General features: G+C 32.6%; 1 protein-coding gene across 5 annotated transcripts; it reads left to right on the forward strand.

The window, feature by feature from the left end:
• Positions 1-19,945: 19,945 nt before the first annotated feature.
• Positions 19,946-31,370, forward strand: LOC107913676 (regulation of nuclear pre-mRNA domain-containing protein 1B). 5 transcript variants are annotated; one of them, XM_016842328.2, is made up of 11 exons: positions 19,946-20,480; positions 20,589-20,695; positions 20,778-21,139; positions 26,922-27,085; positions 27,203-27,297; positions 28,244-28,491; positions 28,898-29,059; positions 29,229-29,385; positions 29,483-29,625; positions 29,732-29,767; positions 30,436-31,370. In XM_016842328.2, exons 4-11 carry the CDS (start codon positions 26,934-26,936, stop codon positions 31,195-31,197), a joined length of 1,755 nt encoding a protein of 584 aa, XP_016697817.1. In that variant the 5' UTR covers positions 19,946-20,480; positions 20,589-20,695; positions 20,778-21,139; positions 26,922-26,933; the 3' UTR covers positions 31,198-31,370. The 5 variants fall into 5 exon arrangements, with proteins under 5 accessions (XP_016697817.1, XP_016697819.1, XP_016697820.1 ...); XM_016842330.2 differs by lacking the exons at positions 26,922-27,085; positions 27,203-27,297 and having other exon boundaries at positions 28,312-28,491; XM_016842331.2 differs by lacking the exons at positions 26,922-27,085; positions 27,203-27,297; positions 28,244-28,491.
• Positions 31,371-72,089: the final 40,719 nt, after the last annotated feature.

Genomic DNA, 72,089 nt, shown 5'->3' on the forward strand with positions numbered 1-72,089 from the left:
TTATTTATCAAATTATTAATATAATTTTACAAATTAAGTGACTTAGCACAAGTACAATCCCTGTGGAGATGATAACTCGATACTTACTTATTACTTGATAACGACTGTGTACACTTGCACAAACCCCAGTGTAACAGTTGCTACTATCTTGTTTTTTTTTTATTTGCACATTTTATTTTGGTGTTTTATAACCCAAAGTAATTCAGAGTTTATTGCCGATTTTGATCCAAAAATTGAAAGAATTGCCCAAAGGAGACTTCGAGAAGAAAGGAATATGATTTTGCCAAGAAACAATGCAGTCATACCCCTAATGCAGAACCATAATGCTAATGACCCACCGTTTCAACTAAACACTCAAATACAAAATAGGACTATACGAGATTTTGTCGTACCTATCTTGGATGACTTACAACTAGGAGTTTTTAGGCCAGTAATCCAAGCCGAAAATTTTGAACTCAATTCAGTAATGTTTAAAATGTTGAATTATAATGGGTAATATGCTGGGCTGCCCCATGAAGATGTACGAGAACATCTTAAATTATTTTTATTGATTTGTGCTTCCTTTAGTCAACAAGGCGTTCCTAGTGATGCATTGAAGATGCAATTATTTCCTTATTCCTTACAGAGAAGAGCTTGTACTTGGTTCCTTGGGCTCCTTGCCGGATCAATTATTTATTGGAATACACTAGCAACACAGTTTGTTTTGCGATTTAACCTGCTAATAATGAATGCTCTTCTCTGAAATGATATTACAGCTTATCATTAGCTGGATGATGAGAATCTTCACACCACATGGGAACATTATAAATCTTTGCTTTGATGTTTTCCCATGCATGGCATTCAACATAAAACACAAATTAAGATTTTTTATAATAGGCTAAATTCACACACGAGGAATCTTGTCGACGCATCAGCCAATGGACCTTTGCTAGATTGTATTTATAATGATGCTATTGAAATTTTAGAGAGAATTGCTCAAAATGATTACCAAGATCCAATCTCTGGAGCTGCACAAGCAAAAGCTACTCCAGGAGTTATTGAACTAGACGCAATATATTCACTTAGAGCTCAAGTTTCTTCTCTTGCAAATATGATAAAAAATGTGTAAGGGACTAGTGATGTTGCACCTATACAAGTTGCTCAACAAGTTGATGTTCCTACCTTTTGTTGTGAGATTTGCAGTGACAACCACAACTATGAAGATTGTCCACAACATGCAGAGAATGCCTTTTATGTCAGTAACACCCGCAGTAATTCTTCTGGCAACTCTTATAATAATTCTGCACGTAATAAAATGTCTTGGGGAACTCAGAATGCTGGACAAAATGCTACGACATTCTGATATAGGAATATATCTACTCAAGGAAATTATAATTCAAGACAAGGGCATTACAATCAACAATAGTAGAACTACAATCAGCACACTCAGATACATCCACAACAAAGCCAGATGCACCCACACCAAAATCAGACGCAATCCCAACATTCTTCAATGCCTTATTAGCATGTTCCAGACCATCGACCATAACAGTACATGCAAGCTTCTCCATTTGACCCGTTAGCTACTCTTGAGGCTTTAATCCGGGAGAATATGACTCAGACAGAAGCTATTGTGTAAGGGAATTCATCTTTCATTCCGACGTTGAAAGAACAATTAAGACAACTTACTTCGAATTAGAATACTCGACCATCAGGCACACTACCTAGTGACACGGAAAATCTAAGTCCAAGAGGAAAAGAACACTGCAAGGCTATCACACTTAGGAGTTGTAAAAAGACTAGTGAGTCAACTACAGACTCTACTATTGCACTTGAAGATATTGGTGAAGTGATCCCTAGTGAGAAAGTTGAATATGAAGAGCTTGTCAATATACTAGACAAAAAATTTCTACAAATTGTCACCCATATGCCTAATGTCAGACCCTCGAAAATGTCAGCGCAAGAAAAGGGATCGGCGCAATCAGATGTATCTCCACCCTTACCTTTTTCACAAAGATTCTAGGAGAATGAGCACGACAACCAATACCAAAAGTTCCTAAACACACTAAAGAAACTGCAAGTCAATATTCCTTTAGTAGACACTCTTATGCAAATTCTGAATTATGGGAAATTTATAAAGGAGCTCTTATCCAAGAAGAAGAAGCTCAGTCATATGGAAACTATTGCACTGACAGAGGGCTGTAGTAGTGCTCTTTTGACAAATAAGTTACCCTCCAAAATAAAAAAAATCCTGGGTGCTTTACTATCTCATGTTTAATTGGAAACCATTATTTGGGCAAGACTTTATACGACTTGGGAGCTAGCATCAACCTAATCCCGCTATCAACTTTTAGAAAGTTGGGAATTTGTCACATGAAACCTACTACAGTGACATTGCAATTAGCTGATCGATCTTTTCCTCAACCTAAAAGGCAAATCAAAGATATCTTAATTCGTGTGGATAAATTCATTTTTCAGCTAATTTTATCATCCTTGACTGCGAGGTAGACAATGAGGTTCTCATAATCTCGGGTCGACCATTTTTAGCCACCAGATGAACTCTTATTTATGTTTATAAAGGTGAACTGACTATACGACTTAATGATGAGCACGTTACCTTTAGTGTTTTCGAATCTATTCAATGGAATGATAAAGAAAAATGTCATACTATCGATGTACTAGATTATTTAATTGCGGAAGAATTTAATGACCAAAGCACAATACTTTCTGAGGAGTTTGCAGTGACATCTGATGATGAATTCTTAGATAATTGTCACAACATGGTTGACGCTAATAATATTGAACTCAGGCATAGATGGCAGATTGAATCCTTAGACTTAGCTAACACGACAGCTCCAATTTTCAAACCATCTACCGATGAAGCTCCTACTCTAGAATTGAAACCACTACCTACTCATCTTAAGTATGTCTTTCTTGGTGATAATAATACTCTCCCAATTATTGTCTCCACAACACTGGATGTAACTCAAAAAGAGAAACTGATCCATATTCTTAAGTAACATAAACGAGCTATTGCTTGGAATATTACAGATATCTGAGGTATTAGTCCATATTTTTCCATGCATAAGATCAAGTTGCAAGATGAAGGCAAGCAGTCGATTGAGCAACAAAGAAGATTAAACGAGAAGATGAAGGAAGTTATTAAGAAAGAAATTAAAAAGTGGCTTGATGCTGGAATTATCTACCTTATTTCTGATAGCAATTGGGTAAGTCCAGTGCAATGCGTTCCTAAAAAGAGTGGCATCACAGTGGTTAGCAACAACAAAGATGAATTGATTCCTACACGCATTCCTATGGGATGGCAAGTCTGTATGGATTATTGCAAACTTAATGCTGCCACAAGGAATGACCACTTCCTACTTCCTTTCATTGACCAAATGTTGGATAGGCTTGCTGGAAGAGCCTATTACTGCTTCTTAGATGGATATTCTAGTTACAATCAAATTGTTATTGCACTGGAGGATCAAGAGAAAACAACTTTCACCTATCCCTTTGGTGCTTTTTCTTTTCGTCGTATGCCTTTCAGTCTTTGTAACGCACCAGCCACATTTCAAATGTGCATGATGGCAATATTCTCGGATATGATTGAGATTCTTTAGAGGTTTTTATAAATGATTTCTCAGTCTATAGAAATGATTTTGATCATTGCGCTAAAAATTTGGATAAAGTATTACAGCGATGTGAAGACACACATCTTGTTCTAATTTGGGAAAAAATGTCATTTTATGGCAACTGAAGACATTGTGTTAGGCCATCACATATCTAGTCAAGGCATTGAAGTAGACAAAACTAAAGTAGAAATCATTGAGAAATTACCTCCATCGACAAATGTGAAAGGTATTTGTAGTTTTCTTGGGCATGCGGGGTTTTACCTAAGATTTATTAGAGATTTCTCAACTATTGTAAAGCTCTTATGCTCATTACTAGAAAAGAATCAAAAATTCTTCTTTAATGATGCGTGTCTAAAGGCATCCATTCAATTAAAGATGCATTTACTAAATGCACCAATTTTCGTTGCACCAGACTGGTCTCAACCTTTTGAAGTTATGTGCGATGCAAGGGACTTTGCTGTAGGTGCTGTTCTAGGACAATGCAAGGGAAAAATATTGCACACCATCTATTATGCTAGAAAAACTCTTACAGAGGCTCAACTCAACTATACCACTACAGATAAAGAATTGTTGGTTGTAGTCTTTACTTTCGACAAGTTTCTTATCTTATCGGCACAAAGGTTACTGTATTTACTGATCACTCGATGCTGAGATATTTTTTTTGCGAAGAATGATGCAAAACCAAGACTGATACGCCGGATCTTACTATTGCAAGAATTTGGCATCGAGATAAAAGATCGTAGAGGTTCAGATAATCAACCTGCAAACCATCTGTCTCGATTGGAAGTTGGTAGCGAAGATGGAAACGTACTTCAAATTGTTGACGCATTCCCAGATGAGAAGTTATTTGTTGTAGATGCAACCCTTTGGTATGCAGTTTTGGTTAATTATCTAGTGTGTGGAAAACTCCCATTGGGTGTCACAAGCCATAAAAAAAGATTTCTTCGTGAAGTAGTGAAGTATCATTAGAACGAGTCGTATTTATTCAAGATATGCAATGACAACATTATTCGGCGTTGTGTTCAGGAAGAGGAGATGCTTTCAATCCTGAAGCACTGCCATGATGCTCCTTATGGAGGTCATTTCGGTGGCATGCAAATTGCTACTAATATTCTCCAATTCAAATTCTATTGGCCTTTATTATTCAAGGATGCCCACAATTTTGTGAACTAATGTGATAGGTGTCAATGCACCAGTTCTATATCTTGACACAATGAAATGTTGTAGTAGCCAATTATAGAGGTTGAATTATTTGATATTTGGGGTATGGATTTTATGGGACCATTTCCAAGTTCATTTGGAAATCTTTATATATTAGTAGTTGTTGACTACGTCTCGAAGTGGGTTGAAGCTGTTGCAGTCCCAAAGGATGATGCAAAGGTAGTGCTTAAATTTTTTCACAAACATATACTCACCTACTTTGGCACACCAAAGGCATTGATTAGTGATCAAGGTACACATTTTCATTGCAACCAAGTGGCAGCCGCATTGAAGAGATATGTAGTTAATTATAGAATGGCTACTACTTATCATCCGTAAACTAATGGACAAGCCGAAGTATCGAATCGACAAATTAAAAACATTCTTGAGAAAGTTGTGAACCTTTCGAGGAAAGATTGGTCTTCCAGACTGGATGATGCTTTCTAGGTATTGCAGACAGCATACAAAGCTCCATTAAGGATGTCGCCATATTAATTATTTTTTGGGAAAGCATGTCACTTTCCAGTTGAACTGGAACACAAAGCAATGTGGGCAATTAAGCAAGTGAACATGGACTATGAAACTGCTGGAAAGAAAAGGTTACTGGATATCACTGAGCTAAAGGAGATCAGGTGAAATGCCTATAAAAACGCTGCAATTTACAAAGAAAAGACCAAGCGATGGCATGACAAAATTATTTTGCGGTGAAAATTTACTGTGGGTCAACAAGTTTTACTATTTAATTCTAGACTGAAACTGCATCTGGGTAAATTGTGCTCTCGTTGGTCTGGACCTTTCGAAGTTGTCGAAGTATTTCCTCATGGTGCAGTCATAATCAGAGATTTAAATGATGGACACCAGTTCAAAGTGAATGGCCAACAATTAAAACATTATCTTGGGAATATTGATCACAAGCAAGCAGAGACCATGAAATTTGTCAAAAAATTTAAATTCATATGAAATTTATTACGTAATTTTATTTTTATTTCTGTTCAAGTTTGTTTTATTTTTTTATTTCTATTTTTGTAAAATAATTAAGTACCATTGTCGACGCACTTGGGCTTTATTGTCAACGCAGTTCGTACTATTGTGCTTTCACTTCTAACTCATCAAGAATGAGGGCATATCATAACTTTCAAGATCTCACCATTTGATCAAAAGTTACCTAGTCATCTGATCTGTTTGAGCGGGAGTAATTCTTATTAGACATAATTATTCCCGTCAGCTTTATATCCCATCACAAAAATCACAAATTTCCATCTTCTTCTTTCATTCGCTATAAACCCCCTTTCACTATGCCGACTGTTACACATACAAAGCAACTATTTTTATTTACTTTCTTTTCTCCAAGCTTCTACCTTTACAAATTTAAACCATCTTCACTCTACAAAACAAACAAAATATGGCAAGAACGAGCGGATCAGTCAAGAAAGCCACCAAGCCTATTGAAGATCACTCGCCCTCTGCAACTGCAGTTCATGAGTCAGAATCCTCCATACCAATGGAGAGAAAAGAACCAATGATCCTTTTAACAAAGGCGGCCAAAGACCGATTTCAAAATAACATTTTAAAGTGAAACTTCCTCCCAGAACAGGGCATTCTCCTTTCACAACAGCAAGACTTGGGCAAACAAGTCCCTAGAATATCTTTAAGTTGAAGTGGGAGATTTTCTGCACGCATCTTGGAAGCTATTCTCCTCCATTGGTTTATGACCACGAGTTGGAATTTATCTTTGTTCGAGAAAGCTTAATCCCATTGGATGCTAAAAAATCAATGAGTTGTACAACACTAAAGTGGATGTCGATGAACACTCCAAGTTTATTGAGGATATCACAGACGAGAAAAGGGAATTGTTGGTGAAGGATTTATGTGTTGAAGGAGCATTGTGAATGGGTTCACATCAAAAGAATTATACGATGCACCGTCACTTTCTGACACTGCAAAGCAAAACCAGTTTCATTTTGTCAATTGCAGGCTACTGCCCTCTACTTACAACACCACAGTCAACCTTGATAGAATGTGTTTGATACATTCAATTGTCAAGGGCAGAAAGATTGATGTTATTGCAATACTCCACCAAAAAATTGCTGACGTGCCGCAAGGCAAACTGGAATTTTGGTTTTTCCATCGTTGGTGATGCTATTGTGCCAGTAAAAAGGGATCGTGGCCCGTGATGATGAAGAGGTCTTGAAAAATAAGGGCCTAAACAATGAAGCGTCTATTGAAAAAATGACTCGTGGAAAAGATACACCGACAATGAAGGAGGCAAAGACCAGCAAGACAAGGAAAGGCAAAACCAAAGCAGAAAAGAAGGGAACAAACTTGACTGCAAAGACATCATTGCTACGTAAAATGAAGGATATCGAGAAGTTGGCCAATTCCATCAGTAATAAGCAGATCAGGCTTGTCGCTACAATAGAGGATATTGACAGATCACAAAATTTCTTCTATATTTATACCAGTGCCTATAACAACTCTATTGTAGCCATATTACGTCAGTTAAGCCCGACCCCACTCCCAGAATTTCCAGTGTTCCCACCAATTATCTGAGAGTACAAATCCTCCTCCGAGGACTCAAATCGGTGGAATCCCCTCCCACTGTGCATGTCTCTGATGTTGAGAAAGAAGAGGACTCGAATGACATTGAGAAGTGCATGCGAAGGATTGATAGCCTGATCGAGGGTGACATCATTGCTGGTCAAGAGGTGTCTGTTGTTGAGGAAGACGTCCGTGTTGAGGTTGTGAATGAGTAGGCCAAGGAAGAAAATACTGAGACATAAGCTACTAGAAAAGAATCTGTTGAGGACATTGTCAATGCATCCGAGTTTGTGGATGCAACTAATGATAACCTGGAGCGAGATGGAGCTATACCGACGGAAGCTACAGAGGCAACAAATGAGGAGCACCACAATTCATTAGCTATAGTGGTTTATACCAAACCACTCAAGGTGACTCCTCCTACACAAGAAGTAGCCAATGATGTCGGGCCAACACCAGAAATTGAGGAGTGATACGAGGACCGCGCGAAGCCCAAAGAAAAGAAGAGAAATCGCTCAAAAGATAAAAAGTGCAAGAATGAGGAGAAAAAGATGAGGAAGAAGAAACATCGTACAGCCACATTGATGGCCGAGGAAAACTAAGTTAGTTTATTTTAAATTTTAGCTGAAGTATTCTTGCATTGCATGTAGTTGTAATTTTCATTTTGTTAGTGAACATTGTCGTTGCATTTTTATTATCATCATATTTTAATGTTAGTGCATTGGGGACAATGCAAAATTAAGTTTGAGGGAATGCACATGGGGTTTGAAAATACACCCACATTTTAATTTTTTTAATGAAGTATGCAAGGTTTTTTTGTGGTTAATGCAAATGTGTTAAAAAATTTTGTTACATTCGATGCTTATTCTTGAATCGTGTGAAAAATCAATGAATGAGTCGGATAAATTTAACTGAATGTTGTATCTTCAATTCTTTGATGAATGATTTAGGTTGCATTAGTAATAGATGACTAGTAGCATTCCTTGAATCTTGAATGAATCTGCCTTTTACAGCTACTCATATATATATAGTTATGAATAAGAGACACTCTAAAGTGGGTGTATTGTGAAATGTTAAAGAGGGAACACTCCAATGCAAGCTTTAGAAAAATGAATCTGGCCAAAGGTTGTCACTGCACGAGTATGTGTCGATGCAATTACGTACTCCTTGGGGGTTTGTTGCACTCCATCGTTACTTCTTAGGAATAAGGGTACAGTAATTCAACGATATCCCTTGTTCATAAAAAAAATATATTGTACAATAAATGTTGTATTGGTAGATAGAATTTAGGATTTGAAGCATGATGCTGGTTTTGATGAAGATACAATCTTATTCATTCATACTTATGTATTGTCGATGTAATATTCTATCATTTTAATGTGAACCATTCATTAGTATTTTAGGTGATTCAAGTTTTTAGAATGATCATTTGCCTTAGTGAATTCTTGTGTAGCCTTGCTAGTTTTTGTTTTACTTTGAGGACAAGTAAAAAATCAAGTTTGGGGGTGTGATAGTACTAGAAAGAACACATTTTTCTCCTTACTTATGGGTTAATTTGTCCCATTTACTTATCTTTAGTACATATTTTAGCATATGCAGTTTAGTAATTTACATTTTATGACTCAGTGGATCTCAGTTTAATTACCCTCAATTTTGTCATATTTTGGTACTGATGTCGATACATAAGTAATTTCAAATTGCGCCTAGAATTATTGCTGCACCTGACAGTTGTCAGGATAGGAAGAAAAATGCGTGAGCTGTCTAGTCTGGAACAACTAACTTGTATGTACAGAGGTAGCATGATTCTAATGAAAGGACATCTGGGCTATTTGGATAATTACTGACCAAAAAAAAAGAAAAAAAGAGCTTTTTGGATCATCTTCTTCAACCTATCCCCTGAAGCTTTCGGCTATGGCGGCTTAAGCTCCGATGAGTGAACCGACGTGAAAAGGATGCAGCTTAGCTCTTGACTAGGTGCACTGAGTGCGACACAAAAGAGAATAGATAGATTCAAGTCGAGTTGTTTAGGAATAGTATTCTCCACTTGTTTCTTTTATTTTTCTTTTCTAAACGCTAGTGATTACTTTCTATTTCATGAAAGTATAGAAGTGCATAGGATTTTTGGGTTAAATGTTATTTTATTCAATCTCGCTTCTACTGTTTAATCTTTGGGTTTAAATGTTTTTAACACGGAAGTGTTATTGCAGTCACTGTCATTGCAAGGTGCAGCGATAGTTCAAGCTAACAAGCATGACAACAGAAGTCGTTTAAGGATTAGAGGAATTTAATCCACATGTTCTTAATATTGTTCCATAGCCATCATTGGAAGGTATGGCTAATGTGCATGTTTAAGTCTTTGATTAAATATAGAATTTAAGCTTGGTAAGATATTCGTTGCAACTTATTGCATCGACAATCACCTAACTTTTTATACCTTGTGAGCACTTAGCATTTTTGTTGAATATTCATGTTAGGGATCCCAATTTATCATTATTATATTTTATCTTGCTATTTTCAAGTTATTGCTTTGACACCTACTCTCACAATTTATCTTGTTTCTATCCATTTATTGCACTAACATTGATAGACAAAAGACAACCATCCTCGTGGGGTCGATATCTGACAGACTCATAACTGTCTATTATACTTGCATTGACAGTGTACGCTTGCACACTATTACTGTGATGTTAAACAACTGATCAGCTAGCTGTGGCACAGGATGGAGGTGGGAGAATCCTTCCAATTGCATTTGCGATAACATAGAGGGAGTCAGGTGACGATTGAGATTTCTTTCTTTCTAGGTTGAGGAGGCATGTCTGCCCCCAACCTGATATCTACATTATATCAGATCGGGGCACTGTAATACTAACCGCAATTGAGCGACATGAAAGCCTATGGGATCCACACACCATCGGTATTGTCTTAGGTATGTTGCGACCAACTACTACGAGCAATATCGGTCTACCACTAAACGACGACAATTGACCAACATGGGTATTTAATCTCCACTAATATAATTTCATTTGTAATATTCAATTTATTCTAAATGGAAGAGTGGTATGTAATTTTCACTATCAACTTATATTGACAAGGTACGAGATCAATAAGGATCGTTTTCATGATATGTTGGCAATTTTACGGTCAGTTAACGATCAAGGCGAAGACTACCTCCGTAACATACCTTTCGATCAATGGACACAAGCATACGACGGTGGCCTACGATATGGTCATATGACCTCAAACCTGGCTGAATGCATAAATTCTATTCTAAAAAGAATGCATCATTTGTCGATAACCTCGATTGTGTGAGAGACATATTTTCGTTTGGTGGCACTATTTCCAAAGCGAGCAGTGAGTTATAAAGGCAAAATGTAGGGAGACCATGTATGGTGTCGAAAGGTATTGCATGAAATTAATAAGGTGAAGGCGCGGGCCAACACCATGCACACGTGTGTCACAATTGCGACAACCTATGATTTTAGGTGACGGAGTTCGACATACCGAACCAATGTATTATCGATGGGCAATATCATGTACACCTGAGAAATAGGACTTGCGACTGTGGGACGTTTGACGCACTTCGTTATTTATGCGCTCATGTAATTGCAACTTGCAGAATCTCTATTTGGATCCCATGAGCTATGTCAACGAAGTGTACAAAATAGAATACATGTACAATGTATGGAGACACGTATTCCCAATGATCCCAGATGAATGTAAGTGGTCGTCTGTATCGATTGCCGTAAGTCAATTTTGTGCTCATCATCGAGCACCTCAGGTGTCATGGGAATCGGTTGTCGAATCCAAATTACCGCAACACTCTATCCGTGTAGTGCATCTCAACAGTAGCGTAGTTGACCAATGGGACCTTAACATGCCAAATGTTTGAATTTTAAAAAAATTCATCCGGAATTACTGCCCGAATTGTCGGATCCTCGTATGGTGTCCATTGAAACTATATGAACGTGATAAAAAAATTAGTTATATACATAATACTAAATACTAAATACGAAACAACTATGTTATTTATATATTTCATTTAATACTTACATGCGCTTCCAACCGTTGGTCTAATAGAAGCCATATATCTTCAAGAGCGGTAGGTATTCCAGCATAACTCGGCGAATGGTTCCACCTAATTAAATAATTTTTTAGCATAAAATTATATTTTAAATCTATGTAATAATTGTAAAATCTAATATAAATTTTACCTCGTTATGAGTGAGAATGTATATGGGTGATTTACTTAAGGACATAAAAATGGAAAGCGTAACCGAGCCCATAATTGTTGTAGTGATAGTCAACCTCCGATTTTGGCTTTATTTGGTTTCGTCGCCCCGCACATCTCCCGGTACAATGTTGCCAACATGACAGATCCCCAACTAAGTTCACCAGCTGTTCTAAAATCAACGAGTTTCAGCAGCCACCTCAGATGTACGAGGTTTCGTGACAAGTACGGCATCAGATAACCTCTAATTATCTCAAGGATGTATGCCTGAGCATATCGTATTCTTTCTACTTCAGTTGAATCATCCCCCGCTCTGGGAATGTGTCTCATAACCAGCCCATCACGATCTGACCTCCGTAAATATTATCCAGAATCACACCCAAAAGATCGTAGCATATGGCTCCCCAATTAGCAGATTGAGCAGACCTGGTGAGTATGGACCCATCCATCGGCAATCCCAATTGTAACTGCACGTCCTCCAAAGTGATGGTACACTCCCCGCATAGAAGATGAAATGTGTGTCTTGGGTCTCCACCTCTCTATGAACACGCTAATGAGTTTCAGGTCCAACTTGCACCCTCGGCCTATATTGGCCACGTGCCAAAAACCCGCTTCACTCAAGTAATTTTCTATCAATGTTGATAGAGGACTAGACATATTACGAATATAACATTGTAACACCCGATCTATAGATTGTTATAAAAAAATTATAAAATAAAAATTAATTAAAATTATATAAATGAAAAAATTAAATAATATTCAAAATTTGAAATTAAATCTTACCATTTTTGTGACAGCCCAAAATTGACCCTAGTCGGGAAGTGGTTTCGGGACCACAAAACCGAGTCATAAAATTTAGTTAAAATTTTATTTGCATATCTTATATGTGTGATAGTACTTGTATAAAAATTTGATGTTTTAATTTTGTATTAGGAATGTGAATTTTGCTTGAAAGGATCTAGTTGAGAGACTTAGAAAATTATGATAGGTAAATAAGTAAGGACCAAATAGTATTAAAATAGGAAAGTTTGGGTTTGCATGTCAAAGTGCCCAATTCTTGATAAGTGGCCGGCCAAGCATGGTTCCATTCCTCCAAGTTTATGTTGTTTATTATTTAATATTGGTAAGTAAATTAGAATAAATAAAAGAAAGGAATTAAAAAGAAAAAAAAAAGATGAATAAAATAAGGGAGGAAGAAGGAGTGTTCATCCTTTTCCTTATCACAATTGACGTACCTAAAGAAAGAAAAAGAAGAAAGTGAAGTTAAGGCATTTGGTCATCTTCAAGTTGATTAAGAAGCTCTTGAATATTCGGTGCCTAGGGGAAAAGTTTCTAAGAAGTTTGGCCATGCATGTAACTAGATTGAGGTATGTTTGATATTATTCTTTGAGATTCATGTATATTTTAAGTTGTAAGTTTGAAATCTACCTAGCCATGGTTCAAATTTTGTTAATTGATGGAGATGATATTCGGCCATGAATGTTACATTCTTGGTTGGTATTTTGATGTCTTTGGTGATGAGGTATGAAGATGGTTGATTTTGAGTGTTTAATAAAAAGGATACATGAATTATTGTTAAATAATGGTCGAATGTAGCATGATTAAAGATGTGAATAAATTGAAGTTAAGGAGGTTGTCAATGAAAAATATGAGTTGGATGAGTTTTAGAGAATAAAAAAATTTAGGTGACTAGAGGTCAAGGACATTCGGTCAAAGGCTTGTGTGCTAGCAAAATCGGCCTAAATGTCGTTTTGATGTGTTGAATTGAGTAAGCTAGATGTTGGAACACATAAGGATTCGGCCTTCTAAAACAATAGAGATAAGTGTATGAAAGGCTAAGTTTAAGTAGTAAGGCCGAATAGGTTATAGATAAGGCACTTGTGAGTTCTTGGCCAAGCAATTGACAAATTAAATTAGAGTTCTTGTGACGTATAATGTCAAGTCTAACTTGGTATATTTGGCCACCTAACTAAGTACATCGGTGGTGTTGAATGTAATCTTACACATTCGGCCATATGGGGTAAAAATGGGTCGAGTGTTCATGAGATGAAATTAGGTGTTTAAATAATGTTATAGTTGACATTGTGCATATATACATGCATTCGGCCATCTAATTGAGTATGAAGGTGGTGTTAAATCTAATTGTGATGCCCATTCCGAAGTATATATATATACATATATATGTATATATACATAAGTATGCCCATTCGTGATGTTACCTTTAATTATGTGTATAATCGACTAAATGGGTAATTAGTGAGGATGGTTGCCGAATATACAAACATACATATGCATGTGTAATTGAATTATGAATGTTTAGCAAGATGGTTAAACTAGTTGATTTATTGATTAAGCTCAAGGAGTTAAAGGAGGAGAATCAAGCAAAGGCAAAGAAAAGATCATCGAGTAGCCGAGTTGGAACCGTCCTACCCAACACAAAGTAAGTCATCAAGCATATATTTTGTATTGATCTAAATAGACATAATGCCTATGTAATTATGCCGAATGGAATGATAAATTTATATACATGTATGCATGTGGTGATGAAAGTGTTGAATGAAAAGAAAAGAGGTGAGATGTATTGAGTTGTTGATCTCGGCACTAAGTGTGCGGGTATAAACATTTATGATCATGAGATTGGCACTAAATGTGCGGGTTTAAATTGTACAGCACTAAGTGTGCGAGTTTGATTATATAGCACCAAGTGTGCGAGTTGATTATATAGCACTAAGTGTGTGGACTTAATATATATTTTTGAATCACTATGGGCACTAAGTGTGCGACATTATTGAGTTAATCACGGACAGCGGATCGGGTAAGTACCTTGAGTTCGTGACTACTAGGCGCTATGTTTATATTTGAAGTTGAGCTTGGTAAGTTTGAACCTATGTGACAATTATAATTGAAGTCACGTACATAAGATTTATCGTGGAATAGGTGAAAGGTCGTTTAGTTGTATGATTGTAACGAAAATAAAATGATGTATGAAAATGCCTCAAATATCCTATTGATTAGTATATGGAATGTGAATGCATGACTTGGTATGAGATTGAACCGATAGGTTTGAGGAACTATGGTATGGTTCGGTATGGATGGAGTAACTAGCCTCGTTCCATTTTGCTTCCTCTTGTGATAATGTTATTAATGGATGGTAGTGCATTGCTTATGACTTACTAAGTTATATACTCACTCGGTGTTTCCTTGTCACCTATTTTAGGTTTCTTGGACTCGTCTCTTGTTGCGTGGTCGGGCCGTCATCGAAGTCATCACACCGGCTAGCAAGTTTTGGTACTTTCTTCTTAGTCGGCTTAGGAGAACATTTCGGCATGTATAGGCTATTATGTTGTGTTTGAACTTTGGGATGTAAACTTTTAGCCATGCGAAAATGGCATAAATGTCGGTTGGGTTTGGTTTATAACGTTAGGTCGTAAGCCTTGGTAATTCGACCCTTTTTTTTTATATGCCATATGTCATGGTTGGTTATTTTTGGTGTTAAAATTCATGATATGGCAATAGTGTAGTAGGGAGATGTTTGACAATGATTAGCCTTTGGCATGGCTAGTCATGATCATAATTTGTGATATGTATGATGAATTACTAGTTAGATCAAGGAGAAATCACGAAATGGGCATAGTTGCTTTCGTAACAGATGCTGGCAGCAGCAGTGATGTGAGATTTAAAAATCACTAAAAATAGTAGGAGTGGAATTAATTGATGAATAAATTATGTAATCGAAGCTCGATGAGTATATTTTCATATAGAAGTAACGAAACGATCATATGGACAGTATGTTAAGAGATATTCAGGATCTCGTGAGACAGGGCCAGAACGGTTTCTGGATTCCCTGTTCCGACTTTGGAAATTTATTATAAATTAACCAGAGATAATTAGGAGTCATGCCATATACGTACAGATTTCTCTCTGAGTCTAGTTTCTATAGAAACAAACGACATCAGTATTGAAGCTCTGTGCAGGGAGATATCCAAGTCGTAATGCACAAAGGTCAGTGTAGTCGATCCCTGTAACATGGGAGACTTTGACTAATAAACTGTACTAATTGGACTGACCAAAAATTCTACAAAAATTCTACCATATAGGTATATGAGTCTAGTTCTAGGGAAAATTTACGGAACTGGATTTCGAGTTTCAAAACTCAAGATATGATTTTTAAAGCGACTAGTACGCAGATTGGCAGCTTGTCTGGGAAATGTCAAATAAGTGGTTTGAAGTCTGTTAACACCTCGTGTTCGACTCCGGCGACGGTCTCGGGTTCGGGGTGTTACAATTTTCATTTGTTAGACGGAGATATGTTTATGGTCGAGACGAATTAATTCCCCAATCATAGCTAACACGATCAAATATCTTAGAAATCATAAAAAAATACTAATTTAGAAAAAAAATTAAAGGAAATAGTTAATTAAAGAGAGGTTTGAGAAATTTAGGGAGAAATTTAAGAGCTTTTTTGAGAATTTTGGAAGAAATGTTTGTGTGAAAAAAATAGGAGGGGTTTTGTAGGTTTTTTTTTTTACCATTGGACCCCCAACGGTCATTTAAAATTTTGACCGTTGGGGGTAAAAAATACGAGCTAAAATGCGTCCCTAAGGGAGCACTTTTGCCATGTTAGCAAAGCGCATCCATGTCAGCACGTTTTTTGCTGACATGGCAAAAGCGCTCCCTTAGGGACTCGTTTTGCTGAAATTTTCCCTTAAAACGCTCTTACATGAATGCGTTTTAGTATTTTCGGCCCATTCTAGTAAATAATAAATAAAGTGGTCCATTTCTGTAAAGAAAGTAGGAAATTGGCCTTTCTTAGTAAAATGGTCACGTCTAAATATTGCTAATTCAATTATTTTTAATCTTTTTTTTACTTAATTTTGATAGAAAATATGGCTATTATGGTTACAACTTACGTTCCAATTAGAAAACACTCTCAACATCGTCGAGTTAAGATGTAAGTTTGAATAATTGTTAAAGTACAAAATGAAATTAGATAATGCTAATATTATGCAACACATTCCGAGTGTTAATAAGCAAAATACAAGATTTGGAATAGATGCTCGTATGTTTGCAAGAAAAAAGAATTTTTATATAATATTAGCATAATTCTTAATAAAGAAATACTTAAAGAAATGTGGAACACTGATAGGAGAAAGATTAAATATTCAAATTTAATAATTAATTTGGCATTATCATATACAATATAAAAGAAGGAACACAAATAACTATAAAAATAAAGAGTTCTATACGTTAGTTTTTCGAGTTTCGAAATACTTCATTTTTTTAGTTATACGTAAAGTAATTCTCAATTTTTAGAATTAAATTTTAATAATAAGTTATATTAATTAAATAAATACAATAAAGCAAATATTATTTTAATTTCCATTTGGTTTTTTAAGAAAAAATATTATTTTAGCTTATTTTAACTAAGAAAAAAATAATAATTTAATCTTTGATAAAAACATAATTTATTGTACCACTATTTTGTTTTTAATAATTTATAATATTAAAATTAAACAACGTTAAAAATAATATAATTAAATAACATATAACTTCAATGATTACAAAATTGATAGAATATCATTATATTAATTTTCTAACTTTGATATTGATTTTTATAAATATTTAAACTTGAATTAAAAAAGTCTGGGTAAAATATACTTTCGATCTCTCTAGATAGCGTTGTTTCTATTTTGATCACTCTAATTTTTTTGTCAATTTAGCCACTCTAATTAAGATAATTGTTTGAATTAGTCAATGTCGTTAAAAATTATGTTAATCTACTAATAGATTGTTAACATGACATTTTTTTACTTTTGACTAAAGTTAGGGACCTCTCCATAATTAGTCCAAAATATTTTTTTTTTGTTTATTTTCCTCATGAATATTTCTATGGTAACTTTATCAACATTTGAATCATATTTAAGAAGAGAGAATCTAACAATAACGACGATGAATCATGATCGTGACCTCACCCTTTTCTATGAGCCTACTTGCCATCATAACACTACCAGCCAACCTTTTTTATGTTGAAACATCTAAAATTTATCCGTGATCTATTTTTATTATTGAAAATTTTTTTTTCTGGGTTGTTGAGAAACTAAGGGAAAGATGAAACTCAAATTGAGTTCTAAACTTGTTTTAGTCTTATCCAAACAAGTGAATTAGCTTCTTAAGAAAAAACGGAAAAATGAAAATCCTAACATCAGAATTCAATTAAAAAAAGGAAAATGAAAAAAATCGCTTCACGTCTATACTTTAAGGAGTAGATTTGAGTTTAGAAAGTTTTTTTTTTTCTTTTTAAGTAAAAAAGTAATATTTCTGGTAATTTGTTTGGTAAATTTTCTACATTTCCTACAAATTTGATGGTTGGTGGCTACTTTATTATTCATCATAGTACCCTTTTATCGAAGAACTTTTTGATATAAGGTTATGGTGGAAATTTTATAAGCTTGGTTAAAAATATATAAAAAAATGGAGCTTGATTGGTTATTTGATATGAATTATTTTGGTTTTTTTTTTGTTAATAAATGATGCGTTAATAACATCAATTTTATAAAAAAATTTAGCCTGATCGTGATAGTCGGGGGTGGTAGGCTAGCAAGTGGGCTCATCGGAAAGGGTGGGGTCATGGTCATAGTTTGCCATCGTCGTTGTTGGATCCTCTCTTTTTAAAGAGGATTCAAATGTTGATGATGCCACAATTGAAATCTCTATGTTGTAAATAAACCCAAAAAAATATTTTGAACTAATTATAGAGAGGTCCCTAGTTTTAGTCAAAAGTAAAAAAAAAAATGTCAAGTCAGTAATCCATTAGTGGGTTAATGTCATTTTTAACGATAGTGACCAATTCGAACAATTATTTTAATTAGAGTGACTAAATTGACAAAAAAAAATTAGAGTGATCAAAATAGAAGCAACACTATTTTAGAGTGGCTTAATGTAGTTTACCCAAAAATTAATATTATCAATTTAAATAGTATTTTTCTCGAGTTATTTTATAGAAAGCACATATATACCACCTTTAAAAAGTATTGTTTTTAATATTATCAAGTGTAAATAAAATGATCTAAAAAATTGTTCGAAGTAATTATATTCAAACGAATAAAATGCATTTACACTTATAATCATTTTTATTTATAAAGATAATTTTTATTTGTCATCTAAAATATACACAAAATATTATTATAATGTTACAAAAATTAGTAGAAATATACTCGCCAATGTAAATACTTTAATATTTTCAATTAAGTAATTTTTTAATTGAACAAAAAATTACAACTTCTTTTACCTTGATTTTTAAATAATTGTCATAAATTAGATATTGAGTTTTCAATTTTTATATAAATATGTAATTATAACTAATATATATTCAAATGGGTCCTTAGCTCGATTGGTGTGGGCATTGTTGTAAAAAAGATGTGGATTTGAGTGTACTGAAGCACATTATCCTCATATTTATGGGTTGAGAGGGGAAATGGGTAGTTCTAAATATTCTATAAAAAAGAACAAATATTTTTCCTTTTTTATCTAATAAATTTTCTATATCTGATCTATATTTATTTTATTATTTTCAATCCAATATTTAAATTTATTAAATGATAAACCAATTATGTGCAAATTAAATATTCAACCATTTGATGGCAATAATAATTGCTTTTTATTTTATTTTATTTGGATAAGTATTTGTAATTATATTCAATTGGATCTATTTTGAAAAGAAAATATAAATAGTATTTAATGAGTTATTAATGGTTTAAATTATTTTCTTTACTTTCAATTATAAATAATAATTTTCATAGATTAAGTTTTAACTAAAAGATAATTGAAATATCTCAAAGAAAAAATAATGATAATTTTTAAATATTAAAAATTTAGATAAATATTTTAAAAACCATTTCCGTAATGAATCAATAATATTTCTTGAAACTTAAGAACAAATATTTGGATTGAAATAAGAATATGGATAACATCACACTTTTACCTTAGTTATCAATAATCATGTTTTAAAAATTAAATTTATATATTATTATGTTTTAATTTTGAATTTTTTTTTTGAAAAATAGTTACAGATTGGGCTTTATTATTGAATTCAAAAGTTATAGAAAATAAATTCTGAACCAGACCAGGCCCGATTGGAATTTTGACCTCATCACCAAAACAAAACAGTAAAAAAAATGAATAGCTGAAACGCCAATAACTACTCCTATGAAATCCTAAAAAGCAGCATAACTGAACCTTCTGGAAGCCATTAATGCTGCTATACAATCTTTCCCAATCAGCATCATAACTTTCAATCGTCTTGTCCCTTCACCTGCCTTATCTTCTTCAAGACGAAATCATACTCCCGAGGAAACCCCATTTTCTGTCTTTGCTTTACCTGCCTCCGCTCGATTTACCCATTTCATTTTCATCCCTTTCATTCATTCCGGTTCTCCCACTCCATCCCTTTTCTCTCTTATCTTCTGCATATTCAGGGACTCCCTCAACTAGGTATATTATTCTTTTATCCCTCAGCATTGCTTTTGCTATCGTATGCGCAAGACTGTTAACTGCTCTTGGAACATGTTCAAATCTGCATTCCTGGAATCTTGATTGTAGCTTATGAATATCACTGATGTAGGCACATACTTGTGATTTATCTGGGATATTAGATCTGCATTTCTTTATTATCGATAATGAATCTCCTTCAATAATGATTTTTCTCCATTTCATTTCTTTACCAATTTTGATCGCTTTCCGGCTCGCGAGCGCCTCGGCCGCAAAAGGAGATGCCACCTGTTGATATATCATCAAGCATGAGAGCAAAACCTTGCCTTCGTTGTTTCTAGCCACAATCCCCACAGCCGATTGCTTACTCTTTCCATCATATGATGCATCAAAGTTTATCTTCACAATCTGATCAGGTGGCTTCTTCCATTTGCTTGTCAATTTATATGATTGTGCTTTACTTTTTCCTATCCCGTCCAACTCTGTTATGTAGCTACTAACGAATCGGCCTATTTCTTTTCCAGATTTGCTCACTTTATTATGCACTCTGTTATTTCTATCTCCCCATATAGCCCATAATGCACAGCAAAATATCCTACACTAAGATTCCGAGTTCTTTGCAAAAACTCCGGTAAGCCACTCTGCAAACTCCAACTGTCTTTCGTGCACCAAAACATTACATGGTAATTCCTTCCATACTGATTTTGACACAGGGCATTCGCAAAAAAGGTGATTCATACTCTCTGTTCCGACTCCACATCGTGGGCACACTATTGTGTTTATTAGTTTTTTCTGAAGTAGATTAACCCGTGTAGCTAGGAAATTCCACGATATCTTCCAGATTGTAATTTTGATTTTTAAGGGAAGATTCAATAGCCATAATTTTTAGTAAAATTCCTTGTAGCCTTCTTGTAAAGCATAAGCTCTAGGATCATCCTCGATATTCTGTAATAGTTTATAGGAGCTACGAACTGTGAATTTGCCCGACGCCTCAGCACTCCAGACCCGGAAGTCATCATGAGGATCCTCTGCCAGTGGAATACCAATAATCTTCTCAGCTAAATCCTCCGGAAAGGTAGAAATTATCAACTCTTCCTTCCATGTTCTATTATTTTGATTGATTAGATCGGCAACTTTACAATCATTCAAATTTGTGACTATAGCTGATAATCTGTTTCTTCCCACATCGGGGATCCAATTGTCGCAACCAACTGTAATTTGTTCTCCCCTTCCTACTCTCCAGCACATACCTTCCCTTAAAATACCCTTTGTAGCCCAAATACTTTTCCACGTATACAAAGCATTGTTCCAAACATGAGTCAAGGAAATTATTATTCGAAAATATTTTACTTTTAAAACTTGAGCTAATAATGAATCTGGATAGTTCAATATTCTCCAACCCTGTTTAGCTAATAATGAGACGTTAAATTTAGCCATATCTCTGAATCTCAAACCCCTTTCTCCTTTTGACCGGCACAAGTAAGTCCATTTACACCAATGAATTCCTCTTCTCCCATGACTCTTTGCCACCAGAACTTAGCAAAAACGCCTTCTATATCTCTGCAAAATGACTTAGGTAATAAAAAACAAGACATTGCATATGTTGCAATAGCTTGTAGGACCGACTTCAAAAATACTTCCTTGCCTCCTTGCGACAACATTCTGGTGCTCCACCCGTCGATTCTACTGTAAATTTTCTCTGTGATATTGAAAAGATTCCTTTTTCCGTCTGCCCACCACATTCGGAAGTCCTAGATATCTTTCCATATTTGTTGAGGTTCTTATCCCCATAATTGCCGAGACTTTGTTCTTTTTGTCTTCTGTAGTATTAGTGCTGAAAAAGATTGTAGATTTGTTAAAATTAACACATTGACCGAAACTTTTACCATATTCTTTCAAAATTTCTTTGAGCACCGTTGCCCCCTTCTTGTTGCTTCCCCAAACAAAATACAATCATTTGCAAAGAGTAGATGTGTAATTTCCGGGCCTCTCCTACTTTCCTTTGCTCCTTGTAACAACCTTTCCTTCGATGCCAGTCTCATCAAGGCTGATAACCCATCACTGCACATTAAAAAGAGAAAAGGGCTCAAAGGATCTCCTTGTCGCAATCCTCTTGTTGGCTTAAAACTTCGCCCATAACCTCCATTAGTATTCACAACATAGGACGTAGTAGAAATGCATTTCATGACCAACTCTACCCATTCTATATCAAAACCCATACATAACATGACTTCTTTTAAATAACCTCATTCAGCCCTGTCATAGGCTTTACTCATATCAAGCTTTATGGCCATATATCCTTTTTTCCCTCTTCGTTTTTGTCTAAATGTATGCAGAATCTCATAGATAAGTAGCACATTATCTGTAATTAGCCTTCTTGGGACGAACGCACTTTAAGATGCATCAATACACCTTCCAATACCGATTTGAAGTCGATTTGCAATTGTTTTTGCCACCACTTTATAAAGGACTGAACATAAACTAATAGGTCTGAAATTGGCTAAGCTAGTAGGGTTAGAGATTTTTGGAATCAACACAATCTCTGATTGAAAGAACCAAAATTTTCACCATTATTAAGAATTCCCAGACAGAAATCAACAATTTCCTGCCAAAATTTCTGAAAGAAGATTGCTGGAAAACCATCCCGACCTGGTACTTTTGTGGGGCCCATTCCTTTCAAAGCCTCATGAACTTCTGCTGCTGTATATTTCTTCATCAAGGCTCTGTTAATTTCTACTGGAATCTTACTATCAATGCCTGTTAGAAGATGAGAAGGATCTACTGCTTCACTTGATGTAAATAAATTCTGAAAGTACCTGGTAGCCACTTAATTAATCTCACTAGCTTCATTAGCCTCTCCCCCATCTTCCAGATCTAACTTTGAAATTGTATTGATTTTCCTCCACATTGTGGCGAATCTATGGAAAAAAGCCGTATTTCGATCTCCTACCTTAAGAAATTTGCCCTTGCCCTTTGTTCCCAATAGAGCTCATCCTTCTCAATCTCCATGTTTAAATGAATTTTGGTATCGATTATTTTTGCCATGACTTCATCACTCCTATCCTGCTCTATTAATATTTCAAGCTGCTTAGTAAGCTTTTTCTTCAAACCTTCTCTTCGTTCTTTTATTGAATTTGCCCATAACTTTAAATCAATCTTTAATCTTTTGAGCTTGTCATAAACTGTGCCTACTCCTGACTCCCAGGAATCTCTAACTACTTCCTCAAATGTATCCTCTATGATCCACCATTCCTCAAATTTAAACCTTACATTGCCTTTATGAGTGTCTCCACATTTTGCATTAACAAGAATAGGACAATGATCAGACATGGAATGAGTTAAATGCTTGATAATACCTGCTGGAAATAATTGCTTCCACTTGTCGTTTGCCACCCCCTTATCAAGTCTCTCTCTAATATTCGTCTCCGATGAATTTCCCTTTTCCCAAGTAAACAAGGCCCCTGAATAACCCAAATCTTCAAGTAAACAATCTCCTAAAGCCTCTCTAAACGCCTCCATTCGACTCTCCTCCCTTGGTGCGCCCTCGTATTTTTCATAAGTAAAAAGTATCTCATTAAAATCACAGCATACCAGCCAGGGATGCCTCCTATCTTGTCCCAACTTTTTTAGCAAATTCTATGTAGCACTCTTATCTTTTAGCATAGGGCGAACCATAAAACCCCGTGAATCTCCAATCAACTTTGACTTCTACATCACCTCCTTTAATCGTAGCATCAATATGGTTCTTGGAATAACTTTGTAAACATACTTCAATGTCTCCTTTCCATACCAAGGATAATCCTCCTCGCGAACCCTCAGCTTCAATGTCAATACCATTGTTGAAACCACATCTCCTTCTAACTTTTTCCATGCGATGTTTATCTAACTTTGTCTCCATTAAGAAGACCATTGGGGGATTGTGTTGCTTTAGAAGAAAGCAAAGCCTCCTCACTGCCCATGGACTCCCCAATCCACTAACATTCCTACTTATTATTTTCATAGCGTCCGGTCGGCTTGCCAATTGGCAGCCACTGATATTAGTAAATGTTGTACCTCCGTTTGCTCTGAACACTCCAACGTCCCTTCTGAGCAGGCTCTTTCACATTCCTCCACGTCAGCCATTTTCACTCTTTTACTTCCATCTCTTTCATCACTCCTCAGACTACCTTCTTCTGTAAACTTTCTCTTCCTCATACTATTAGCATCCGCTAATTCTACCTCCATATACAATGTCTTTATTCTTTTCCAACTTTTTCTCTTTTCTTGATTAATGTTTGTACACACTTGTGCTTTGCTACTGTCCATCTTCACGACCTCCTCTGGCCCAAATTTGCTTTCCTGCTTTTGCAGCAACTCTTTTCCTCCCATCAGCTCCATATTTTCTTGGATTTCCTATATCTCATTCTTCCTTTCATCAAGCAATACTTCACCTCCTGTGTATGAGCTCTGAACTCTCGCATTCCTCCACATAGCACTAAACTGCAAACTTTCTTTTCCAACTTGTTTTGATTCTGCTTTTAAAGCCATTGAATAAGGTGGATCACTACTTATTTTGCCTTTTCTTACAGGTATTATTTGAGTACAATCTGTAAGTCCATGCCCCATTCTTCCACAGCCAAAACAAAAGGAACCCACATTTTCTTAATATTAATGCTTGAGACGAAAATTCCTCGACATAGTGGTTTCCGGACATCCAAACTAATTCTGAGTCGGTAGCAAGTATCGCATATTTCAGATCTGATAACCCCCCGAATGTGACACCAATTGCATGCATGAGATCCTTCTTATCAAACTCTGGTAAGTGCAAATCAATTTTTATCCAGAACGGTGAAGAGGTCATGCTAATCTGATCTCTTTCCATCTCTTGGCTTAATCTATTGAATAAAATAAGACTCTTATGAAAAAGCCACGGTCTTCCCTCCAAAATTGACTCCAAATCTTCCTCCAATTCAAAAACTATTAAGAATAGGTTTTGACCTACCCTCTGAATCTCAAAATTTTTCTTGGTCTTCCAAATACTTCTCATCTGTGCCCTAAAGCTTTCTGGGTTGTAGAGTTTTCCTGTCCAAACTGTGCATATCAACGTTGGTTTGGAATTTGGTACCGCCTTCGACCCCTTAACCGTTAATTGAATGAGTTCAACTGCTAAAAGGGAGATCTCATCCCTTCCCTCTCTATCCTCACCACCGCTTTCTTCCATCCCAAGCCGCAGAAGATACTGCTTTCTCTAGGACTCTACGAAGCACTTTTGGGAGCACAGAGATAATTATTATGTTATTAAAAAAATAATATAATCATACAAATGTTATGGATGTGTTTTATAAAATATGAAAATGTTGGTGTTTTAGTGAGTTTATTAAACTTGGTTTTATTTATAAAAAAAAGTAGTGAATGATACATTTTTCTTTAAATAAAATAATAATTAAATGTATTTCAACTTATACATACAAAAAAATTAGTATTACATATATGAGAGTGGATAATAATACATTGAAGTTGTAAATAACAAATGAAGCTAAGCATGATTTAAATAAATAATCATATTTATAATTCATATTTTATGTTATAAATTATTTATTATTAAATAATCATAAATTGAAATATATATTTGCTATATTAAAACAGTAAAGTAAACATTTTTCAATGAAATATTAAGAATATTATTTAAAATTTGAAATAATTATTACGGTTAAAATTTATTATTAAAATAAAATTGTGAAGTAAATAAATTTATTAACATAATAAATTATTTTATACTATTAAAATGAACATGTATATTTAATAATATTGAAAACTATAATGTTAAAAATAATAGAAATTATAATATCTGACATCCATATTATAATATTTTAAAAAAATTATTATTAATACAATATTGTGCTTGACTAAATTTAATTTTTATATAAAAATTAATTCATAAAGGAAATTCTTTCAAAAAATGACTTGAACTTTTAATTCAATTTACAAGAAAAGAGGTTGGTTTTCTATTGATTTGTAAGGCATTTCTTATTTATTAAGTTAATTTCCCTAAAACAAATATAAAAAATATAATAAGTATTTTCCATAAAACAATCACATTATTACTTTAATTAATTTTTTATTCAAACGAAAAGAATTATTTTAATTTTAATTTACGACATGAATAAAAACTTAAACAAATTGTTGAGGAGAGATTAGACTTGCTTTTATACTTGAGTTTTATCATTCAACTTCGTTGAAAACTTTGAAGGGTTACTCACCAAAGATATGGGGTTCAAATCCCAAATATAGCAAATAATCACATTTTCTTGATTGGCGAAGTATTATCACTTCCTGAATCCTTCAAAGCTTTTAAAGGAGATGAACAAAATTCTTGTATGGTGATAATATTGATGATTATTAAGCATGAATAGTATTTTGAAAATTTCTATGGAAGTAATAATTTCCCTCCACACAACTCATTAACAAATCTTATTTTAATTGTTTTAGTTGTCAAACAAATGTAGATAAGTTTATCTTAATTATTTTGGCCCAAAATTTTATCTTATTTAATCAATATTAGGATAACATTTGCCTTTGCCTTTGCCTTTGGTCCTAACAGCAAATATTAAGTTGGATCTTGCAAGCCTCACAAACTAAAGCTACAAACTTCAAAAATTAAAGAACCCTAAAACCTCCGTTTCTTCTCTCTTTTCAAACGCCTCTCGTTCCCTTTTTGAAACGTCTCTCTTCCTTCCTTTGAAAAAAAAAAACGTTTTTAGGGTTCCTTTCTCTAATTTCTGTATTTCTTTAATGCGCTTCTGATTTAATTCGTCGTCTCGTCGTTCTAAATTATCCAATTCGTCGTCTCATCGTTCTAAATTACCTTTCTGTTTTAGGGTTTATGTGACATGCAGGCCATTGATTCTTCACGCAGTTCGAATCCTTTCATCCTCTGCATTTCCTCAAACTTGGAAATACCCTTATTTGCTTTCTCAGTTGGATCCACTTTTTATTCCTTTTCCACTTCGGGGTTTAAAGATCCAAGTCCACTTCAATTTGGGTAATTCTTAGGGTTTTAATTGTTTCTTCTTTATATTCCATTTCAGAGGGCCAACCCCCCCCCCCCCCTTCAAACAAAAATATTTTAAAAAATTTGGGGCCTTTGGGCATTGTTTAGGGTTTTTGGTGGGTGTGGGATGAATAGTATATTCAGTGAACAGATACTTGCAGATAAGCTTTCCAAGCTCAACAGCACTCAACAGTGTATTGAAAGTATCCTTTTTCGTTCTTTCTTTCCTTCTTTTTCCCTCCTCCAATCTTGGTAGTAGTTAAGTAACTTCTTTAAGTTGTTTGTGTTAGTATAGGAGATGAGAAGTAAAAATGTTATGAGTTCTATGTTTGCTTGTATTGCTTTTCAATGCATATTCGTATTTGATGTATTCTCTGTCAAAGAAAGGATTTTTAATGGGAATGTGAGTATGTAAATTTTTGTTTAGTGATGCTGATCCTATGTCTACTTGAGTTTGCTTTTGTGTTATTTATGCAGCTAACTCAATTTTAGCTATTTAAAAATTTTAATTTTCTCTCTTAAGCTAATTGATTGAGAATTGAAGCTAACTGTTAAAACTTAAGCACGGTTGGTTATACTTATTGTATCCATTATCTCAGTTTATGCATATTTTCCCGAGATTCTCTATTATGATTCATTATGCGCTATTTGATAGCAGAAACTATTAATATGCTCACAATCGAGGTTGTTTTGAAGAAAAATGTAGCAATTGGATGATCCAGACATATAAGACGCTCAATCTTTTAGATCTTCAATAGGTCTACTGCTCATTTTGTTAAGGTATTCGTAATCAAAAACCTTAAAACAAAATAAGATGGTATTAACTAGTAGACTCACAAATCGGGAGAAAGCAATGGTACCAATTTGCTATAAGATATATGGCATTTGAAATTTATAAAAAGAGATCATTCTTGTTCAACTTGGGTTTATTTGATTTTGAACTGTGTGATGATGTACATTGTACACACAATAATTTTCTTGTTCTGACACAGTAATTTCCATCAGCATGGACTGGAAGTTTGATGTTGCTTCGACTGTTTAACAGAAAAGTTTAATTTTTTTCCATCTAATCTTTTTAGTGGCACCATTGTGCTATTGCATGGACTAGTAATTCGTATGGTACATTACCTTAACCTATTCTGTATATAGCATTGTCACATTGGTGTATATTTCACCAAAGTAACGCAGAACTGGTTGTTGCAACATGGGATAAACAGTTTCACAACTCAGAGATGGCTCAGAAAGTCCCCTTGTTGTACCTTGCCAATGATATTCTGCAGAACAGCAAGCGTAAAGGAAATGAATTTGTTAATGAGTTCTGGAAAGTCCTTCCTGCAGCCTTGAAGGACCTTCTTGAGAATGGTGATGATCGCGGGAAGAATGTGGTTTCCAGATTGGTAATTTCCAGCTTTAAAAAAATATGAATGACATGGCTCTTTATCTCGTGTTAGCTGGAAAACTTAAGTTTATTTTTTTAATGACTACGATACTTTTTTAGTGGTCGAGGTATATAGTGTTTGCTTCATTGTGCTATTTCACAATGTTTATAGTTGACCAATTGGCATTTAATATGTTCAAATAACTGAATGCTTTCATCTGGCTTGGGTTTATTTATGTTGACTTGGATTATGCAGATATACCTCCAAACACCCAAAATTATGGTTTGTTCTACTTGTTTGTTAGGCATGCATGTATCCATATGTTAATAAGTGCTTCAGCCAATTTTTCTACAGTATTATATTATTTTCTTATTAACAGTGTTGTAAACTGTTATGGTTATACATTTTCATTACAATTTGTTAGGTAGGTATATGGGAAGAACGAAGAGTATTTGGGTCCCGAGCACGAAGCCTAAAAGATGTGATGCTTGGTGAAGAAGTGCCTCTGCCATTGGAATTAAGCAAAAAGCGTCCACGCTCTGCATCTGTCAGAATTGTGAAGCGGGACTCAAGATCCATTAAAACGGTTAGATTTGTTGGCCTTCCCCCCCTCTTGTATTATATAGTTCAGTCTTGTTTTGATTACAGAGGATACCATTTCAACTGCATGGTTTATTTGAAATGATTTTCACTTTTCTTCCTTTCTAATATGATAAAAACCAATTCTCATGTCATCTTGTTGCTTCTCACACCAGAAGTTGTCAATTGGGGGCACAGCTGAAAAAATAGTTTCAGCATTTCATTTGATACTCAGTGAACAGCCAAATGAGGATGAAGAGATGAGCAAGTGCAAGTCAGCAGTTCATCGAGTGAGGAAGATGGAAAAAGATGTGGATGTTGCCTGTTCAATTGGTAATCTCTTGATTATGTTTTTCTCATAGGATATATTGGAAGTTCATTATGGGATTCTTAAAAGGTGTTATCATTCAAAATTCTCTTTTTGATGCAGCAAAGGATCCAAAACGGAAAACCTTGTCCAAAGAACTTGAAGAAGAAGAAAATCTTCTGAAAGAATGCATTGAGAAACTCAAGTCTGTGGAAGCAAATAGAGCAGCACTTGTATCACAGTTAAAAGAAGCTCTTCATGAACAGGTACCTACATATTCCATAACTTTCTTCCTATGTTAAAATGTTTCTGCTTATTTGCAATATCGAGCAGATCATTAAGCATTACCTTTCTTTCTGAAATCCTTTTCAGGAATCAGAGTTAGAGAATGTTCGTACACAGATGCAGGTATGTATTTAGATAATTCTATTATGCATTCCTCTGTTTGCTGATTTCCAGATGTAATGCGAAAGATGGCATGTATTCAATTGTACTGAACTCTTTATTTCTTCAGTTCTTCTGATGAATGCTTGTTTCTTATCAGTTTCTGGATCATGTTTGGTTCCAGTGTTCTGATGTTACTCCTTTGGCCTATGAGAAGTAGTTAAAACTTATGTTGCAATTGGAACTAATAAGTCCATCACATCTTAGAATTTTAGGGAAACTTGAAACTGGTAGTTAGGAGTATATGCTTGCAAAGAACCTTTCTATTTGCCTGGACCAGTATAGAATTTGATTATTGTGATGCGTTTGGGAAAGTGTGCATCACATTTGGTTTAATAAATAGATAAAATGCTGTTTTCCTATGGTTGGAGTCTCCTGAAATGTATAGCACTGCAAATCTTTTCCGCTAGTTTGTATGAAGTTTAGGATTTCGAAGGTGTACTCGAAGGATACTAGAGATTATAGTCTTTTAGATGAGTAGGCAATTTGCTATAGTTGCATTTGGGAGTTGATATGTAAAAAGTTTGGTCCAGCTTTTCAGGGTGTGAGCTTAATTTAGTTGTTGCTGATCACAAAATCTCCCATGTATGCTAATGTGCTAAAAGTTGGTTCTCTACATTTTCTAACAATAGGTAGCACAAGCACAGGCGGACGAAGCCTTTAACATGCGGAAGCATCTCAGTGATGAGGATTATGTTTCAATGTCATCTGCTACAACGGTCCTATCAATTGACGCCAATGCAAAAGCTGGAGAAACACCTAAGCGGAGTGCTGCAGCCATTGCAGCTGAGGTTGCAGACAAGCTTGCTGCTTCTAGCTCCTCTCAGATGATCATGCATTCTGTTCTCTCTACATTTGCAGCTGAAGAAGCCAAAAATGTTGGTCTAACAAAGGCGTCCACACAGTCAAACTCCCTCAATTCTGTCACCGATGCAATTTCAAAATCAGAGAAGTCACTGCCAGTTGCAGATTCTACTGCTCTTATGCCAACACAACCACTATGTGCTCCAATAAACCATTCTTATCAATCCGTTCTTGTGCCTCAACCGGCCATGCAAAGCCAAACCACTTCCTCTCAGCCTCAATATCACATGCTTCCTAACATAGCTGCACAACAATTTTTGCAGTCATCAGGGGGGACACTAACCCCATATGGTACATATGGTGGTATGCCACCTTTGCCACCTGGACCACCACCACCGCCTCCCTACATGGTTAGTCCAATGTTACCATTGCCAATAACTCAGCAGCAGCCAATACCATCCGGTCAGCAAACGGCCTCTTTGACTCAGCAGCAACTGCTGCCTGTAACTCAGCAACCACCTGTACCTCCCAGTTTCCGGCCTCTTCAGCCACCGGGAATGGTGTACTATGGTCATCCGCCTCATTCGTAGTAAATAGAAACAATCATTTAGATTAGGCAGATGAGAACTTTGAAATTTTGGTTTGTGAGGAATTGAAATTGTGGAGTAAATCAGTTGTAGCCAGAATAATCATACAAATGGTTTCAAGGAGCAACTAGTAACCAGGCAAGAAATAGCATTTTTATTTATTTATTTTTGTTGAATATGGATCGTGCTACTTTATTTTCTTCTCTACCCAAGGGTTTTAGGGCTGATCAAAGAAGCCAAGAAAGCCGAAAAATTGAAGCATTTTGGTTTCGGGTTTATATTATCGCTAATGAAAAAAAATCATTTTCAAAGAAATAATTTTAATAAGATAATATATATCTATATGAATTAATTTATTGAATCTAATTATTATTATGTTATTAAAGAAATAATATAATCATACAAAAATGTTATGGATGTGTTTTATAAAATATGAAAATGTAGGTGTTTTAGTGAGTTTATTAAACTTGGTTTTATTTATAAAAAAAAATTCTTTACAATTTGTCTTGTTTATAAAAGAAATAATTATCCATAAGTTGTATACGTTTGACAATTGTAAATTTAATTGTTTATATCACATATAACAATGACTGAATTATAAATAATTAAAATTAACAAGTAGTAATTAATTAAAAGAAATAACATAGTAAAACATTAGGTCTATATATTGCTTTTTCTTTTAAAAGATTTGAATGATTTATAATTTAATAACTTCAAATGAAATTAACAAGTAGTAATTTATTAAAAGAAATAACATAGTAAAACATTAGGTCTATATATTGCTTTTTCTTTTAAAATCTTTGAAATAACTTCAAATGATTTTTTTTTAAATGGGGTTATGAATGATTATGGTATTAATTTAATTTTTAATTCACTTTATAAATGCATATATGAATTTAGAGTATGTATTATGATTGTTGTGATCAATTATCAAAAATTGCAATATTAATTTTTTTAGCCCAAAATAAGGTAATATTTATTTATTTGACAAATAAAGCCCAAATTTGCAAAAAGAGAAAAACTTGTTCCAAACTAATAGAATTGAAATTTTTGGTTTTGAATTTTTTTTTACTCAATATGGTTTCATTTTTAAGAGTAAAAAAAATCGAATGAAGTGGTTCGATTCAATTTTTGTTCAAAAAACTAGATCGAGCACTCCCACAAGGTTTGCTTGTCATCTATGGTTTGTGGGAATAACTCCTCAATACCAATGTTTATGTACGGAACAAAAACTCTTCGCTTTAGGTTTAAAATGTCCAAAAAGAAGCTTTCATAAAATGTTTAACGAGATACTTGTACTTTGAAAATATCCAATATAATATATGAACTATTAATCTGTGTACTATTATGGTACTTGGAGTTAACAATGTTAGTAAATGATAAACTAACCAATGAAAATACGGCACATTTATTTATTTTTTCAAATCCTGAAGTGTCTGATCATATGTAGTGAGTCGAAAGTTGAGCTCTCATGGTAGTGAGCCGAAAGTTGGTATATTGGATGTATGATTTATGTATGACATGACTTCACCCACAATAATGAAATTCATAGCTCGAACAAAGAGTAAATGATATTATCTCAATAGCATTGTAATGATAATTTAATGGTGGCGATGAGATAAAATGAATCAGATTAAATAAGTGGATTTAACCTAAAGGGATAAAGGATATCCAATAAAGTAACACATATATGATAAGGTCATTGGACAAAAGCATAACACATGTTGCTTTTGTAATGATATATAATAAAAAGATCAGTCATGGTACTTTTAATGGATTGACTTCGTGACTAAATAATTTGTGATTAATAGATGAAGAGTTGAAACTTAATTAAAAATTATTTAAGCCCTAATTATATACGTCCGGCCAGTCCCTTCGCTAGCTCAACATAACTTTGTATGGATTGCATAATATGAATTGATTAAAAGAATGGACAAAAATGACGAATGAGAAATAGATTGCATGAAATACTACCCGCAATAAATGTATTTTCTCAAGATGACTAAGAAATTAATTTAATTCCTTTGGGGGCATTATTTAATTGAATGACATTAAATAATTAAGTTTAAAATGAGAATTAAATTGATTAGTCATCGTAGTTATAATTTAATAGAACAATTAATTTAATTTATGCATAGATTTTATTACAGTAAAGTTGTTATGATTTTAACCAAATTAGAATCGAGTTGTCTAAATTCTTTAATTGGATTAATTAATTGTGAAAAATAAACCTTTTGAAATAGAAAATTGAGTTATTAGGTTGGATAATTATATGAACTTGTTTTAATTTAATTTAAAATTGCATTGCTTATATAATTGTACCAAATACACAAAAAACCTGAAAAGCTCATTATTGGGCATGTGTGTGAGGTCTTATACTTAAAGTATTACTAGCACTTCTATTTTTTATTAAAATATTATTTTTTTCTTCTTCCTATTCTAATATAACTCATGTGGATTTCTCCTTCAATCGATAAGTCAATTATAGTGATTGAGAAATAACCTCATACCGTCAGCTTTTTCGTATGTAAATTAATTACGGGAACAACCTGATAGTTACCTCAACCAAGCGAACAAACTTGAAATCAACTTCCACAATTTAATTCCTTGACAAACTTGCAAACTAGAAGGACCCGTCTCGAATCAACGGCCTCAACTGCGCGAGTTATTTAAACTTGATTGTTAATTCCTTTGAAGGATCTAACCATTCACTCAATTAGTCATGCCGATTTGTTTTTTGGTAGATAGAATACGACAAATATGAACCGTATCGATTCTCCAATTGTATGCCGCACAACACCAAAACAAAAAATCCTCCTTAACTTGATGTTATAAGAATGTTATGAGGCAACTAAATCTATGTCTTAAACCAGTGAAATAATGAGAAGCCTCACAATTCTCTCTTGGATTAATGATCAGCCCAAAGTTTGAATGATAAAAAGAAAATAATCGAGGAAATAAAATAGAACTTAATTGAAAATATAAAAAGTGAAAGTGGCTTAATGGTGGTGGTGAATTCCACCACACTGCTTACATAAAAAAGCAAGGGATAGAATTAAAAGAACAAAAACAATTAAACTTTTAATTACTGCCCAAAACCAAACTTGACCGCTCCACCTTCCCATCATCTTTTTTAAACCCAAACTTCCTAAAATCTTAATCTTAATCAAATTCTTAAGATAAAATTAAGGAATTATCTAATAAAATAGAGATAAAAGTTAAAACATAAAACATAAAAATAAAAGGTAAAATCTAATCTTAATAAAATTCCTAAATATATTCTTTTTACAAATTAATGAATTATCTAAGTTCTTTGAATCTTCCCAAGCTTTCTCATGAGCACCTTAATGTCCTTCATGCTCCTATTACTGATGACGACATCAAAAAAGTGGTTTTCGATCTCCGACCTTTGAAATCTCCTGGCCCTGATGTTAAACAAGGAATATTCTTAAAAAAAAAGGATTTTATGGGTGATCAGATAATTTCCTTTGTTCGAGATTTTCTGAATGAAGGTAAAATGCTCAAAGAAATCAATAAAACATTCATAGCCCTTCTACCTAAGAACTCATCTCCTACTATTTCAGACTGTAGACCAATAAGTCTTTCCAAGTCGATTTATAAAATCATTTCCAAAATCTTGGTTTCAAAATTAAGGCCTCTTCTTGAAGACTTAATTTCTTCATTTCAAAATACTTTCATTAAGGGAAGACATACTAATGACAATGTGATTCAAGGTGCGGAACTTTTAAAAAAATCCTTTCCAAGAAAAAGGGTCCCGGCATCTTAGGAGAACTTAAGCTGGATATGAATTAAGCTGGAATTTCATTGCTGCAGTCCTCAAGGAAATGAATTTCCCTAATTGGTGGATTCATCGCATCATCACTTGCATTTCAACTGTCTCATTTCAAGTGTTGGTGAATGGCACACTTTTCAAGTCATTTCAAGCTTAAAGGTGTATACGTCAAGGTGGTACTTTTATCACCTTATATTTTCATATTGTGTCTTAATGTTCTTTCACTTGCTTTAATCAAGGCTTCGGAAGAAAGCTTCAGTAATGGCATCAAGCTTTGTAGAATAGGTATGGCTATTTCACATCTTTTCTTTCTTTGCTGATTGTAGCCTTATTTTCTTTAGAGTTTGTTGAGTGATTTTATCTCGTATCTTATCAATGGGAGCATTCGAGTATTTATGCTATCACAGTTCATGACTTGACCCCATTGTTTTGCCTTGATCCCATTGTTCCTAGGACAGACATTTTGAGCGAACTCCAAGCCTGTTGGACACGTGTTTCGCCTAGGGTTTCTTGCAACGCACGTGGTCCCCTCTGTTCTTGGGACTGACATTCTGTACGGGCTTCAAGTTTGTTGGACACGTGTTTCGCCTTGAGTTGTCTGTAGAGCACGCGGTCTCTTTTTTTGCAAGCTCCTTGGGTATACGTGGACTGAGACCGCGACTCTCCCTTAGTTCATGCGAGCTAGATCCGCAAGTTCACTTTGTGAGCTAGGTTCGAGAACTTCCCTTGCAGTTCACCTCGCACTCAACTGTTTGGTGGGACCTATCCGAATCGCGAGTCGGTGACCTAGATCTTATCTTGAATTTGGGTTGGTGATTACTAATGTATAGCAGAGCTAACATCTCATAATGCCAAAAAATTAAAGAAATTTTGGAAACTTACTGTCACTTCTCTGGGAAAAAGACTAATCTCAATAAATCTAAATTGACTGTAAGTTTAAATTGTCATCGAAGGTTTATGAGATTATTCAAAATAAATTCTTGGTGTTATAGTTGATAAACCTGCTGGTAAATATCTTGAATTTAATTTCGAAGATTTTGCCAAAAAAGACTTTTTTTAGCTGACAATCCTTGATAATATTAGCAAAAAGCTTCAAGGATGGAAGGCAAAATTAGTTTCTCTAGGAGGAAGACTAACACTTGTCAAATCAATATTAGCATCAATACCAATTTATTATCTTTCTTATTTTTCTTCCACAGAGAAATTTTGTGATAATATTGATAAAATTGTAACAAATTTCTGGTGGAACCATGGTTCTGACACTAAGAAACTACACCTTGTCAATTGGAATATGCTTTGTCAACCAATTGATCAAGGTGGACTTGACATCAAACCTTGTTGTTTACTCAACCAAGCTCTTTTTACGAATCAAGTTTGGAGGATTGTTTATGGCACCTGTAACCTTTTAAAGAACACTTTGTTACCTAAATATTATAGCAAAGAGCCATTTCTCATTGTGAAGAAAAAATCTTCAGATTCTTGGGTATTGGAAAAAGTAGAGACCTCCTCATTAAGGGAATTGATTGTTGGAAATGTCAAGAATAATTTTATTGCGAGTGGAAGCATTTCTCATAAAGATATCATGTCTCCTAATCTTTTGGAACAATCACTAAATCTTAGGGATCTTATGCCGAGAGACATAAAAAATGGTCTTTTAGTTTTTTAAAAGATCATTTGACATCGCCTTGTTATTCTCAACTTCAATCAAAAGGAATGAACTATTTGGATACGAAGGATAAATTAATCTAGATTTATGATTCATCGGGTAAATATACTACTAAATCTGGTTATTCAGCTTTAGTTTCTTTGACCAAGTCATCATCATTTACCCTTTCGAGCCATCCAAAAGGTTTCTGGTCTAGATTATGAAAGCTCAAACTCTCGTATAAAGTCATTCTTTTTCTTTGGAAGCTAATCAATAATGCGCTTCCTCTCAAGAAGGAATTGCTCAAGAGAATTCCAATTGACAGTGATCAATGTCCTTTATGTGGAATTGAAAGGAATTGAAATTGAAAGTTCTAAGCATCTTTCCTCAATTGTGATTTTGCAAGAACTGTCTGGTTTGAGAATCAATTGGGTACTCACATTGACTGTTTTTCAACTTTAAATCTGAAGCAATTATTTGTTGATATTCTTCTAAAACTAGATAACAGACCTATTTTCACATCAACTATAGAAGCATCAATGTAGAGCATTTGGAAGCATAGGAATATATATTTTTTTGATGGAAATGAAGTATGCCCAATTCAAGCAGTCAATCTTGCAATTGTCAATGCTAACTAATGGACAACAGCTTTTCAAAGTCGCGTTAATGCTGAAGTTAGTTCTTCTATGTTATCATCTCAAAGTTTTGCACCTAAACAACAACATGCAAGCCTCACACTTTATGTTTCATGGAAAAAAGGATCTGTAGGCGTAGGGTAGCTTTTACTATTGTTAATCAGGAGGGATTGATTTTAAATTGTAAAGAAGTTAAAATGTTAGGGGTAAAATTGTAATTATCAATAAATATAGATTATGGATTGAATTGAATGTTTGAGATTAATTGAAATACTTAATTGAATATAATTATTTATTTAGATCAAGATAAATCTCAACTGGATCTAAACCGAGGAAAGACAAAAATCATAAATTAGTTCAATCGTACTTCTACGCTCTCGTTGTCAATGTAAGTTCATAGTATTTCTATACGTAATTGAATTTCTACTTGTATGTTTACAATATAGTTATGTAATTAAATGCTTACATTTAATTATTCTTTGAAATGCACATACGTGTCCCTGTTTGTACTTCAGTACCCTTAAAATGCACATACGTGCCCCTGTTCGTACTTCAGTACACCTGAAATGCACATGTGTTCCCCTGTTCGTACTTCGGTACCCCTAAATTGAACATACGTGCCCCTGTTTGTACTTCAGTACCCCTGAATAGTACCTATGTGCCCCTATTTACACTCTGATAACCTTGAATCGAGTAAAATATGAGTTGTATTCAATTGTTGTTAAGTTTAATGACATACTATCTTCTTACTAAGCTCTATAAGCTTATTCATTTTTGTGAATTGTTTTGTAGATCATTGTTGCTAACATTTGGACAGATTTTGTTCATTTTCTGCTTAAATTTAGTACTTATTGTTGTTTTGATGGCTTTATTATATGCTCAGTTGACATAGATTTTGTTATTCGGGTTTCTGTTGGGTTGTTGTTGTTTAGGTAGTGTTGAGTTATTCAGATTTTGTTATTCGAATTTTGTTATTCGGGTTTCTGTTGGGTTTCTGTTGGATTTTGACATAGATTTTGCTCGGTTGACATAGCTTCTAATTGGTTAAAGTTATTAAACTTTTAGTCGTACAACTGCTATATTCTCCATCTGTTCAAAAATGAATAAAAGTAATTTATTTTATAATATAAATTTAATTCTTGATAGTCAGCATTTAGTAGAAGCATTATTTTATATGTATATGAATGAATATAAACTTCACTATATCAACCTGCTACGGCACTGCTTCCATTTGTAAGATAAGGGTTTTTGGCTTTGATGTTCAAGAGGCAAACCTATGATTTTGACAGTTACAGAATTCATATAAAATTTATCTTCAAGCAAATTGCAGTTCTTGTATTTGTTTAATGAATTTTAAGCAAGTTGCAATTTTTGTGTGGATATAGTGACAGGCAAATCTGAAAGATATGCATGGTGCTTACAAATTCAAGATTGGTTTTCTACCTTTCGTACTTGATTTTTATAGTTGCTGATCAATTGTTCTACCAAGCTAGCTACTAGGTCGGTTTATGTAATCTCACAAAGAAATATTGTTCATCTTATTTTATTAAAATGAATTTACCTATACAATTGCATAAAATTTAAATGAATGTCATATTTTTAACCGAATTACAACTTGGGACCAGCTTTGATTTGATTATTCAACTTGAGCCAACTTTACTTGTTTTATACAAATTTTAGAGTTATATCTGAGCAATAAATTTACTTATTTCAAAGGCCGGCAGGCCAAATTTTTAATTTATTTTTTATATGAGAAATAATAATGAATTTTTTTCTATTAAGTTTTTATATAAATAATTAAATTATGAGTTAACAGTTTTTATATAAACAAATAAACAAATTATTATTTAACAGTTAAATTATGGGCTACAATTAAATTTTAGTCTGTTAATAAATTTTTAAATTTTATGGATAGTTATATTTTAAATATTTTATTTATAATCACGAAAACATTTGAAAAATATTAATTTAGATTAAAGTTCAAATTTAGTTAACTGACATAATTTAAAGTTCATAACTTACATAATTTATATTTTTTTAACAAGTCTTTATCTTATTATTTTATTTTATTTTATTTTAATAACGAAAAATATTCTGTTTTGTTTTCTTTTATTATTAAGACAATAAATTTCATAACTTACGTAATTTACATAACTTACATAATATATAACGTACATAATTTAAAGATCAAATATCATAACTTACATTTCTTACATAACTTACATAATTTACATAACTTACATAATACATCAATTACATAATTTAAAGAGAAAATTTCATAACTTACATAATACATAACGTATATAAGTTAAAGATCAAATATCATAACTTACATTTCTTACATAACTTACATAATTTGCATAACTTACATAATACATAACGTACATAAGTTAAAGATCAAATATCATGTTCTTACATAATTTACATAACTTAAATAATTTACATAACTTACATAATACATCAATTACATAATATAAAGATCAAATTTCATAACTTACATAATACATAACTTACATAATTTAAAGAGAAAATTTCATAACTTACATAATACATAACGTATATAAGTTAAAGATCAAATATCATAACTTACATTTCTTACATAACTTACATAATTTGCATAACTTACATAATACATAACGTACATAAGTTAAAGATCAAATATCATGTTCTTACATAATTTACATAACTTACATAATTTACATAACTTACATAATACATCAATTACATAATATAAAGATCAAATTTCATAACTTACATAATACATAACTTACATAATTTAAAGATCAAATTTCATAATAAACAACTTACATAACTTACATAATACATAAGTTACATAATTTAAATATCAAATTTTATAACTTACATAATTTAAAGATTTTATATAATACATAACTTAAATAATTTAAAGATCAAATTTTATAATAAACAATTTACATAATACATAAATATATATAATATCATAAGAAAATCCAACTTAATTACACTTATAAAGCAAGTACTTACCCGTGGAATTTATTGTCAAGTTTAGACTTCAACAACTTACATAACTTACATTATACACAACTTACATAACTTACATAACTTATATAACTTACATAACTTACATAACTTACATTCTACACAACTTACATAACATACATAATACACAACTTACATAACATACATAATACATAACTTACATGGCTTACATAATACATAACTTACAGAACTTACATAACTTATATAATACATAACTTACATAATTTACTTAATATATAAATATATATCATATCATAACTAACATAACTCATTTATACTTATAACAGAACAACTTACCCTTGTAATTTCTGGTAAAAATCAGACTTCAAGAATTAAGAAATGGACCGGTCTTGGATGAATTTGTCAAGGGTAAGCAAGATCAATTTGGTTTTACAATGGTGAACTTCGCTCGATTGATTCACACAGGACAACAACTGATAGATGAGCTGTATGTATTCTCTTCTCAAGTGAAACAAGTTTTTTACTCAAAAGATCCAATTGATGAGGGTTGGTACGTTGTACTCTGTAACATCCCTAGAGACTTGTTTAATTATATGTAATATCATAATATAAATCTTGGTCTTATTATATGTAATATCTAAGTATTGTTCAAAATACTCCAAACTCAGCAGAAACAAATAGTGAACAACAGACTGCTATTGGATCTTCGAATGTTCCGATTACACCTGATGAACCTACAAAAATTCAAAGTAATTTAACATTTAATTTACATGCGTGTTGACTTATTGTTGATTTATTTTTAAAATTCTTATGTTATAATATAACATTTTTCAACTGAAAGTGGTGGGACGCGCAAAGTTCGAGGACGTACGGTGGTTAGGGATTTTTATGAGTTAGATCCAATCGAGCATGTCAAAGTATGCAATTGTGGTCAGCCTGTTGGATCAGAAGCTCGACTTTTAGTAGGATACTTGGGCATTCTAGCACGAAATGCAAATATGTTGCCTATCAACTACGAGTCATGGCATAAAATGCCCGATAGTAACAAAAACCAAGCTCTCGATAATATTAAGGTAACAAAACGTTAATGTCATTTATAATACTTGGGTTTAAGTTTCATTTATATTTACTTTCTTAACTTGTGTTTTTTGTAGGAGAGGTTTGCTTTAGAGATCTCAGATACTTATATAATGAATGCATTGGGAAAAAGATGGAGAGACCATAAAAGTACTTTAAAGAAAGATTATTTTAAGACAAAAACAACCCTCGAAGAGAAATTGCAAAATGTCCCACCGGAAATGCTTAGGTACCAATGGGAAGAAGTGATTAGATTTTGGATTTCGAAGAAAGGAGAGGTATGACATACTTCCAAAATCTTGTAATTATTTTGGTTTATAGTATTTACTATTTACGTACTAATAATTTCATAACGTAGGATCGTGAACGAGTTGGAAAAAGCAGCAGGCGGCAACAGAAATTCACTCACACAACTGGGTCGAAAAGTTTTGCTTCTATAGCTGAGGCCTAGGTATTTTGAATTTTTAATAGTGTCATATATTTATTACTTTCCATTAATATTTTTACTATTATATTGTAGGAACTGTCGTCCGGTCAAAAAATTGGACGCCTTCAACTTTTTGACATTACACATAGGAAGAAAGATGGATCGCCTATGACACCTGAAGCTGCAGAAATTATAGTACGTCTACTTAATAAAATTTTACTTGTTTTAAATATTTATAGTGTTTATTTTCTAATGGTTTAATTCATTGCTTGCAATGCAAATATTGTTAACTTATGTTGCATTTGTTTTTTTTTTAAATATATATTGCGTTCCTAACTATGTGATTTATTTATTAAGACAAACTAAAGGATAAAAAGATGGAGTATGAAGCGATTGCTTCCAGTGATAGTTCTGTTCATCTTGAGGACATTGATAACCGGATTATTACTGAAGTTTTGGGTCCTGAAAGGTATGGTCGGGTTCGATTTCAAGGATCTTTTGTTAACCCAACCCAATATTTTGGATCCAGCTCGCAGCAATACATGCCTTCGAGGAGTCAGGCTCAAGCTGAAGTTCAGAGGTTAAAAGGCCAGATGGCTCAGATGCAAGCGACCAAAGTTGAGGTTCAAAGGAAATATGAAGAACTCCAGGTACAACTTAAAGCAGAGGCAGCAGCGAGGGAAGCAGAGGCTGTAGTGAGAGAAGCAGAGGCTGCAGCGAGGGAAGCAGAGTAGAGCAAAAAGTACGACGAACTCCAACAGCAGCTTCAGAATATGATGAATATGATGAAGATGTTTTAGCAGTCGCAACATCCGCCGTCATAGTGTATTGTATAAATATTTTTATCATTTTAACTTTTAACATTTTTGTAAAAATAATATGAATTATATTATATTTATATTTATATTATATTTTTCGTTTAATTTGAAATATTATATAGATTTATTGCTTTTGGCTGGTTTAGATTTGGTTGCTTTTGATTTGTTGCTACAGGAGGGCTGAAAATATGAAAAATTTTATTTTACAAATATCCCAAAATTAGTGGCTTTTTTTAAAAAAATGCCGCTAAAGCTTATGTTTCTTTAGCGGCGTTTATAGAAAAAGTGCCACTAAAGTCACCAAACAATAGCGACGTTTGTGGGAAAAGCGTCGCTAAAAGTCATGATCTATAGCACTTTTGTGTGAAAAGCGTCGTTAAAGGTCATGATCTATAGCGGCATTTATGAAACAAGCGCCGCTAAAGGTCATGATCTTTAGCGGCGTTTGTGGGAAAAGCGCCGCTAAAGGTCATGGCCTTTAGCGAACCTTATTTCTAAAAACGCCGCAAATGTTAGCAACGCTGCCAATAGCGGCGTTTGCGGCGCTTAAAGGCCTTAAAAACACCGCTAAAACTCTGTTTTGGTGTAGTGATTATTCTGTAATAGTCAAGCATGTTACTTGTTTAAGTGTCTTAAGCTTTCAAGGGGAAAATTTAGAGGGAAAATGTTTAGATATTAGGTATAAAAGTGAAAAGTCTAATTTGGTGATCGTTAGAGCTTGAGTTCACTTGTTGCATGTGGAGTTAAGATACTAAATATTTTTTCTAGGTAAGGTCCTACAGATGTAGGGAAACCGACCTGCGTAGGCATCACTTGTATTCTTTATTTTTGTGCACCTTACATTTTTGTGCTTGAAGTAGTTGGAATTAGTGTTGGCACTGCTTCTAACATTGCTTGTGTTGACTGTCAAAATATAAATTTGGGCCGAACAATTATAACATAAATTACATAATATATAAAAAACACGTGACTATATGATTATAAATAAATATTATAAAAAACGTATATAAACATCCACTTATTGAAAAATTATTGCTTGGTAAAATCATTGTTTAACATTGTAAAATATTTTAATAATGTTTAAAACTCCAAACAAAAATATATTCAAACATTGAATTTTTAATAATTAAATATTAATTTTAGTATCGCTCATATAAAAATTTGATTTCAGTAAGTAAATATTGTAAAATATTTAATAATTCAAAAATTCAAAACAAATATATATTCAATGAAAACTTAAAAAAAATGTTTAGACATAAAAAATTGTGACTTAAAAAAAGTTGTCTAATAATTTTTTAATATTTGATTAAAAACGTAATACTATTTAAAAACTTAATTAAATAAATTTTTGTTAGAAATGCTTAAGGATGATAATAAACTTTATTATTTTCTAAAATAATATGAATTAAATTAATTTTTTAAAAATAAATACAATTTAAAATTTCTAAACAATAAATTTTTTGAAGTTTCTTTTGAATATATATATTTTTTGAAGCTTTAAGCATTACTTAAAATTTAAACAACTATTATAATTAAAAAAGTTTAACATTATTTTTACTTTTAAAATTTGTTTTTAAAACTTTTTAAAAAAAATATATTTAACAATGTTTTGGAAAATTAACTCTATTGTTAAACATGTTTCATTTTTTAATAGTGTTAGATATATATTAAAATATGTATTTAACCATATTTAAATTTCACGTAAAATTTTACATTTTCTAATTATATTTTTAAGTGTTGAATATTTTTTAAAATAATTTATCAGAAATCAAGTTTTTTTTAAATAATTAATGATTTAAAAAATAATATAAATATATCTTTATAAATATTATTTTTTATTATAAAATATTATAGTATTATTTTAAATGTTTAACATTAAAAAATATTATAATATTATTAAAGAATTGTGACATTACTTAATTGTGGTTAGTTTCCATATATACAGTAATTAATTTGTTAATTTTCAACATTTGCCATTTGACAAAAATCTAACTTAGTGTTTCCATTTTTGAGTCTATATATTACTATAGATAATATATATATGATAATATAAAATAATATGAAGATAAAAATAAAATAATATAACATAATATATATAAATAACATAATTAGAAAATGAACAGGTTGAATTGAGCTCCAACCTTAAATTTTGATGTATAAATCCAGCTCATATTTTAAACTCTGCCCCCATGCAACACATGTTTAAAGGTTTCAATTACACATATATGGTTATATACACATACATTTCTTTTTAATCGATATTTTTAGTTAATCAAGTAATTGATGAATCTTATTTATTAATTTTTTTTATAATTCTTAATAATTTTTTATAATTCATATATATATACAACAATAATCTTTCATAATAATCCTTTACTATTAATGTTTTAAAAAATAAATATTTTTAATAATTTTCTATAATTATTTAATAGTATTTAATAATTATTTTAAAAAAACACAATAATTCATATATATATACAACAATATAATATCATAACGCGAGGGTGCAGAAATAGGCAATTGACTATGCTGCATTGCTGGACCCCTGGCATTCGTTCCCAGCAGAGTCTAGAAGGGAAGTGAAATTCCCAGGGTGAACCTTATTCCTTCCGGAAACAGTAGGTTTTCTCTCTTCAATGGCACCAGTAGTACCACTGGTTTCCCCTCTCCTTACACTTTCTTCTTCCATTCTCTTCATCTTTTCCTTCTGGCGCTTACGCATCAGATAAACCTCAGCACAGCTAGCTCCAATGGAAGACATGATAACAACACAACTCAAAAACAATGGAGAATAATTTGTCAAATGTTACTTGTATTGTGGGATGAGGAGGAATCTCCAAGGCAGGACTATTTATAGACTAAGAAGGGGGGGGTGACTGGTGAGCTAGCCATCACTAATCCACACTTCTAAGCTAATTAATTTAATTATGGAAAGCATTAATTATTATCTTAATGCAACAGAATTAAAGAGTTTTAAGAATATAAAGAAATGTAAAAACAAGTGGCGCAGCTGGTCCTGACCCTGACCCTTGACCATTATGTTATTTTAAGACGAGAAAATCAAAAAAAAAAAGAAAGGGTTTTCATTTGTTCATTTGAACAAGTGGAGGGTTACATAATATATAAGAAGTGTGGATCGATAAAATAGTGGGGTTTTACTTTTGGAATGGCTTTCTTATTGCGGCATGGCCAATTCCAAAAACTTAATTAGTGCCCTTAAACTTACAGGCACATGCAACACGTCATGGAGAAAAATGGAAGGTGCACAGTTGGTCATTTATAAGGTTCTATATGGATCTATAACTGGTTAGATGGGTTAAACAAGTAATTGAAGCTTCTTTGAATAATTTTCTGAGGCAGCAGTTTCTGTTTTGCAGAAATGGAGCTGCATGTGCATAGTTAGCTGTTTTTTATTTTGGCGGGGCCCTGAAGGCCACTAATTAATCTGTTATTATTTCTTAATAATTATTTATAATGATAAGGACCTACTCTTTCAAAGCTGCCTTATAATAAAATTTTCCTGCTTAAGCCTTTGATTATTGGCATGTGGCACCACTACTGAGTGATAAGCCTTAATTATTGGGAGCACTTGATTGATTTCTATTTTCAATGCTGAGAATGAAAGGAAGGGAGCTAACCAGGTTTGGCTGTGTTAAAAAAAGAAAAAAATTAAGGTTTTGAGTTTAGGGGCTCCTATTTAGTCACACTCTTTAAAATTATTTGTGAGTTAATTTAAATTGGATTAATTATTTTTTGGTTTAAATTTGATAATAGTTTTTACATTAGAGTTTTTATTTTTCTTTTTAAGTTAATTTTTGAACTTAAGTTGAGGTTTAAACTTATTTTTGGTCTAATTTTTTTAAAGAAAATATAAAAAATTAACTTGAACCAAAACAAGTTCATATCTTAATATAACAATAATTACTAAATTTAATTATTAATGTAAATAAAAAATGACCAATTAATTTAATTCCATTTTCAAACTCCAATTAATTAATTAATTAATCATTCAAAAAACTATAAATTAATTTTTAGGTCATTTCCATAATTAGTGAGAAAACCACATTAATTTCTGAATATTTCTTATTTCTCTAACTCTTCTATTTATGTTCATTTGATTCAACATGCAATTCATTTCTGGTTTCAACGAGCTAGTGGAAGGATCGATTGGACATATGTGACTAGGGCTCAAATGAGTTATAACTAAGTTTCAACTTTTTGCTATTAATTATAAACTCATTTAGTCACGAAATCATTCCACTATAGCATAATGTATCACCTCTCTCTAATGACGTACCATTAGGAAAGCTATTCTATTAGTGCTCGTCTAGTGACCTTATGTGTTACCCTCATAGGATATCCTTAGTCTCCTTTGGATAAATCCGTTCTGCCAATATGATCCTATTTTATCTTAGGGTAACCATCTTCCTTCATGAAAAGTCAATTACTATCAAATAGTAGTTAAGTCATTCATCACAAAGACAAATGACATGTGACCACATTTAATTTTCATCTATCATGTAATGCCAATGAGAGGATATCATTCACCCATGTCTTAGAATATGACTTTCACTATTTTGAATGATGTTATATACTCTAGAAGTCGTATACCCAGCGCACCAGCTTTCGATTCCTTATCTATTTGAATTCAGACTTTACATTAAAGTATACGAGTCACGTATGCATAGTCCATCATCCACTCAGGATTAAGGTATGCCACACTATGAACGTCACAAGTGAATAAATCCATAAACAGATTCAGGGTCTAGTCTGCTTGGGTTTAGTCCAATGTACTGTTAGTCAAGTCAGTCACATCTATATCTTTATCTTATGGGAGTTATCTGCTCCGATGCTCAAGACAAAGCATCTCCCAATTTGTACTTGATAGACGAAATATTAGTATTTCAATTAGTTTGCTCATTTACAATTAGACTAAGGACATGTTTAGGTTCATCTAGTAATATAAATTGCCTTTCCATATTACGATCCGACCACGTAATATTGCTTGGTAGTAGTTAAACATTAGACAACCCATGAGCTAATATTTGCTTCTATTTTTCTTTACATGCAAAAATGACATGAGGACATTATACGAAGGATATTAATGTAATTCGTGAATAATTTTATTAACCAATCTATTCAAAAAATTTACAAGTATATAAATGAATATACTTCACTGAAGGCACCAAATCCAACACTATAAAGCTGACTCATCCCAATAGTTAAAGGAAGACAATATACTTGGTAAGTGATTAGTTAGGGGAGTTGTAAATGTGATTGTGGGTAGTAAAAAAGAGCGGGTGAAGTCCAACTCCTATAGAAAAGCATATTTGAGAAGTGTAATCTCCATCAATGCTCTATTGAAGAAGCTTATCCCATTGACAAGTTAACTTTAACGTAATGAATAAAGATGAACTTCTAGGCAAAAATGATGATCCTTAGTGGTCATTAGAAGCATGATGGAAGTTTTACACTTGCAAGCTCTAAAACAAATCGACTCTCAAGTAGTCAATGGTGAGAAGGGCGAGCCTCATTTACAGCTTTTCTAACTAACCCATAAAGGTGAAAGGGTCTATTATCTTACCAATCATAATGGTTGATGGTCTGTACACCACAACAAAGACGATAGAATTCGTAATAATGGAACACCTGTAAGCCTATAATGCCATTTTTGGTAGATCAATTATAAGAATGATAAAGATAATGGCGGTCACATTTTGTTTGAAGTTCAAGTTCTCTACTATTGAGGGTGAAGGATTCATGAGATGTAATGAATACACCGCAGGTAATGCCATGTCACATTGCTCTAACTAATCCAACATGGAGAAGTGTCAATGAAGAAAAAATCAAAAGGTAATCATCATTATGAAAAATTCAAAGGACAACCTCATAAAAAATAGCATGAGGAATTTAGAAAAGCCTCAACATCAGACTAGAGGCAAGACTCTACAAAAAGAATGTGGCAGAGTATAAAGAAGTTTTGTAATTATTTCATGATAAAATTTAGAAAATTACTCAGATCAATTAAGTTTTTCCTAAGGGTGAAAGATGAGTACTGATTAATCTATTGTGCAGCAATATAGATGTCTTTGTGTGCTTTGCCATGATATGCTAGGAGTTGAGACCACTATTATCCAACAATCCCTAAATTTTGATATGGATCTTAAGCCTGTTAAGTAGAGAAAGAGAATATTTCATAGGTTATAGTAGAGGAAACTAAGTAAGAAGTAGAAAACTCTTAGCAATCGAGTTTATCAAGGAAGACATTTATCTAGATCTCTATTATCGCGATAGTGCTGTTGGGAATTGAGATTTATGTGGTAGATAGTTTATGATGAATGTGTAAAATTTAAAATTTTTATTAACATGTATATTCCTGTGATCTAACATGGATTCCAAGCATATATATAATCTATCCATAAAAACATAGCAAAAAATAATCAATTATCATCATGAATATAGAACAAAAAACATGTTAAACAAGATCATGAAGACGATGATCTATACATAAAAAAACATAATATATTAAACATAAATTGAAGTGGATAGGATATATATCATGATCTTGATGATAAAATAACTTACAATTTGAGGAAAATGAAATCTCATTCGAAGGAATCTCCAAGATTTTGTAAAGTTCACGAGTAACCCAAGTGTTGCCTCTAATGCAATCTACAAATACAAGAGTCTGGCCTTCCAAAAGCTTTAAGGTTTATTCGGTGCTATTTGAATGACCTTTATCTTAAATGATTCTCCTTTGTAATAACTCAACAATGATTCATTCAACCAAGATCTGATCATTAATGAAACCAAAGAAACTAAGGCAATGGATCTAAGGTAGTTAGCTATGGTGAAAACTTCTTAGAGGATTGAAGATTTTTCTCTAACTAATTACAAATTGGATTCAATTAAATCCAATCTTCCAATCCCCTTAAATTCAACTAAATTGTCCCTCAAGGAAAGGGATAGCCATCGAGTGCAAGAGAAGTAAGAGATAGTTAATGTAACACCCCTCACCTAACTCGATCATCAGGTTTGAGCTACAGGATGCTACATTAATTTACGGAACAATCACTGTCAAATCTATAGAAAATAATCATTAAACGAGCAACTATGTGTTAAACACATTTACATTATATTAAACAATCAAATCCAAGCCTTAATCGAGCTTACGAAAGCTCTTTTATTGACCCAAGTGCGAAATAGGACCAAATTGAAAAGTTTTAAAATTTCAAGGCCAATGTCATAACAACATCAATTCCACATTGAGACATCACCAGACAGCTTGTCACGTCACGACGTCAGACCACTCGATGTCACGATGTCAAATACTATTGACCAACATTGCAACAAGGCAAAAAGGTCGTTGGGACAAAGACTTTGTTTTTGGAAAAATTTTAGCCCTTTGGTACCTATTTCAAGCTTCTACACTTGTAACTTTTGTGCACATTTGGCATAACCTTACCTACACCAAAACATTTCAAATACCTACCAAAACAAGTGCAAAACACCACATTAACTTTCTTTCAATTGAATTCACCTATTCAGCCATTATACATGTTATTCCAATACTATGGCATACCTATTCAATATGTCATTTCCAACTTCCACATACATATCTCAAACACATATACCAAAACATGCCAATCCAACTAGGAATTAACATTGCTAAAACCATGCTTTACATAAGTTTCTACTATGTTCAACTTTCAAAGATAGCATTTACAAAACACCTATATACATGCCACAAATCTGAACTTAAAATGATAAAAAAGCTATCGATCCAAAAATAGGATAGTGTGAGCTTTAATGTTAATCCGGATTGACTTGTTCCGTAAGATGATTTACAAGGAAAAAGGAAAAATAATGAGGTAAGCATATACGATGCTCAGTAAGCTCATAGGCATTAAAAAATTTACGTCATATTACAAATATTCACAATAACCTACTTAGCTTCACAACATTTGCCTAAACATGGAAACACATATCAATAAGGTGAGTTTAACATATAATCACATCAAATGGTAATTCAAACAAGTATTGTTTCAATTCTAATATCAAATTTTCGATACCATATTCATAATCAATTCAACATTTAACCATTTGAACATCAAATTCATATCATACATAGGTATCATGTTACACTAGTTATCCGAGCTGAATATATACACACATGTCAGGTTACCCGTCCAGCTAAACCATTAAACTGACATTAGATTACCAATCCAAGCTAAACTTGTGTCACAAGTATCTTTGATACATCAATTTCTTGTCTAAGCTAAAATATGTATTTGTTTCAAGATGCCAGTTCAGGCTAAACCTTTAATGACACATTTGATTGCTTGACAAGCTGAAAATATACATGTAAGGTTACTAGTCCAGGCTAAACATGTGTTACATGTAGCTTTGATTCTGTAACAAATTCTAAATCTTGGTAATCGATAATCAATCCGTACAAGCGTGCACAAAACCTTTTCTAAATTCACTCGAGCATTTTCAAAACATATATATACATTTTGTTTACAATTTAGTCCACATCTCACTTTTTTTTACCAAATTACAGACAATCCAAATTTCAACCAAACATACACAGTACCTTAGTGGGCCTTATTACACAATACCTTGGAAAATAATTTCTAATAATTTCAGATCATTTGTGCACCAATTACTCAACTTAATCACTTACTCTTGTTTCGGGCGGATACTAAACAGTTTCGACGTACTCTTGCACGCCACTACTTTACTCTTATCTTACCCATTTATTTCTCAACTGACCAACATAAAATCCTTTTAGGAATTTCATAATTCTCTTCTTTATCATATACCACATGATACTACTCAAAAGAATATACCCTTAGAGCCAACTTCATACTGACTATCTCTTTTCACATCCATTCATTCCAATAAAGTTGTTCACAAAAACTTTTCCTTCGCGAATACATACTCGTATGGCAGATACTTACTCAAATTTGAATACCATTAGACTACTAACAAAGTCATACTCTAATTCAATATTATTCAATACCATTAGACTACTAACAAAGTCATACTCTAATTCGATATTATTCAAACTTACTCTAATCATTCAAATAAATTCCTCATACCACTCTATCATCGAATTCTAGATACTTAAGATAATAATAACTCGGAATCAACCCTTGCATAACACAAACAAACTCACATTAATAATTTCTTATATCTCATAACTACAAATACGCCTATCACTAACAGATTATCATGGCAAATACCATTTCTAACATATAGGCACACATTTCTTCTTTAGAACTTCCCTTTGAACTTAATCAATTACTTTACAAATCTAATTTAATCTCATTAACTTCAAACATATCATAACTTATCATAGTAGTATCTATCATAAAACCATCTGAATCTATTCAGAACTTACCATACATACGGATAATCACATCATCCTATACCAACTTTTTTAAATACACCATGAGAGCTAAGCAGAACGTGCCTCCGAGTAATAGACTGAATGCGCCACAAGGCAACATAAAGAGTTATGTGTTTACTGTCCCAATGGACTTCAAAGAGGCTACCATGGAATACTTCATCATAAACTTACACATTTATTCATGTATCGTGATCTGCCAATTTGATTTATATAATATCAAAAGCTATACCATGAACATTCATATCATATCATATCATATCATATCATATCATATCATATCATATCATATCATATTGTGTAATTGGTTTCGGCCACATGGACTTACACACTTTCATATATCGTGATATGCCATTCCAGTCTTTATTTTACTTGAGGCTATACCAGGAAAGGTTTCTTATCATACGTTTCCATGGGTATTAACCTCATGGTCTGACACTTACTTTCATATCATGGCTTGCCAGTCTAGTTAGCAATATAACTACCGTACCAGAGGCTTCACAAGGTACATTTACACCTCATTCACTTACCCAAGTCCATTCACTTTTCTAATTGATTCATACTTTTTATATATTAGACTTTACTTGCATGTTCACCAATCAACATTATTTCAACAGAGCTTTACATATCATCACATCACATACCCCACCTTTACCATACTTATGTACTTACCAGTTATTATATATATCATTATCTTTTTCATACTTTTATATACTTCTACCGAGATAATTCATGTAGAAGAGTTAGTATGAAGACTATCCTGGTATTAACTTATTGTAATTCGAAGCTCCAGAATTATTCATCCTTCCCGAACCAGCAACAACGATTGCATAAAGAACATAAATTCATTATTACTACTCTTATACATATAATATACTTATTATCTCAATCATTAACAATTTCATGCAAAAACCTTGTAATTTCAGTCTTACTGTTCAAATACTTCTTACAAACTTATTCATTCAAAACACTTAACATGCAGAGCTAAAGTACATACCTAGAAATGAAATAATCTCTTATTAGATCCAAAACCAGAGCTTTTAGCTTAATGAAGAAGAAATACTATTGATTCACAAAAGAAGAATCATAGAATAGCACACTCTCCAGGAAGAAGAAAAACCCCTTTCCATAACTCTTGTCTCACACACACATACACAAATAACCCATGAAATCATAGTGGAACTCGACAAGTGTCACACACTTTCAGAATTATCCTTATTAATGGTCTACAATTTTTGAGAAAACATAAATGAGAATCATGTATAATAATTATCGGACCAATCTTTCCAATTGGTTTCTTAACAGATTACTTTATAACTTAACTAGCTCAGTACTTCAAACTAATAGGGCGTACTACACCTTTGGCATTAACTCATACCATAATTAACTTTTTACTTAAACAAAATATTTCTCTTTAAATAGTAGAACAATATGAAATAAAACCTTTACCTACTTACATGATGTTTACTATGCGCCTGTCCATATGCGCCAAATGAAACAATTGGACGGATTACGCATCGCTAAACAACTTATTTCACTATTAGACGCCAAAAACTTAGACCTGTCAGACTTAGGGTGCGACAATAGCAGAGTGCTCTTTCTCTTAAGACGTACCCATAGAAGCACAAAAAACCAAATCAATGAGCAAAAAGTATGAATTATCCCCAAAAGTAGTCACAAACTTGGACTATTAGATTAAATCATAAGATAGAGGAACTATGAACATTATATGTGGATGGACTAATTAGTACAAAGAGGTTTGGATAGGTATATTATTAATAGTCCCAAAGATGAATGAATGATATTATGGGTAACCTTTTCTTTTCAACGCTTTTAATAACGCGACCAAGTATGAAAGTTTGATTGCAATGTTAGAATCAAATCAAAAGCTAAGAGTTAGGAATTTAAAAATATTCACATATTCTCAGCTAATTGCCAAGAAAAATCAAGGTGATTATGAGGTTAGAGAACCTACCTTATCCAAAATTATAATATAACCACATGTTAGATCACAACATACTTAACTATACCTTAGGAATTCATAACATACATACATTTATGATAATTGAATTCCTTTACAGGTTATAGTGTTATTGGCCAAGGTAAAAATAACCAGCTACAACAAATTTTTAGATTGAAAAATACAAACTCCCTTTACTAAATAGCTTTATCCATTTAGATACAACAATGAGAAGATATATTGTTGGAATACAAACTTCCTTTTTAAATAGCTTGGGATTAGGGGTGAGCGTTCTATCGAATCGAATGAAAAAAAGTTCCAGTTAATCGAAAGTTAATCGAATTGACGAGTCCTATTTTATCATCTAACTCGATTAAATTTTTTTTTAATCAAGTCGTGTGAAATGAAATTTGAGTCAGATCGAATCAAGTGAAATTGCTCGAGTTAAATCAAAAAAATTAAAAATACCAAATTAAAAATCTTGTTACAGTATAACTAATTTCATATTTAGAGCACATAAATTTGAAACCATATATATTTGAAAACTTTTTCAAAGCAAAATAAAAAATATATATTTTAGTATGATAAACTTGAATCATTCTAGAAAATTTTTAATTTTTTAACTTTATATACTTTTTAGAAATTTTTTTGAAATTTTTATAAATATTTTGAATTTAAAATTTATTTTGTATTTTTGTTGAGAGAGACCAATTTACTCTTTTTCAAACTTAACAGGGACCAAAAGGGTATTTACACCAATCTGTTATTCAAGTTATTGAAATTATTCAAATTGTAAAATTCAACTCGATTCAAACTCGAAACTCGAATTACTTATTCGAGTTGACTCGAATCATTTAAAATAACTCGATTCTATTAACTCTAAATTTTTTTTGCAATTTTTTTCGAATCGAATCAAATTTTGCTCATCCCTACTTGGGACCTTCCACACACATTCTCTATCTCACCTTCCTGTTCGGCAAAATTTGGGGTTGGATTGGATTCCCAAACCAAACTCAAGGGTTTGAATAAAAGATTGAGGGGAGAGGTAGAAAATGGTAACTGCGAATGTGATCCGTGATGCATTGGAATTATCTTTATATATTGCATATGAAAATTGCATGTATTTTCTTTCTAAAATGGTTTTAAGATTCTTATCGTTGATCTTTTAAATGATTTGTTTCTGAAATGTTGGCGTTCATGCTGTTTTTTTCAGTATTTGGAATTAAAGAATTAAAAACAAATGAACGATGAATCAGTGTACATGAAAATAATTCTTTTTATTACTTTCAAATTAATTTTTGGACAACTCAAGCTGATGGGCAGTGCTCAGAATAACATAAGAAGAGTAGATGACTGGATATGTATATGTAAACAAGTTTTGAATATAAAGTTTATATTAAAGAATGGTCCATGCAAACGCAAATGGTTCACTTTCTATAAACTCAACTACTATGAAAAACTCTCTTATTTTGGATACTTTTAAAGTAAGGTATTATTAAATTCAACATAGACAAACAATGCCAATAAATTACCCTACCTTATATAATTTGTTCCACTTATTAGTATTTTAACTATGCCAATAAATTATTGTTATCTAGCCTACCTTATATGTGTGTTGTATTACTATAAATAACAATTTCTCCAAACTAATTCTGATGTGATAGTCTACATTGTTCATACATTCTATTACTTTGTATACGAAATTTGTATACCCACAAAGTAATTTTGTGTTGTGAAATGAAAGTAAAATAGGTTGTAAAAAAATTGTAATTAGGATAAATTACCCTATATTGATAATATGTAGAGACGAATTCAGGAGTCTGGAAGGACACTCGGCCCTCCAAAATTTTGTAAAATGTTTTTAGCCTCTTTTTAATTTTAAAATTTTTATTTTAATATTATAATTAGTGTTAAAAAATTTAATAAATTTGTGTTTGCATCCCCACAAAGTGTTTCAAAGTTTTTTTTTTAATTTGATTTCTTTGATAGGATTTATAACTTTTTAATGAAAAATTTAGTAACATTTTTAGTTTATTTTGGTAAATTAATTTAGTACCTAATATTAATTAGATAAAAAATAAACTTAAAAATTATAATATCTAATACAAATTAAGTATTTAACTTATTTTGTTTTCCTTAAATTTTGGTGATTAAGATTATTCCAAAATTAAAAATACCTTGTTGAAGGTAGGATCAGTCCAACGGTGGATCCTACTTTAAACATGTATATTTTATATAAATATCTCGACCTTTACTTATCAACAATTCTAATTTCGTCCTGGATAACATTAATAATATATTTATGATTGTTATTGCTTCAAATATTAAATTAGAATTTAAATATAAAAAATTTGAGACAGCGTAACGTATGCACCTTATTATATATATATATTAATTTTTTTCAACCGCTAGGCATCAACTTTATTTTCTTATTTTACTTTTCTCTGTCTGATTTTCCTTAATCACGTTAAAAAGTTTGGCAATATTAAAATTTTATGAACAAGATGATATATTACTAAAGATTTATTGAAATTTTTTATTTGAATAAATACTGAAAATGTTATATACACCTGCAACAAAGATGTTGCTTAACATATTAGATGTTGGTATATTATTATGCGTACAGAAGAAAGACAAGAAATGATTTTGTTTAAAAGATAATATAGGGAAACAGAATGGTATTAGGAATATTGAAATTTACTTATGAATAATTTAACTCATCAAGTTGAAATGCTTGTGATATAATTTCATATTTGACTGCAATAAAAGACACATAAAAAATTTCAGAAATATTTAAATTAAAGACAATATTAGAAATAGATTTTGATTTAATAAACAATCATTTTAAAAAACATGAATAAGAATTTCGTTAGCACAATTACCTTAATTTTACTAGTAAATTTCTGATAATTGCGACTAACTATTTTTTTTATTATATGCTGAAAAGAAGCAAAAATGTTAATAAAACTAATGATAATATATACAGAAAATAGAATTCTAATTATGAGTGATTCTTCATTGTGTGTATGACTCTATTCAGAAAATTACTGAAAATTTGAAATTACAATTAATTACTCTTTCCTTTTTATGTGTTGTCTTTTTTAAATTGGATTTGTATTTATTTGGCATATAAATTAATACCGTATAATATGGTAAGTTGGGTTTTAATTTGGACGTTCGTTAAATTTTAAAAAATAATATCAATTAATTTAATATATTTTAATTATTAAATACAACAAATCTGTGTATCTACGAATGAAATTAATATATTATTTAAAGTAAGCTACACATTTGTTTTAGGAAACAATCTTATTTGTAAGCTTAAAATTGTAACTGTCATAGATTGATGGTATAAAAAACCCTTAAAATATTCCAAAAATAAAATAATTAAGCTCTTATGAACTTTTTGTATCTATTTTAGCTCTTCAACTGATAAATTTTATCAATTAAACTATTTGACTATTAGATTTAACTATCTATCTTGCTGACATGGCCATTAACAGTAATTGAATTAGCTATTGTGATGTTAACGTGACAATCTATGTTAATAACGATTGTTGATCTAACATTGACATGCTAACAAAAAATTAAAAATATTCAAATCCAAATGAATCTAAACAAATGAGTCTCTAAATTCATTTGAAATCAGATATCTTTTATCCATTTTCGTTTTAAACATAATTTTAAAAATTTAAAGAAAACTGGTAAAAAATTATAATATATACAAATAGTGGTTCTTGCTTTTCTTGCTATTTCGTAATAGATAAATCACATTTTCTTTTATTAGTTATTGAAGTTCTTTTTTTTTAATTCTAAACTATATTAACTATTAACTTCAATGCAAGATGTAAAGTTGCGATGTTGAAAAATGCACTTATTATTATTGTTAAAACTGAGTATACAATAGAAAAAGATATATATAATTACAAAATTATTTACTATAAATGATAAAATGTAATATTTTTAATCACATGGTGATGAGTTCGAATATCATAATCGATATTTTAGATTTTGTGCAATCCAACCTACTCATTATAAATTTATAATTTTTTTAAAAAAATTACATCTAGAATGAACCTGAACAAATGGATATCCAAAATCAAATGATCTTGGACATTCATTGGTTAATAAATCTTAAAAATATTTTATATTAATAATTAATATTTTTAAATTTTATTTTAATTTATAATTTAACATAAATATATATTATTAATAAATTTTAACATTTTATAATTCTGAAATAATTTTTTTAAATGTATTTATCATATTATACATGAAATGTATAAAAAAATCAATATATTTTAATTCGTACATACCATCAATTGTACACAAGTAAAAAACTAGTATATTATATAAAGCAAAATACATAACCATTTAAAAAAAAAACAACCTTATCTGCTCGCTTAAAACTGCGACAAGTGAATAGCCTCATTGATTGACATGTCAATCACTATAGAGGAAAGGAAAAGGTTAGGAAAATGAGCGAACAACTTACGAGTATTCTTAGTCGAGCAATAAAAAAAGGTTAGGAGGAGGGAGAAGGAGCCGCCAAATGAAGGGGGAGGAATGGAGCCCTTGGATCCTTATGTTGCTAAATCTTTTTAGTTTAAGGATGTTGTGATGAATTCAGCCTTTGGAAGGGCGAAGGAGGATATTGAACTTAGGGATGGAGATGTGAGGAAAGAGATTGTTGATGGGGTACCTTCGATCAACTTTTCGAAAATGGTGTATTCACTAATAAAGGAAAGTGTCTCAAAAACCATTGTGATTAAGCTCCTTGTGTAATGCCCCAAAATTTCTAATTTCGTTATTGTGAAAATATAATACAAATATCTGTCAGCTTTAGTGGTTATGTGTTTTGGGAGTGTTTGGGAGGTCTCAAGTTCAAGCCTTCGCTTGGGAAAATTTTGGTATTTTGAATGAATTAGGCCTTACTCGAAAATTTTGGTATTTTGAATGAATTAGGCCTTACTCTTGTTTAGTAGGCTTTTATTTGATTATTGGGTAAATTACATCAGAATGGGTCTACTGGTCTGGTGGTTAAATGGTGTGTTATTATGGTGGATGTCTTGTGTTTGAATCCTTATGTAGGCAAGGGTATTATTTTTTTTCCTCAGATTCCGGGATAGAGTTGTGTAATAGGGGGATTCTGAGTAGTGTATGTGTAGTGGGAATTAGGGGAGAAGATTAAGGGATTTTGGGGGTTATCGGGATTTTATTTTATTTTTTCCCATAACTGAATTTTGACTCTCTTTTCCAAAAAAAAAAAATTTTGCTGTCTATTCTTCTCCCTCTCCTCTTGCCGAAATTCTCTGGGTTTTTCCATCTTTCTCTTCTTTTTCTTCTTCTTCATTTTTTTCTAATCCATTTATTTTCCTTCGTTTTCGCACGCGGTTAGTGCTCGCTTAGTTTCGGTAAGTGTTTCTCTTCGTTTTTGCCATGAATATCTTAACGATGGAAGTGGTAGTATTTTTTCTTTGCGATTTGGGCGTAGGGGGAGGCTCGGACTGGTGAATTCAGTGTTCTCGTCTTAACAATAATTAAACAGAGGGTTATCGTTGGTGGTAAGTTGGGTTTTGGTTCGTTCTTGGTTGTCTATTTGCTTGTAAATCTGTTAAATTGATGTTGAGTGTCTTGATTATAGGATTTGGAGTGCTCGAGGACTGTTTTAGCATCAAACAAAACCAGGTGTGTACCCAAAACGCAAAAAATGAGATTCGACGAAAAGTCAAAATTGCTTACTGTTTGGACAGCAGCAGTATGTTAACTTTGAAAAATCACCATAAATTAAGGAAATCGAATTAGAGAATGACCAAAATATGGAATTAAATATAATTGAGTCTAGTTTCTCGTAGAAGAAACGGTGTAAGTAATGGAATTGTAAATCGTGAGATATAACAAGTTTTGTGAGACTAGATCAGAATGAATTCAGGTTCCCCTGTTCTGACTTTGGAAAATCATCAAAAATTGAAGAAAAATAATTAGGGGTTAAATTTACATGTATAAATTATTATTGAGTTAAATTTACATGTATAAATTATTATTGAGTCTACTTTCAATAGAAACAAATGGAAACATCATCCAAATTTTGTACTAAGAGATAATTAATTTTTAGCAAAAAAGGGACGAAGCTGTCAGACAGCAGAATAGGGGTAAATTTGAAGATTTTACTGTACTAATTGGTTGAACCAAAAATTTTGAAAATTTTATGGTAGAAAGGTATTTGAGTGTAGTTTCAAAACATCAAGCGGATCTTAATTCGGAATTCTTTAGCTCAAGATATAAATAATTTAGTAACAGTGACTCAAGTAGACAGCTTTGATGGAACATATAAGTAAATAGTGAAAACATATATGAATAATTAATTAGCACGGGTTAGATTAAAAATGGATCACGTGGCCAAGGCCAATTTGGGCCAAATGGGCCACATGGGCGTATGATTCCATTTTTCTAAAAAGTTTTGTAAGGTTACACGGGTCGCCCAAGTCGACTATGGACGTACTGTAGGGTCGGTAAGCTTTACTTAGACCCCTATATGTGTGATCTGTATGTTTGATTTCTATACCGAGCATGACTTATGATATCCGAATGTATGTACTATTAATTACATAATGGCATGACATATTTTGTATAATGCTTTGCATCGGGGTGGGTTGATGATATTTGGAGGAAGTGTCTGAAAGGCTATTATGCTTGTTATCTGGCAGCTTAGCTGCAACCTTCTGATTATGTGCCGCATTTCAGTACAGCATGGTGTGTAGGGATGAGTGGGTTGATTTAATCCCCACATGGTGTGTAGGGTTGGATGGAGATGGTGTGTAGAGGCTAGTGGGTAGGATTCTAATATGGGCCAAGGCCCTAATGTATTTTTGAAACTGTATCTGAATGGGCTAAGGCCCAAAATGATTCTGTGATGGGCACGGGCCCCAGACTGTATCTAACTGGATTCTGTTGATTATCTTTATGCATTTTTTCTGTGGGGATTACACACTGAGTTTTCAAAAATTCACACTTTCACTGTTTAATCTGTACAGGTAATCCCCAGACTTGACGGGTCGGTGTAGCGGAGGACTCGATGGTGGCCACACGTAAATTTTAGACTGTTTCCCTTTAATGCCTAGAATTTATTACTTATTTGAGGTTTTTGATGCATCATCTGGACTATGAACTTGTTGGCTTTAAATTTGGGACTTTATACAGTTTTTATGGTTTTTTTTAAACTGCAACTCCACAAAACACGGGTTTTTCTACAAACTAAGGTTTTTCTTAAATAGAAATGATTTTCCCTAAATTAATTGGTTACAAAAGCTTTCGCTAAGAGACAAGTTTTAAAGCAAATCAACTAGTTTTTTTCGAATTAAATAAAAGCTAGCATACTGTAACGGTTTTTAAACTCGAAAATCTTGTCTTCAAATCTCTTTCTATGTGACATCGCCAGATTCGGCCATAACGTCTAGTCCGGGTTTGGGGTGTTACACCTTGGGAGAAAGATTGGATACAATGCCCTATGGAACAAAGTGTGCTCTTTAGGGAAACTAACCATGCATTTTTAGCTAATGGACATAGAAAACGATAACTTTCTTGCAAAGTTTGAATCGGTGCAAGATTATGTTGGATTTGGTGCCCTAAGTGTAGTATTTTCGTCAATATACAGTTGTAATTTTTTCAAACAGATTGGTTAATAAAAAAATTCATTAATTATATTAATATACTTTGTATAATTTTTCTCAAATGGTTTTTGCACGCAAAGAAAAATGGAACCAAATGTTTCTCAATGTTTGTCTAATGTTTAACTAATACTAAGCGGTATAACGTGGTCAAATCGTGATACGGAAAGACAACTTGTATTAGTAGGTGAAGTTAAACATGTCCTTAGTCTAATCAGAAATGAACAAACAGATTGACATACTAATATGTCATTTATCAAATCCAATTGTAGAGATGCCTTGTCTTGGGCATTGGAGCAGATGACTCCTAGAAGATAGAGACATAAATATGACTGACAGTACATCGGACAAGACCCAAACAAAATAGATCCTAAATCCATTTATGGATTTATTCACTTGTGACATTCATAGTGTAGCATACCTAAATCCTAAGCGGATGACAAACTATGTATGTATGACTCATACACTTTAATGTAAGTAAAAGCCTGACTTCAAATAGATAAGGAACCGAAAGCTACTGCATTGGGTGTACAACTTCTATAGTATGTAGCGTCATTTACAACAATAGAATTAATGCTCCAAAACATAGGTAAATGATATCCTCTCATTGGTATTATATGGTTGATGAAAAGAAAATGTGGCCACGGGTCGTCTGTCTTTGTGATGAATGACTTGATCACCATTTGATAGTGATTGACTTTTCATGAAAGAAGATGTCATGGTTAATATGAGATAAAATAGGATCATATTGGGAGAGTGAATATTATCTCAAAGAGATCAATGATATCCTACGAGGGTAACACACTTATGACAATGTCATTGGATGAGTATTGAGTAGCTGCTTTTGTAATGGTATGTCAATGGGGAGAGCTCAGCCACGATACTATAGTGGAATGACTTCATAACTAAATGAGTTCACAATTAATAGGAGCAAAAGTAGGAACTTAATTATAAATCATTTAAGCCTCAACTACATACGTCCAATCAGTCCCTCTACTAGCTCGCTAAAACCAGAAATGAATTGCGTGTTTGAATAGAAATGAATGGGATGAATAGAAAAATAAAAATGGGAAACAATCAGGAATGATTATGGTTTTCTTTTAAATGGAGAAAAAAATCATTTGAAATTGAATGTAGGTTTTCAAATATGGAAATGAAAATGAAAATTTGCAATCCTATATAGGATTGCTTAAAAAATGATGGAAGAATAAGTTTATGTTTTTAGATTGTTTTGAAGCCCGAAAACTAAAATAAATCATTCAGTCATAGTCAACATGTTCAGTCATAGTGAACGAATTTTCTCAAAATTTTACCGGGGTAAAATCGTCAACATGAGAAAATTATTTAATATGTAAATATTAAATTTTATTTTTGAAAATATAAAAACTAAATCGAGTAGGATCATATTACAGTGTACTAGGTGAAAAAAGGCCTAGAAAGTACTCGTAATTGGACTCGATAAACTAGGATATCTTTTTTCTAGTGGAAATAAATTTTTACAACTCTACAAGGGTTTTACCTTTTCTTCCTATAAATAAATGACACTGGTAGAGTTACTAATTTTTTTGAGAGATTGTTATTCTGTTGAAAAGTAGAGAGAGTTAATCCTCAAATTTTAAATATATTTTTCCAGAATAGCAATTCTACTAGTTTCTAGTAAGAAGAGAGTATTTTTGTTTTCACCTTAATGAAGAGAAAACTTTTTCTAGTTCTGTGTTTCAATTCAATTGGTTCGAGCCCACACTCGAAGAAGTTTGTGGCATGAGAATAATGAAGAAGATCATTTGGTTGAAAGCCGAAAACAATTAACGTTCGCTAAATAGAAAACACAAGTACGAATTCGATTAAGGTTGCTATAAATATCACAAACCGGGCCAGTTTTCAAAATTTTAATTTTTTATTGTGGAAGAAAACCATTTTCAAATCGAATTTTTTCCAACAGATTATATGAACGTCCTGTCCAAGGGCCCATGGGTGATATTTGGACATTATCTGACTATTTAGCCATGGTCACCTCAATTTTTGACCTTACAATCGTTTCCTCATAATGTAGTAGCTTGGATTCGAATTCTCAAACTTCCTAGGTCCTTGTATAAGAAGAGTATTCTCTAGGCAACTGGAGAGATGATTGGTATTGTTGTTAAAATAGATCTTTAAACAGGTAAAGATTTGAGGGGCCAATTCGTGAGGTTTGCTGTGCAAGTGGATTTGTTGAAGTCCTTTGTAGCCAAAATACGGATCATTAATAAAATCTATATGGTTGAATATGAATAATTTCCAATGATATGCTGCCAATGTGGACAGTTCAATCACTTGAAAAAAGGATGCCCCCAAACACGCATGGAGGATACAACAGAGGGTGTTTGTTATAGTCCATTATCCTAGCAGGCTATTTCAACAACAGTTGGAAGCTTCAGTCTAAAAAAGGTGGAAAAAGAGAATTTTGACGAATGGATGATGGTCAATCATCGGAATTGAAGACAGCCATAGTGGAGCTCCATAGAATCTAATGCTATCTAAGGAAAGAATAGGGTTGGATCTCGTTATAATGCACCTTTTGAAATTAGAGAATGTGGTGTAGATAGTAATGCAATAATTTCAGATACTTTCAAATTTGGAAACCAAAATGATCAAATTGCTTTCCCCTCAGATGAGATCTCAGGGAATGCCCAAGGGAAGATTCTTAGCACTAGAAGGAAATAATTCGAGGTGGCTGGCATTAAAATGAATAAAGGGAAATGTTTTAAGAAAAATTCAACTCATTTAAAAACACAGAGTCAAAGAATGTCTGATGGTAGGCCACTAGTAGACAAAATGGGTTTTCGAAAGATTAGGCAAGGGGCTGGTCTAAATAATGTAATGTTCAGGCCAAGTCATGGGCGAGGAGAGTCGAAGGTTGAGGCTCAAAAAGACCAAATCCTTTTGGACAAATCCCATCATACAGTTGTGAATATCAAGGAGAACAACAACCCAAATTTTTTTACTGGTAAAGTTGGAAACCAAAGTGATGCTCTGGTAATTAAAAACCTTATCATGTCGTCCTCTCTTCTGCCTTCATTGAAAAAGGTACTGACTAAATATGCTTTGAATATTGACATTAGAGATGCAACACCTAATTTTGTTGAGTTGGATGCTTCAGTTTCCATCCAACAAGCGGTCCAAGGCATTGTGGAGCATTTTGAGTTCAACGGTAAGAATGAGGACCAACGGGTTGCAAACACTAAGGCGTTGGTTGTTGACCAGTTGGAGGTTGGGTAGAATCTGGAGGTCGATGGATTTGGGTCAGCAAGACGAAGGGATATAGTCCGTATGGATGATTCTCCATTGAAATGAGTTGGGTTTGCGAAGGTTTTATTGTTATTTGATTTTTTTCTATGGAATCAAACATTATAGGATGGAATTGCTAGTGTGTGGGACATCTTAACTTTTGTAGGTTTCTAAAGGAATACTTGAAGGAGTTTGATCCCAAAGTAGTTGTGCTTGTTGAAACTCGGATTAGTGGTAATAAGGCAGATGGACTTATTAGGAACATTAGTATGTGGTAGTCACATATGGTGGAGGTTGTTGGATTTTTTAAGGGAATTTGGGTTCTCTGGAAGGACCATGTTTACGTGGAGGTGCAGGCAAACCATTTTCAGTTTATCCATATGAGAGTTTGATTCAGAGATATGGATTAATGAGTACTCTTTACGGAGGAGTATAGGAGTCCTCCAAGAATGGTTAGGAAAGAGCTTTGGATTGGACTTTACTCCATTGCTCAAAATATGCGATGCTTATGGCTAATTGTAGGAAATTTTAATGTGATTTTAAGTAAGGAAGATAAGAAGGGAAGATCTAGGAGTTACGCAAGCAATTTCTTATTTCCAATTGGTTTGCTAGGTTTGCAAAATAAAAGATCTCGCATTTAAGGGGCCTAGTTTTACCTGGAATTGGGATCCTATCTTTGAGTGACTCGACTGTGCATTGTGTAGTTCTCAATGGGAACTGTTGGTTCTGAATACAACGGTATTTCATCTCTAGAGAATCAAGTCGAATCATTTCTACTTGTTTTGGGAATAAAGTGGTAGCAACAATTTCATGATTGTTACATTTCTTAAGTGGATGGCTTACTCATGAAAATTTTTTCACAATGGTTAGTGATAATTGGGAGAATGGTACTACTTTGTATTGGAAAAACGGGTTTGGAAAACACAGGTGAAAATAAATTTAGGAAAAAACCAGAGTTTTAAAAAACTTTCTGAAACAAGATCTTGGTTGTGATATCTAAAGTAATAAACACTCAATCAAAATTGCACCTTTTCGATTCGTCTAGGATGAACGCTTAGACCAAATAGTCTTCTCTACTATCCTTAAGCTCACGTCTGCTGAGTGTGGGCTCGCTTCGAATCAGAAAATTTTTCACAAAATTTATCAGTGGGAAAATTTTGCAAGTTCCCAAAACTTTTAGGTCAAGTAAATCAGAAAAATATCTCCAGAAATTTTCTGGAATAATCTCCTCAAAGAATTTTCTTTCTAAAACTTTCTCTTATGTGTAAATAATGACCCAAGGTTCTCTTTATATAGGGAGAGTCTAGAGAGTTCAACTATGATTAAACTTAATCATTTTAATATTAAATTAATATAATATTTATCTTGATATTTGACTAAATTTAATATTAAATCTTATTAAAATGATAGAATATTTATCTACAAGATAAATATTAAATAATTTAATATTACGATAATCACTTTAATATTAAATTAATAAAATACTATTAAGATAAGTATTAAATTAAATTAAATATTAAACTATTAAACTATTATTATTTTTGAAATAATTAATCGGAAATCAAATTCTCTAATAGAGTCCAGTAGGAGTGTAACTCTTCTACTGCTCAACCACCATCAACCAACCTTTGCAGGCCATCTGGACACAGCCGTTGCAACTGTCGATATCGTCGTGTCAGTGATGCAAGTGCAACACCCTTACGGCACCCCAAGCCGATTTGGCTGCTACCGGTTAGGTCCGGTCAAAGATGACTCGACTGGTCTAATCTAGCCACTGGTTGGATCGTCGGCCCGGTTTCACATACCAGTCCCGATTCGACCAGTTTTTGGGTCTTGGTTTTAGTTTTGGGCTCCTAAGCCCAATTTACGATCCCAAGTCTAATTTTCAAGTTCAATACCCATTGGGCCAATTATCTAACTTGAAAATTAACTTCCAAAAATATCATATTAATTCTAATTAATTTGATTTTACTTGATCAAAATTAATTTTTCTAAAAATCACTTAGATTTTCCAAATTCATTTTACAAGAGAATTATTTAATCAAATTCTCTAGTTGAACAATTCACACGACCACCTAATTTAATTTTACATCGAATAAATTGACTAAATTAAATTATTCCCAAAGCTGTAGAAATTTCTTCTAATTCAAATGCAGTCTGATCGAGTTTTTATTGAGCTAGCGAAAGGACCAATCAGACATATACAATTAGGCTTTAGTGATTGCAATTATGTCCAGAAGTATTGTTTTGATAATTCGCAATTACTTAATCATGGAGTCAATTCACAATAAGTACCATGATTGAAAACTTCTTATTGTGTACTCTTTACGAAGGCAATTCATCCAATTGCTTTGTCCAATTTCCTCGTCATGAGTGTGTTACCCTAATATGATATCCTTGATTCATTTGAGTTAAATTCATTCACTCAATACAATCCTATTTTATCTCATTGTCACCATTGTGTCTTCTTAATGATTAATATGATCACTGTCAACAAATGACTATGATAAATTGCTCGTTCGAGAATAAGCAACCCGTGGCCACTTTCCATATTTATCAATCCACACAATGCCAATGAGAAGATATCTTTAACTTTTTAATTGGCTATGAATTCCACTATTGCTAGTAAGTTCATGCCATACACAAGTCATGTACCCAACATACCGGCTATGGGCTCGATTATCTTTAAAGGATAAGCCTCCACTTATATCAAACATATGAGTTGCATACGTATGGTCAATGACTAACTCAGGATTTAGGTAAATCACACCATGAATGTCACAAGTGAATTAATTAACAAATGAATTTAGAATTAATTCATCTTGGGTCCAGACCAATGTATCATTCTACCAATGAATACATCTATGTCTCTACTCGTGGAGTGAACTGCTCCGATAGCCAAGACTAGCCATCTGCCCAATTAGAATTATAGACGATATAATAATCCTTCTCAATATTTGAATCAAATGCTCACTTTGATTCTTTTATGAGATTATGGACTCATTTAGATTATCTACAAAAGTAAGTTATCTTTCTCGCAATGTAAACGTTCTTTACAATGCCACTTATCTTCAATTTAAACTTTAGACAATCAATGAGCGACTTCAATCAGCACACAAAATATTTTCATTATCGAGCTAGCACAACAAGAAGATTTAATCAAATTAAAGCATTGAAGTTGGCAAGTGGGATTTGGTGGTATGATGAGCATAAGCTTAAGATTGAAGCTATTTCATTTTTCAACAATATTTATTGTGGATGAACCAAGTGTGGGGCGATTTCCCATCCAAAAAAGGTTTCCCATTATTTAGTAGGGTATGTTAGAAGCACTTGGGTAGAATCTTTCAATTTAGGAGGTTCATGATGCTCTCTTTGACATGACTCTTTTAAAAGCCTCAGGGGTTGATGCACTCTATGTGCAGATCTACCAGAGTTGGTGAAATGTAGTAAGGGAATCACTGGTTACTAAGGTTAAGAGTCTGTTCAAGGGTGGTCGACTTTGAGCTTTTCTTCAACAAAATGTTGCTTGTTTTAATTCCTAAAGTGGCCTCTTTGGAATTTATTACTCAATTTTGGCCAATAAATCTTTACACAATGTCATACAAGGTACTTACAAAGATTATTGTGAACTGGCTTAAACTGATTATGCCTTCTCCTGTGGCTGATAACCAGACTAGCTTTGTTGGCAACTGAAATATAATGGATAATGTGGTAAATGCTCAGAAGGTAATCCATTCAATGCGAAGCCAGAAAGGGAAGAAAGGTTGGATGGTAATAAAAATTGATATGGAGAAGGCATATGATCATTTACGATGATAATTTATCAAAGACACACTTGAAGATGCTCGGTTGCCAGAGAATATAATTCGCATCATTATTCATTGTCTCTTATCAACATCTATAAAAAAATTTGGAACTGAAGTTTCACTGAGATTTCGCTCCCTCGAGAGGTGTAAGGTAAGGTGGTCCCATATTGTTGTATCACTTTGTCTTAACTATGGAAAAACTTAGCCAAGCGATCAATTTGGTTGTCTCAAATTGAATGTCAAAACCAATACAACTAAGTTGAAGGGGTCCTAGACTTTCTCATCTCTTATTTGCAAATAACTTTATGTTGTTCAGAGAAGTGAGTAAGCAGAATGCCAAGACCATGAAATCCATTCTCCAGCAATTTTGTGTTTATTTTGAAAAATCAAAAAAAATTATCAACTAACATGGAGGATTCAATTAGAGGATTACTCAGAAATTGGGTATTTATTTGGGTATTTCGTTATTTCATAGGAGAGTTACAATGAGTACCTTTCAATTTCTGATTGATAAGGTGCAAAAGAGATTGAATGGTTTTGATGCTCAGCTTCTGTCTTTGGTAGGGAGAATGGCTTTGGCTGAATAAGTGTTGTTGGCTATTCCCGATTGCTTCATGCAATAAAAAATGATTCCTATAGGTGTTTGTGAGTAAATTGAAACAAGTTGTGATAAATTTTATGTGGGGGCTCAACTAATAGTGCAAGAAAGATGGCTCTGGTTAAATGGGATACTTGTTGTCATTCGACGAAGGTTGGGGGCCTTGGTTTAAGAAAATCCTTGCCTCCGAATATTTTGTTTCTTATAAAGCTTGCTTATTAGGTAGTAACCAAGTTGGATTCTCTTTGGGTTTGAGTTTTGCGAAGTAAGTATAAATTGGTTGATACATATCCTCAATCAATAATCAGATCTATTTGTTCTTTTGTATGATGCTCACTTTTTAACATATGGGAACGATTTAAGGATAATATTTATTGGAGCATAGGTGATGGGAAGATTATTAACTTTCTACAAGACTTTTAAATTTCAGAATTAAGGTTGCTTAGTAATCATATTTTATCCAAATCGAATGTTTTTGCAAAACTAAATGTGGCTGGTTTTGTAGATTTTGATGGTAATGGAGCTAGCCAGATTTGAGACTATGTTTCATCAGGCAGGTGTTGGAGTATATTGCCACGTGCCATCTACCCAATGACGAGTTTGGCAATGATAAGTGTTTATACGAATCGAATGTATATGGTAAGTTTTCAATAAAATTTGCACATAAAGGCCTTACTTATATTTATACTATATCAGATGATATTTTTCGGAAAGAGATTTGAGAGAATGCTTTACCCTCGAGGATCAAGCACTTATTATGGTTGGCTATGTAATATCATGTTTTTTAGTGGTGTTGGAAATAGTGGTTTTGGGACAACAATTCCAATATGTGAGGTTTTGTTTTATTATTTAATTAAGATTTATGGAATTACATTAGGTTCGTATTAAATTTTGACTAAGAAATTTTGTTGTTTGGTTAGTTAATTAAGCAAAAAGGACAAATTTGTAATAGTTGTTAAAATTACATTATTTTTGAATCATATGATTAAATTAAATAATTGGTAAAATAAAGGGGTTTTAAAATGCAAATGCTCCATTGTCATGTGATGTGGATGATTTTTAGGCTTGAAAATAAGCCAAAGTATATGTTAATTATAAAGGCATTTTAGTAATTAAATTAATATGGCTAAATAAAAACCAAAACAAAGTGAACATCATCTTCCTTAGGGCATGCTTCCACTGAAAATAGAAAAGAAATTCTTCCATTGTTGTGCTAGCAAGGTTCGATCAAGATACTCTTTGCATGTAATTCTTATGTTTTTGAGGTCGTTACAAATAGGTTCATGTAACTCGCTTTTGAAATGGTCAAAGTTTTTGAATGTTGCCATTAATGAACCCTTTTTGTTTACAATGTTAAAGCTTTAATTTAAAGTGTTGGTTGTTGGTTATAATGAAATTTTAAAGTATTTTTTGTTAGTTTTGGTTAAAGGATTATATTGACTAAATGCTAGAATTATTAAAAAAATTATGTGAATTTTTAATATATATATATATATGGACTGAATATGTTAGGGTGAAAATTCAGCTAACTTATGGTAGTTTAATAATTTGACAATTTGGAATTTTGAGGATATGGACTTAATTGTAAATAATATAAAAGTGTAGGGAAAATGTGTAATTAAAGAAAATTTAAGGGTCTTATAATTGAATTGAATCTTAAGTGATTTTGAAATTTATTAATTTAATTGAATTATGATATAGATCAAGAAATGAGTGGTAAAGACATTAACCAAGAAAAAGGGAAAATCGCAGAATAGTCCCTGTGTTTTTAACCGGAGGCGAATAGTAGGTAAGTTTATAGTATTTCAGTATGTAAATGTAATTTGTTTGTGATTTATATTACTGTTCTCTAGTTAATTGATGTATATATATATAGGTGAAATTTCTTTGGATATTTATAAAATAATGAGTGCTACATATATTTTTGCATTTATGAAATTGATAAGAGAATATTAGTAGTGTTTTTCCTAGAATCATATTAAAGATATATGTGAATGAAATGAATTTGAGTATGTGAACGGAAATGAAGAAAGTGTCGGATGCACATTAGTGCCCCTGTTTGTACTTTGGTACCCCAGTTTGCACTTCGGTGCCTTTGAATGCACATTTGTGCCCCTGAATGCACTCCGGTGCCCTTGATTGCACATTTGTGCCCCTGAATGCACTCTGGTGCCCTAAGTGCACACTTGGACCTTGTATGCACTTTAGTGCCTTGTATTGCATCATTGATGCCCCTGAAAATGGAGTATAGAATAATTGTATAGTCCGAGTTCAGTTAATTTGAAATAAATTTATATGGAGAGCTACATGGAAATGGTATATTTATAGTTGGATAAATTTCTTGAGAAGTTGTTCCTTTTGGGTATTACAATTCAGGTATAACGTATCTAGTTGAGAACCTAATTTGACATGTTATTCCTTGGAGTTCATATTTTATTTTAATCAAGTAAATTAAAGATTATACTATAATATTACTAAGCTATGTAAGCTTATGGTTTTTCTCATGTTGTTTTGTAGATAATTTGTGCTGGTCGATTGGAAGGATCAACCATAAAGCTCACACTATCCACTTAGTTTAGTAGCTTTTTGAATCTTTTGTTTGGGATTGTGGCATGTATATATGTTAAATTATGAGTTTGTGAATGTTGATAGTAAAGGATGATGATGAAGTTTGGCTGGTCTCTTTTGAATATATTTGGTAATGTTGGATTATGTAATCCTTATGTATAGAGGATAATCAAGATGTGTATTTCGTAAATGTTGTAGCATGTTAAATGTGTTAATGGGGAAATTTTAAGAATTTGAATTGAT

This window comes from Gossypium hirsutum, chromosome D11, assembly GCF_007990345.1.
Source record: "Gossypium hirsutum isolate 1008001.06 chromosome D11, Gossypium_hirsutum_v2.1, whole genome shotgun sequence".
In the NCBI taxonomy this organism is placed as follows: domain Eukaryota; kingdom Viridiplantae; phylum Streptophyta; class Magnoliopsida; order Malvales; family Malvaceae; genus Gossypium; species Gossypium hirsutum.

Excerpts from the sequence above, each read along its gene's own strand:
- LOC107913676 (XM_016842328.2), top strand. The coding sequence starts at position 26,934 with ATGCAGGCCATTGATTCTTCACGCAGTTCGAATCCTTTCATCCTCTGC. Across the intron at positions 27,298-28,243 it reads CACTCAACAGTGTATTGAAA|CATTGTCACATTGGTGTATA; the intron begins GTATCCTTTTTC and ends TTCTGTATATAG. Across the intron at positions 29,626-29,731 it reads AAGAAGCTCTTCATGAACAG|GAATCAGAGTTAGAGAATGT; the intron begins GTACCTACATAT and ends AATCCTTTTCAG.